Below are 72,089 nucleotides of genomic sequence, written 5' to 3' on the forward strand. Positions count from 1 at the left end.
CACCCGGGCATCAAATTATTGGCTTAGGAATGCGACAAAAACTAAAATAAATCCATGTATTCATGGCTTCATGGGGTGTGCAATTGATAGAAAATAAATATTTTTTTGGGTGAAACCCTCCTTTAATGTGGAAGCTTAAAGGGATAGTTCACCCAAAAAATCTTTTTTTTCTATCGATTAGTCACCCCATGGAGACTTGAATTCATGGATATTTTTTTGTTTTTGTCGCACTGTAGGCAGCGTTTCCGGTTTCACATTATTGGCTTAGGAATGGGGTGACTAATCGATCGAAAGAAAACTAGATTAGGCAGGGGGCCACAATTGTAAAATTACTTGAAGTTGGGGGCCACAAGACAAACATAATTAAAAAGTTCATGGTTTAACCGGAAACCGTTAAGAAATTTGTACCTGTTTGGGTAAACGGTTCATTTATTATGTTATTTTTTGCTTTAGTAAAAGTTAAACTCACCCTTAACTCTATAACTGCCAAAGACGTTTATAAACGTCTTTGAGAAATTAGCTGTTGCCTGCCAAAGACGTTTAAAAACGTCCTGAAAAAAAAAAAAAAAAAGAAAACTTTTTTCAAAAAAAATAAACTTCTAAAAAGATTCTCTAATTATTTAGTATTGACACCTTTTCGATATTCCAAACGAATAAGGAGATAACAATTTCCAAAGATTTGCTGCTCCATCCACTTCAATGTTAAAATTGAAACGGACAAACAATTCACAATGTTTTTTGGTTTGAAACCACTGGTTTTGAGCTATTTTCAAACATCAAACAACACATGACAACAAGGTCAAATTGACCTCGTTGACATTTGTGAAACCACACCTGAATCTCATCTGTGATTAGAAATTTTCTGGGGATCAATCATACTTGAGAAAAATATTTTGTGGCCATGCGAAAAGGTACCAAAATCGGTCAAAACCCTGGCAGAGGCTACAGACTGTTCTGAAAAAACTCTGGCAGGGTAAGAGTTAAAATCACTTGGGTCAAAGTGTTAAATTAGCTCACACTAAATGTACTTAAAGTAAAAAATACAAATATCAGGTTTTTCATACAAAGAAACAAAACAGACAGAAATGTGTTTTTTGTTTCTCTCCTCGCTTTATTAACTGATTTTAACTTTTAGAAAATCTTAAAGCAATAAAAAGACTGGATAATTTGTCTTTCAGGTGAATGATCTCACACATCAGTGTGTCTTACATTTCCAAGTAGCTTGTGACTAGACCCACACACACGGTCAAGAGTAGGAGTGGCTGGCACCACTCAAAAAAAGAATATGAAATGTGTTCCTGGGCCACAAGACAACTCCCTGCGGGCTGAATTTGGCCCGCGGGCCGCCAGTTGAATACCATTGTCTTAATCGGTTAAAGCAGTGGTTTTCAACCCTTTTCATATCAAGGTCCATTTGTCATTTGAGCCACGGACCACCATTTGATGAGATTTAGCCTCTCAGACCCAAAACTTTTATTATTTTGTTATCGTTGGACAAGATTTTGTCTGTATTGATGTTGGTGCCATAGGAGAGACGACGGGCAAACGTTGATCAAAATAACAATTATTTAATTAAGTAATGCAGATGTTTAACAATAATTGAACTCTTGAGAGTGTAAAATGAAACCAAATGGACCCGTAGGGTCCATTTGGTTTCATTTTACACTCGCACATTTTACACTCGCACTGGTTTCCATTTTACACTCGCAAGAGTTAAAAGATCTATAAGGGTCCATTTGGTTACCAACCCTCCCATCATTTAGCTGGGGACCACCTGTTCCCCGGACCAGTTGAGAACCACTGGCATAAAGAAATAACTTCTTGAGTGTCATGGCAAAGTGACGGGGGGGTTTGTTTATCCCTTTGTGTTCTATCTGTGGACATGCATGTAACTCTGGTATATATGCTACGTGAGTGTGAGGCTATAGCCCTGAATGCAGTGGTGTAAAGTAACAAAGTACATTTACTCAAGTACTGTACTTAAGTACAATTTTGAGGTACTTTTTTTTTACCAGAGTATTTCCAATTGTCTATACTTTTACTTCTACTTCTACTCTCAGAGGCAAATATTGTACTTTTACTCCACTAAAATTATTTGAAAACTTTAGTTGCTTTGCAGATATAAATATATTACATTATAAAACATACGTTAATCACTTTAGCCCTATTTTATACCTGGGCTATTTTCAAACATTTTAGTACTTTTTACTTTTGGTACTTTCAGTACATTTTGATGCCAATACTTTTGTACTTTTACTCAAGTCAATTTTGAATTCCGGACTTTTACTTGTAACAGAGTACTTCTACATTGCAGTATTGATACTTTTTTAAGTAAAACATTTGAGTACTTTTCCCACCACTGCCCTGAATGAGCCTATAGATATACTGTACATGCTGTAGGGCTTCTGGCTGAACTGAGCTCCAGGAGGAATTACGATGAGGAGTAATGCAGTCTCTATGAAAGAAACATTGACTAGACTTGATTGCCGGAGACGATGGGTTTCATATGGCGCGTGTGTGTGTGTGTGTGTGTGTGTGTGTGTGTGTGTGTGTGTGTGTGTGTGTGTGTGCGTGTCTACCCCACAAGTGTACTAGAATTTCAGAAATGGACATTGCGAGGACCATCTTCCTGCTCCTTGCAAGAACAAAATGGTTGTTTTATGGTAAAACAGGATTTGGTTGAGTTATAGGCTTAAGTAGAACAGGTTGGGATTTAGGATTAGACATTTATAGAGGTTAGGTTTAGGAGGTAAGATTAGAGTCATACCCAGTGGAAGAAGTATTCAGATATTTTACTTACTTAAAAGTAGCAATACCACCATATAAAAGTACTCTGTTACAAGTAAAAGGCCTGTGTTCAAAATGTTACTTGAGTAAAAGTACTAAAGTATTGGTATCAAAATGTACTTAAAGCACCAAAAGTAAAACTACTAAAATGTTTGAAAATATCAGATATACAAGCTCACAACACGTCGCGATGCTACGTGTTGTGAGCTTGTAGATCGGCTATTTTCAAATAGCCCAGGTATAAAATAGGGCTGAAGTGGTTAATGTATGTTTTATAATGTAATAATTTATATCTGCAAAGTGACTAGTAACTAAAGTTTTCAAATAATTGTAGTGGAGTAAAAGTACAACATTTGCCTCTGAGATGTAGTGGAGTAGAAGTAAAAGTACTGAAAATTGGAACTACTTCAGTAAAGTAAAAATGACCTCAAATTATGCTTAAGTACAGTACTTGAGTAAATGTACTTAGTTACACCACTGGTCATACCTGATTTATACTTAGTTGATCTGTTATTTTTCGGCTTTAGGCTTACGGTCAAAAATGCCAAACAATTGTAAAAATCACACCCAGTGTGAAGTGGGCGGTGTGGTCACAGTGGTCATCACAGTGATGGAAGTTCACTTAAAGAAAAGTAATATTGTGGACCAACCATTGTACACCCCTAACTTAAAAAAAAACATAAATGTGTTTTTTTAAGTGCATAGTCCTACTTATAGGGCTATGCACATGTCATGTTTCACTAGCCAATCACAGTCCTGAATAGACTGTGATTGGCCAATCACGGTGCAGGGTTAGGGGGGTACACTGGTGGCCAATCACGGTGCAGGGTTGGGTGGTGCAAATGTCCAAACCTCACATATAGGGGCGGTTTCACCGCCCAAAAATGGCATTTATAAAAATGTCCTCACGAGTATAGTAACACAAACGTGTGTGTGTGCGTGTGTGTCTGTATGTGTGTGTGTGTGTGTGTGTGTGTGTTCGTTTGTGTGTGTGCGCGTGTGCGTGTGTGTTAGCTGGGTTGAGAGTTGACAGAAGTTGAAGAGCCACAGCATGTACAACAGACCATGCAATATTTGACTCTTTCGGATGAAATGGAGCAGCAATATCAAGAAACACACATGCATGACCATGAATGCACGTGCGCACATGCACACTACACTGTATGAATATACAAACACTTTTCAGCCTCATATATTGTGAGATACTAGTATTGTGGGAGATGTTTTTGTCTGCAGCATTCTTTTATTAACCTGTCTGTATATAGTCACTGCAAGTGGGAACCTGTCCAAAACTTTGCAGGATTCAAATTCAAAATTGGCAAAACAATATTATTGTATTATTGAGACGTGGCTAACGGAGTTAGCATCTGATTCTTCCATCACTCCTCCTGGCTTCACCGCGTATAGGAAGGACAGAGACCCTGTACTGAGCGGTAAGCAACGTGGGGGGGGAGTTTGTGCCTTGATCAACAACAACTGGTGCAAAGATGTTAAAATCCTAGATAGTCACTGCTCACCAGACCTTGAACTTTTAATCATAGCCTGCCGTCCTTTCTACCTACCACGCGACTTCAGCATTGTGATTGTAGCCGTTGTTTACATTCATCCTGGAGCTAATAAGGACACAGCTATGAGGGAATTACACCAGGCGATCAGTGCACAAGAAAATCGCCACCCGGACTGCGCAGTCATCTGCCTAGGCGACTTCAACCGGACAGACTTAAAAAAGGTCTTTCCCAAATTCCACCAGCATGTCGCCTGCAGTACCCGTGGTGACAATATTCTTGACCACTGCTACACGCCCTTCAAGGATGGATACAAAGCCCTCCGACGCCCACCGCTAGGAAGCTCTGACCACGACGCCATCCAGCTGCTACCTGCCTACAAACAGAGGCTAAAAAGGGAGCCGGTCGTTGAGAAGGAAATCCGAATCTGGTCTGAGGACACAGACGCTATGCTACAATCCTGCTTCTACCAGACTGACTGGGGGATGTTTAAGAACGCCGCTGGGAATAACATCAACGAACTCTCAGACTCAGTCACTGGCTTTATCAGTAAGTGCATAGATGACATAGTCCCAAAAAAGACAGTTCGGATCTATCCCAATCAGAAACCATGGATGGACAGCGGAGTACGTGCACATCTGCATGGCCGGTTTGAGATCAGCTCCAACCGCGGCAGCCAAGCGGGGCCATCAGCAGCACCAGCAGAGGTGAACCCTCTAACCATCTCGGAGAGAGAAGTGCGTACAGCCTTCACACGGGTCAACATCCACAAGGCAGCCGGACCTGATGGGATTCCAGGCCGGGTCCTTAAGACATGTGCAGACCAGCTGGCGGGTGTCTTCGCTGACATCTTTAACCTCTCCCTCTCCCTGGCTGTGGTCCCTGCAGGGTTCAAAATGTCAACCATTGTGCCCATTCCCAAAAAGGCCAAAGTGACATGCCTGAACGACTGGAGACCTGTTGCTCTCACCCCGATCGTCAGCAAGTGTTTCGAGAAACTGGTGAGGGAATACATCAGCTCCACGCTACCTGCCTCGCTGGATCCGTGGCAGTATGCATACCGCAAAAACAGATCCACCGACGACGCTATTGCCATGGCTCTCCACACCGTCCTCTCGCACATGGACAACAAGCTGCTGAAGGACAAATATGTACGTATGCTGTTCGTGGACTACAGCTCAGCATTCAACACCATTGTCCCAGCAATACTTGACAAAAAGCTCAGAGACCTAGGGCTACACCCAAGCATGTGCGACTGGATACAGGACTTCTTGTCCAACCGACATCAGGTGGTGAGAATGGGCAGCATCACATCCGACCCCCTGACCCTCAACACCGGAGCACCCCAGGGATGCGTGCTGAGCCCTCTCCTCTACTCCCTGTACACGTATGACTGCATAGCCACACATGTCTCCAACACCATCATAAAGTACGCGGACGACACGACAGTGATAGGCCGAATCGTCAACAACGACGAGTCTGACTACAGAGAGGAGATCAAATCACTAGCACGCTGGTGCCGAGAGAACAACCTCTCTCTTAACGTCGACAAGACCAAAGAACTGATCGTGGACTTCAGGAGGCCGCGGAGAGACCATGCGCCCATCCTCATCGACGGTGCTGCAGTGGAAAGGGTCAGCGAGTTCAAGTTCCTCGGAGTACACATCGAGGAGGACCTCAAATGGGAGACGCACTCCACACACGTGAGGAAAAAGGCTCAGCAGCGACTGTACTGGCTCCGCCGCCTGAAGAAGCTCGGAGTAGGACGTCGCATCCTCAGGCTGTACTACAACAGTTCTGTCGAAGGCATCCTAACAGGCTGTGTCACGGCCTGGTACGGGAACTGCACTGCCCGAGAAAAGATCAGCCTACAACGAGTAGTGCGATCGGCAGAGCGGATAATGGGAATCGAGCTCCCAGCGCTCCAGGATCTGTACAAAAAGCGGTGCGTGGTCAAAGCCAAGCGCATCATCAAGGACAAGCACCACCCAAGTCACAGACTGTTCAACCCCCTACAACGACCGCGACCGGGCAAGGGGCTCTACCGCAGTATCAAGAGTTCCACCACCAGATACTGGTGTAGTTTCAATCCGGCTGCTGTCAGAATGCTGAATGGGGCATAAGCCTGAATGAGGCATAGGCCTTGTTCAGCAGCCTGACAACAGGCAGCGCAGACTTTTCTGGCTCTTCCTGAACACACCTGTGGATTATACCAGGGACAATGACTTGGACTTTAGCCCCCCCTCGGACACACCTGTGGACTACACCAGGTACAAATGACTTTTTGTTGCACTCCCTCATGGAGCTACCTGCGGATTATACTAGGGTCGGTCCACTCTAGGTGGACACGCACTGACCTTTTGCACCTTAATCCCTTGTATAACGCACTGACTTTTTTTGGTCTTTTTTTATTGTGCTCCTTTTTCCTCTAAGCACCTTAACGTCCATTGTCTATCATGCACAGTATAAGTATAACATGCACAGTATACAATACATTGCTGCTATGCTCAGGCACCTTAGTTTAGTTTTTTTTTAGTTTTTATTATCTCAGGTAATTTGTAAATATGTAGATAACTTGTCTGGCCTTCTGTTGCTCTCTTGTTTTGATCTCCTTCCCACTTACCCCCCACCCTCTTCTTCTCCCCCCCCCTCTTCTTTCTATGGAAACTAACGTTGCGATGGGAACGATGTACAAAAAAGAATTTCACCCACTTTTTTACCTTGTAAACCTGTGATGTGACAATAAAACTGATTCTGATTCAATAGCAGATGCGACACGTTTTGAGCTTGAAGATCTGCAAATTTTTGCTACTTTACTAAAAAAGTAAAACATTAAAATAAGGGGTTTTCTGCCCGACAACTACTTCAAATTCCTGTGGTATATTGGTGGTGGCTGAAAAAGCAGTCTTTAATTGGACAAAAAGAGAAAATTCAGAAGTCCCAAATAAAGAGCGAAACAACTGTGAGAGAGCAGGGGCAAAGTGGAGGTGAACAAGAAGCCGAGGCAGACAGAGGCCCAGAATGCTGTGAGAGAGCGTGAGTCATCCATGAGTACACATTGTTAGCACAGTGAAAATCCTCACAGGTTCCTGGAAGGGTGAAAAAAAGGCTTACGTGACACCAGGATGCAAGACAGCACTGTTAGGGCAGGGCTCACCCTTCCCTGATCCCTGTCTGTCAGTGTGTGAGGAAGAAGGACTCACATTCTTTTTTTACTTAAGTAAAAGTATCAATACCGCAATGTAGAAGTTCCTGTATTCAACATTTACTTGAGTAACAAAAGTACTGGCATCAATATATACTTTAAAGTAAAAGTACTCATTACACATAATGTCCCATTTCACAAGTATTCAAAAACGTATTAAAGTCTTTTGAAAATAGCAGATCTACAAGCTCACTACAAGCTTGTAGAACGTCTATTTTCAAATAGCCGAAGTGTGTGCGTGTGTGTGTGTGTGTGGGTGGGTGGGTGGGTGTGTGTGTGTGTATGTATGTATGTATATATATATATATATATATATATACACACACGTACGTACATACATACATACATACTGTACATATATACTGTACATACATACATACATACATACATACATATAGGGCTGAAGTGGTAAATGCATGTTTTGTAATAATAATCTTAATCTTCAAAGTAATTAGTAACTAAACTTTTCAAAAAGTTGAGTAAAAGTACAATATTTGCCTCTGAGATGTAGTGCAGTAGAGGTATAAAGTATTGAGAGTATAGGAATCGCTCCAGTGTACTTAAGTATGCGTGTGCATTCATCCTGCAGCACCACTAGAACATGTCTAAATGTTGAGCTCGATCTGCAAGAAGATATGAAATGGCATATTTCTTTAGTGTGAAAAAGAATAATATATGAATGACTTCAGGGCATTAGGAGTGAATGACTTGCGGTCATTTATTCAGGATTTTACCATCTTATAAACAGGCCACCTGTAAAGCATTGAATATTTGAGTTTAGCATCAAAATCTAATATATTTCTTCCATTTGAAAACTTTTATACATGTCAATAATAATAATAATAATAATAATAATAATAATAATAATAATAAGTGTAATAATAATAATAATAATAATAATAATAATAATAATAATAATAATAATAATAATTCCCAGTGTCAGTAGTTTTGTATATTATTGCAATAACTAGTTATCTTATAATGTTTTTTTTTTTTTGGAACATTGTACATTAGATTAGAACAAAGTTTCTTTTGTAATAAAGAAAATAAATGCTACTTTTACTTTTACCAGTGAATTTGTGGAGAGTACATTCAGTAACATAATTTCCACCTTTCCCAGTCTGAGACTGTCATCACCTAAAAGACTCATATTCCAAACCCATTTGTTCCACCAAACTGTTTAGTTTTGTGTGTTTCATCTTTATTCCGTGTCCCAGGTTGCCCCCCCCCTGTGCTTTAAAGAGTCCCTGAATCTCTCTGGTGAGCTGCCTTCCCTTCTGAGCTTCCTTGTTGATTTGATCTTTATTTGGCCTTTTCTACCACAGCTCTTTGAATAAAGCTACACAGCTCGTTTACGGGAAGCGCACAGAGCACAACATCACAACTGGCCCCCTCATGCCTCCAAACCAAGCCTTTCCAAATTGGTTTGCACAAAACCTGCCAAATCGTAGCATCGACTTTTAGAAGAACTCTCTCTCGCTCTCTCTCTCTCTCTCTCTCTCTCTCTCTCTCTCTCTCTAGGTCCAAGACAACCCCCTTTTAAGCCGCGGCCCCGGAGGAGGTGATGCTAAATTTAAACCTGTAAAAAGGTAGCTTTATAAACCCCAAGGAGGCTTCAGAGAGAGAGAGAGAGAGGGAGATGGGAGGGAGAGGGAGGAGGGAGCATGCATGAGTGGGACAGTGTGAGAGAGAGGGAGAGAGAAGGGGTGGTCAGGGCAAGAGAAAGTGCGAAGAGAGAGAGAGAGAGAGAGAGAGAGAGAGAGAGAGACTTTGAGAGAGGGGTTTAGAGCAGTGGTTCCCAAACATTTTAGCTCGAGACCCAAAAGAAAACGTAGACGTTTGCCCGGGGCCCAAACTAGTGAAAATAGCAGATCTACAGAGCTTGTACATCTGCTATTTTCACTATTTCTTAAACTTTATTTTTATTTTTATGGATTTGTTTAGATTTTCGGATTTTACTCATGAAATACTTTAGAAAATGTCGGAATAGTTTAAATTGATGAAAAGTTGTGATTTTTTTTGTCAACACTTTAAAAAAAAAGAAATGCGGTTAAATGTAGGAAACAAGAAAAAGGGGGATATTTACTCGCGACCCACAAAAATTGGTCCGCGACCCACAAATGGGCCCCAACCCACTGTTTGGGAAACAGTGGGTTAGAGAGAGAGAGAGAGAGAGAGATATTCCAGAGAGAATTTCGCTCCCTTTCGTGGCCCTAATAGAGCTGTTGCTTAGCCTCCAGCCGCTGGTCGGCGGCCGGGGCAGAGCGTCTTACACCACCTATGAAAGGTGTGATTGTCCGGAGGCTCCCCGAGCCAGGAAAGTTCCCCCGGTGCGGCGGTCGGCCCCCGCTATCTGCCAGGAACGCAGCGTCGCCAAGAGAAAAACCCAGGAGCTGGTTATGTCAGATAACCACCACGCACAGGGAGGGAGGGAGGAGGGCTGCAAAAAGAGAGAGGGCTGCTTTTCACTGTGTGCATGTTATAAATACCTGGTAGAAAGACACGGCGAGAAGGAGCACGCACGCGCACACACACACACACACACACACACACACACACACACACACACACACACACACACACACACACACACACACACACATGGGACTGCACTGCACAACATGTTGTATCTTCACAGGAACCTGTCTTCATGTTGACACTGATGAGTTCATTTGGGTGCTCATTAATAACAGGACACACACGCACGCACGCGCACACACGCACACGCACACACACACACACACACACACACAGAGAGGACCTCGGGGCCTAAACGTGGCCGCCGGCTCAGCGAGCGCCCCGAACGAAAAGGAGACCCTCTCAGTGTGTTTGTTTTGACAGGAAGGAGTGAGAGTGGAAGGAGGTGTGGAGGGAGTGGGTCAGGGGGTGGGTCAGAAGGAATGACAAGAAGGAGGGAAGAAAGATGAGAGAGTGGGGTGAGAGGGATGAGGTACAGAGAGAACAGACGGGGAGGGATAGAGAGGGGGAGATGGTGGAGGGCGAGAGGACGGGAGAGGGGCAAGGATCAGAGAAAGACGGAGAGAGAGTGATTGACCAAGTTCAACCTGGCGTCCCTATTTTGGGCATGTCTTTACAGGCCAACATTTTCATTTTTTCCCCCAGAAATGTCAAAGAAAAATCCAAAATGTCACATAACAACACGTGATGAGCTTGTACATCGGCTATTTCCGCTATTCATTGCAAAACTATATAAGGCAGGGGTGAGAAAGGGAAAGATGGGGAGAAGAGAAAGAGCAAACGAGAGAGATGAAGAGGGACAGCGGGTGTGGGAGAAAGAGAGCAAAATATTTCAAGCCTGGACATTCCTCCCGTTTGAAAACAAAGTGCCAGTGAGGCACGGTAGAGCCAGAGAGAGTGACAGCATGTAAAGATGGAACAGTCGTGTTTTACGTTCACGTTTGTTTGGTCTATTCGGATGCAAATATTTTGACCCGGAGGAAGAGTTTGTTCCCTAAATTGCTGGTGCAGTTAGTTGACTTTGTGTCTCTATCAATGATTGAGAAGGCCAGAGGGCAAAATGGGGAGGGCTTTAACCGTTTTTCTGTCTTTTCATTTTCACGTTTTCTTTTCTTTTTTTTTTGGTTCGTAGGTTGTCTGGTGCTAGACATCCGACAGGACAGTGTAGAGAGACAGAAAGTTGAACGAGGGTAAAGTGGGCATGAGACACAGCTCTCCGCTCAAGATCCAACCGTGGACGCTGCGATAATGTGCCCGACGCACTAGCTTGTCGATCGTTTTTGAATTTCAATCCTGAAAAGCAGTGGTGTAAAGTAACTAAGTACATTTACTCAAGTACTGTACTTAAAAATGTACTATGTACTATGATGTCAGTACTTGTTTTGAGTTGGTACTCTGTACTATGATGTTAGTACCTGTTTTGTTTCAGTCGGTACTCTGTACTATGATGTCAGTACCTGTTTTGTTCAGTCGGTACTCTGTACTATGATGTCAGTACCTGTTTCAGAGCTCTTAAGTGCAGTACCCATTGTCAGAGTATGTAGTGCAGTACCTGTTATCAAAGTACTTGGGACATTCATCTCATAGTTCTCAGAGGAGATTGTGTGCACATCTTGTACCATTTAGGCCAGGTGCTGGACATCAAGGCACAGATCAAGGAGAAGAAGGTCAAACATCCCTGGTTTAAAGCTCCCAAAATGTATTTTATTTAATGGCGCAACGTTTCGACCTTATAGGTCTTCATCAGGCAAACATTCATCCCATAACCTGGAGAGATGCTGGGTCTGAGGTTATAAATTCACAGAAAACAATAGTTGCCATCGACAGGTTTAAAACTGTTATGGTGATGTGGACTGCTGACAGTGTGCCCACAAAATATGACGCTGATATGTCTTGTATTTTTTTGCTAGATTAGCCCTGTACACACAGGCAGAAAGACACATCCCGGCCCTGGCTTCGGCCTGGTGGAGATAACTATAATAGAACTATGCCCTTGAACTGCCTAAACCAGTGTCTATCAACCTTTTTTGTGCCAAGGCACACCTGGCATAGCCAAAAAATCCCAGGGCACACCTAGATATACGGTGTATATATATATATATATAATTATATATATATATATACGGTATATCTATATACACACACTAGGGGTGTGCCGATACACTAATTTCACAAAACGATACGATACGATATTGGGCACACAACTTCAATACGATTTCGATACGATACGATACGCACTTTTTTATCATGAAAATATATGGGGGAGAAAAAAAGCAAATGCAAACAAATATTTCTGTTTTTGCATTATTCAGACATGCAAACTTGTAGCTTTTCAGCTTCCACTAGCCGTTTTGAATCCAAATAGGGCAATAGTGTGACACCTGACCCGAATAAAAACAGCATTTTGTCACCCTTTTCACCTCGGGGCTGTTTGCATGCCTGATTATTATTATTGTTAAAATTATTGTTACTGCTGAGGCACACCTCAGCAGTAGCCCCGGCCCAAAATTGGGACGTTTGCCAGGGTTGATAAAACACTGGCCTAAACCATCACCATCAGGGCCCCATGAAGCTCCAGGCTACAAAGACGTCCAATTGTTTGTGATGTCATAGTCATAACCTTGACATCTCTATTCCTAACACATTGCAATGGAACCCCTAACCCTGTACACTATGGGCTGTGCTACAGTGTATGGTGAGAAGAACCCTGGGAAGTGCTACCCCTGAAGACCACTTGTAGTATGTGCAGTCAATAATTAAACCATATTCTCTTCTTCACTTATTGTCTTGGCAATAACATGCACTAAACAAAGGGTTTTTATTTGTCAAATGCATGTGTAACGCAAACGGGTCATTCTGAACAATGACATTCTTGTGACAAACGACAACAAGACATGAAGAAGAGAAACGTATTATAAAGAGTCACAAATAAGGTAAAAAAATATAGCAAACATAAGGCAAGAAAACCAAACAAAACTACATAAGAATAAAACGCTAGCAGCAGTTCAGAAAATGTAAAACATTGGAAATGCTGGTTGTAGACCAGGGAGTGTATGAATCAACTCTAAATATAGAAATAATCCAAATTATAATTGTAAATTGAGCAGAGCATCTGAAATAAACCTGTGTAAGATGTTATCGTGCCTCTATACTTGTTGTTTACTGTTGTTGTGTAGTGATAAAGTCAGAGAGGCTAAAGTATTAATAGAACGGCCCATATAGTTGGACTCTGTGCTCAAACTGTGAGCTCGCCTGGGAGCCTTACGGGACCTCTTCCTGTAGCAGGTGTTCTGCCTTGAGGGCTCCAAGGGGGAAAGTTGAGTAAGTTCATCTGAGAAAAGGTCAGTTCTATGGTGTCTGCAAAGGATCAAACTGTTCCGCAGTGCGATTACGGCGCGTTCTGTGGATATAACTGGAGCCTGTCTGCTTGAGCGTGAGAGGCTGACAGGCTCTCCTCAAGGAGCCCTGTTAAGGTAGAAGGTATAGAGTCAGAGGCACACACACACACACACACACACACACACACACACACACACACACACACACACACACACACACACACACACACACACACACACAGACACACACACACACACACACACACACACACACACACACACACACACACACACACAGAGTCCAGGGTGTGTGTGGACATAGTAGCTCTCATTCATCTGCTTGCGGTAGCTGCCTGTCTCCCCCTCCTCCTCCTCTCCCCTCCTCCTCCTCCTCCTCCAGTCCCTTCACCAGCTTTTTTCATCCTTTCCTCCTCTTTCTCCTCCTCCCTCCCTCCTGCCGGCCAGACCACGGCCATTTTAAGTTCTGTAAAGGTGGAAAAACAGACAGACTGATGGACAGACAGACAGACAGACAGACAGACAGACGGGCGGTCTGGACAAACCCATAACACAACGCGGGCCGTCAGTGAGACACTGACAGCCGCCAAACCGTATTAAGCTGCATGTCCACAGGGGAACCTCTCTTCTGCACGGCTGGCTTCTTTTCCCCTCGTTATTTTCAGCCAAAGGACACTCTGTTGCGTGTTTACACCAGGCCCCTGAGAACAGAGTGTGTTTTTATGGCTCGGGGCCGTTTGAGCGCTAGAAACTAAAATTGTTTTTGACTCTTTTAGCAAAAAGAGCGCTTCCTTCCAGCATGGTAAACAATAGTCATATAGCATCTTTGGAAGTCATGGCTGGAGGGTTTGTTCAACGCTGCTGACCCAAACGAACCAGAGAAGCGTCCACCATCCTGCTAAAATGTTCAGTTTGGGGACTGGACGTAACATCGTCGTTATTGTCATATTAAAATTAGAAGTTGTATCAGATTGTCACTGCTCTGGTTTGAATCAATCAATCAGCAATGACGCTTTGCAGGACCTCTCATTGTCTGTCTCCCCATCAACCTTTCTCTCTCAAGTGTGGGTGTTAGTTTTTGCCCCCCGGTTGTCACCACCATGGCAGCGCAATAGGTGGGCGGAGGGCTACTAATCTGCCACAGCTGGATGCTGCCATAGCCACTGTGTGTGTGTGTGTGTGTGTGTGTGTGTGTGTGTGTGTGTGTGTGTGTGTGTGTGTGTGTGTGTGTGTGTGTGTGTGTGTGTGTGTGTGTGTGTGTGTGTGTGTGTGTGTGTGTGTGTGTGTGTGTGTGTGTGTGTGTGTGTGTGTGTGATGTAATGGAGATGTGAGGGAAACCCTTCAAAGTGAGGACATTTTGTCCTATGACACTGAGCATTAAGGTTAGCATGGTAGTGAATGTAGGCTTGGGTAGGCCATGTGTGTGTGTGTGTGTGTGTGTGTGTGTGTGTGTGTGTGTGTGTGTGTGTGTGTGTGTGTGTGTGTGTGTGTGTGTGTGTGTGTGTGTGTGTGTGTGTGTGTGTGTGTGTGTGTGTGTGTGTGTGTGTGTGTGTGTGTGTTAATTGGTGTGAAGTGGGGGGTCTATGATTGGAGGCTCTGGGAAAACAAACTCCCCCCTGTAGTAACAGATCGGTGAAAGTGAAAGAGGAGGTACTCCCTCAAAACTCATTCCACTATGGCCTGCAGCAATGAGACCGCTTCAGATTCCTCCCTTAACATGTCAGTGACAGGGAGGGCAGCACAGTCGAGTTCCCAATACCCTTCCCCAGGCTGCTTCCCCACAATAACATGTTCATGCCAGTTTGGGGCACAGAGGTTCTCAAACTTTTTCATGTCAAGGACTCCCAATGTATTTGGCCGCAGACCCCCGTCTGAAAATGATTTGTGCTAGGGACCCCCAGAAAAGAAGATTTATGTAAGTAAGTTATTAAAAAGAGTTCAAAAGATTTCAAAATTGTTCATGATTTTTTTCAGAGCTTCAGTTTGAGAATCAGACTGTGCTCTCTGTGTGACATGTCATCTCTGTTCAGAGCATTAAACACACTTAAGTCACTCACGTAGGCTGTACATGTACTGTGCATAGATGCAGTCTGGCCTGGCCATCTGCACATCTGGACTGACCCAGTTATAATGTATGAGCTATAAATAGATAAATATAGATATAAGTATCACGTATCTGTAATATGGACATACATCTATCGTCCAAGAATGGATATTATGCAGTACAGTATATGTATAGATTATCGACAGTGGATATGATGTGAGGCTGATAGTCAATATATACAGTGTGAGCCAGCTACACAGTGGGAATATTTATAAATATTTACAGTCAATCCACGGTGATTACAATCGATTGATGGTGAAACATTTACAGCACTTAGCCTAAACAGGCCTCAAATGATGATACTAGAGCACATTCCAGTAGTCGCTGAGCTGGGGTCATGAATCCAAGGACAGGACGGAACGCATGGTGGCTTGGTTATGTAGGACAGTGGTTCTCAAAGTGGGGTCCGGGGACCCCCAGGGGTCCTTGAGGGGATTCCAGGGGGTCCCTATAGCTAAGAACCGAATGGACCTTTAAACAGTCTGTAACTCTCAGATTTAGTCGTTTCCACGCCAACGAGCTGCATTTCATCTCAGGTGACCCTGGGTATCCACTGGATTCTACTGTGTCATTGGCTTTTGATTTATGAGGCTGAAACAGGGAAGACTGCGAGATGTTATGCGGTTAGATTTCGGAGCGAGTCATTTGCATTAAAAGAGTAGCTCACCCAAAAGATGACTTGTTTTCTATCAATTACACACCCCATGAAGCCTTGAATTATGGAGATTAATTCGTTTTTGTTGCATTCCTGAGCCAATAATGTGATGACCGGCACATGAGACAGAGGGCTTTCGGACTCCTGTATTGGAGTACCGCGGAATATTACATGGCTAGTGTCCGGGTAGCTCAATCGGTAGAGCTCTCGCCTTCAGACCACAAGGTCATGGGTTCGATCCCGGGCACCGCCAACTCAGCGCATGAGTAGCACGGCTTGGGTGCGGTAAGTCGTGCGGTAAGTACTGGGAGCTGAGGATAGGTGTGGCGCTCCACCTCAGCAATCCATCTCCCAGGGGTCTAGCGCATAGTAACGGGGACAGACTCCCGCGTGTTACTCGGCTGATACCGACAATAAGCCATCTCCCGACCTACTTAGGCGCAATAGTGACGCAAAACTGGGGGTCCTTGAACTAAATAAAAAAGTAGCTGAGAATCGCTGAACTAGGATAATGGCTACCGGCACAAATCTCACACGTCTCTCAGTGTTGTGCCAAGGGACGATGAGTCTGTGATTCAGTGTTGACTAAATCTATGACGAAAAATGTTCGTCGACTACCTTTTTTCACTGACGAAAACGAAATAAAAAACGAAATAAAAACCAAGCTTCGATGACTAAAACTAAGACTAAATATATTGACAATTTCATCAGCAAATAAAAACTAGACTAGAATGTTAGGGAGAAGAGATCCAATAGAACTAAAAGACAAGTCATTATATGCTTGTTTGCGCTTGGTTGTTGCACTCTGAAAATAGCAGATCTGCAAGCCTACAACTTTGGGCTTGCAGATCGGCTATTTTCAGCACGCAACCAAGTGAAAATCAGCCATTACGACGCCAGCAAGGCACCGCCAAAATACATTTTAGTTGACTAAATCAACTGTAGATTTAGTCGACTAAAGATAGACTAAAACGAAACATTTCAGATGACTAAAATATGACTAAAACTAAATGGAATTGTATTCAAAAGACTATGACTAAAACTACATCAAAATGTGCTGTCAAAATTAACACTGCTGTGACTGAAGGTGCTCCTCGTCCCATCTAGCTCATCATAGGGAGGGTGGGAGCGGTTCTCCTCATCCTCCGTCCTGCAACCCCCTCCAGACTGTCCTGTTTATGGACAGTCTGGATAGCAGTTTATGGACAGCAAAAATAGCAGATCTACAAGCTCATAGCGCGGCACCAAGTGCCGCGCTATGAGCTTGTAGATCTGCTATTTTTGAATAGCCAAAGGAATCTTAAGAATGACACAGAGATGCGTTCCCGTGTCTTAAAGGGTTAATATAACACAGAAATTATTCAAGGGAATTGGAATTCTTGGGCACAATACACCCCATAGCACTGCACCAGGGCACCATAGTCCCACCTCTTATATTGTCCCCAATCCCCATCTATATGTCTGCCTGTGTGTGTGTGTCCAGCTGTTCACACACCAAGCTAATGAACTCCAAGTGTCCCGTCCCAGTTGGCACAGTGGTGTGAGTGTCCCCGTAGTTCTGGTCAAAGGTCCATTCTTGCCTGTATCTGCCTTGTTAACCGCTTAAACCCCAGCATCCATACTGTAGGGAAAGCTTTCGCAGGAAATTGCAGATCGACAAGCTTGTCGATCTGCTATTTTCTGTGAAAGCAGTAACAGAAAACAGAAACACACTATACACTCTTGGCTTGTTTCCTTTAGAAAGCATGGCAGTAGGTCAGGGAAGCCTAGATTATCTTGCTGACGGGGGGAAAGGTAGAGATAGACAGATGGATGGACAGATACAACAGAGGCAGGCAGACAGACAGACAGACAGAGAAAAAGACAGACAGGCAGAGACGAAACAGTAAGACAAGCAGAGGGACACACTTAAACAAATGGATGAGTGAGAGACAGACGACAAACGACCGATGGACAGACATGATATTACAGATTTGAAAAAGCACACTTTCATTGTGCTGCATCTGCTGGCACTGTCAAATGCACGCGCGTGCGTGCGCGCACACACACACACACACACACACACACACACACACACACACACACACACACACACACACACACACACACACACACACACACACACACACCCACACACATTCTGGGGTGGGGTTCCCAACAGGTGAGGTTTGTAACTTGTACACCTGTGATGGCTGATAAGATTACTGTGTGTGTGTGTGTGTGTGTGTGTGTGTGTGTGTGTGTGTGTGTGTGTGTGTGTGTGTGTGTGTGTGTGTGTGTGTGTGTGTGTGTGTGTGTGCGTGTGCGCATGAACTTGTGCTTGTGCAGTTGAGCATGCGTTTGTATTCCCTGTGTCCCTCAATGTGCGGTTGCTCATTTGTTTGTGAGGGTGTGAACTTTTCTTCATCTATTGTTACATCTAATCTGTGGATTGTTTGTGTGGATGTGGATTTGCTCTGCCAAAAGCGGTCACCGAAAACGGATTCAGACTTTTATTCAAATTAATATCCGTTATGATGTTTGTGTTTCACCCATTTTCTTTGTTATTGTACGTATGTTTACAGCTCCTTCACGGACAAATTAAACAAAAACAAACATTAAGCACACACGCCCGCGCGCACACACACACACACACACACACACACACACACACACACACACACACACACACACACACACACACACACACACACACACACACACACACACACACACACACACACACACACACACACACACACACACACACACACACAAATGGCCTTAAGTGACATGTAAATTGATTTCAGAGAAAGTCACAGTTGAATGTATTTTCCCCTGTCTTTATCTATGTTGTGTGCGTATGTCTGTAAGTTTACACGTCTACAAGTGATTCTGTGTGTCATGTGGTGGAGCTTAAAGGATAACACATGAGAAAATAACTTGCATTGCTCCTTCTATGTATTTTTAAAATCTCTTGTCACCCTACTTTCCTCTTCTAAAGTGGAGACAAACTTGATGATGGAAGCAAAACTGCCTCTGTGCCCCTGGGGCCATTTTACATACAAGAGTTGTTTCTTTGCCATTGCATATATTACACAGATTAAGGTTACACAAAACAAATATTTCAGTAAGTGCAGTATTAAACAATCAGAGATTTTCTTTACACTAAACAAAGATACATTATTTGATTCGCAGCAAATATTTGCAGCAAATAATCAGAGTCAGGAGGATATTTGCTGAGCTATCCTTGCCATAATATTGCCTTTTTAAATAACAGAAGCAAAGTCTCATTCTCAAGTGAACTATCCTATCCTATATTTACAAAATAATGGAAATTGTTAAATGATTGCAGATAATTTAAGGCAAATCCATATCAGTGTTACAGATTTGAACTGGATACGTTAGGGATATTGGTTGATCATGGTAATGATCTAGGTAAATATTTATTTCCCTCATAATGGACTTTGAAATAAACCTCTTCCTTTATTTGAAGGATATTTATCTAAACTTGATCTATAGATCACTTATTGAAACAAAGTTACAAAGTGCTTTACATAAAAAGATAAATCAAATCAAAGAACAGGAAAGAAAACATGGCAATTCTTGATGACAATGTGCGCAAAAGGTGCAATGTGTAATAAAAACATAAAGAGAACCAACATTCAAATGTCAACATCTAAATTATGGATAGGCTCTTCGCCAAAAAGCAATAACACCAGATAACCAACGTAAACCAAAATGGAAACCGAATGACACCCACTATTCCTTTGAACCTCAATCAGGCAAAAAACAATCCCCAGGTAAAAACCCTTGACAGGAAAACAGGGAGCAACCTTGGTTCACAAAAGAGGGGCTGACGGGTGTGCAATAGATGCTGAGTGGGCATTGGGCAACATGATGCAAAACCAACAAAGAACAAAATGGTTAACTATTATCATCAGGCATAATGAGGATATGCCAAAACTACTTTGAACCCGACTGACATATTAGTTTGGCAGATATACCTGTATAGTGTTATAGTTCATCATTACTTTACCTTTTTGATGATATCGGTAACAGCAATTATGCAGCTAATGTGTAGTTTTCAAATAATTTCAAAATATCTACAAGCTGTGAGTTTGTAGCTATTGAACGTTTTTCAATAGAGCTTACAAACATGTAATACATGTGATACATGGTATCTTATTGTTTTCTTGTTCATTGTATAATTAGTTAGCCAAAACAATGGCCTAATTGAAGAAGACTGAGACGCAAGAGAAAAACGTCTCGCCCACCAAAGAAGATATTGAACAGGAGAAGGCGGCATCATGTAGACATCCTCGATGCACTGTACAGTCCACGAGCATTGCCTGTTTTTTTCACCCATTGTCTTCAGCCTGGACTCAGGAACACCCAGCATATTTCTGCATTATCACACAGTATACCACCAGCAACATATGACTGGATGGATTGGAGATGGAGAGACTCGATGACATACAGAAGTTATTCTTGGTACCCAAGTACCCAAGGTGTCCGTCAAAGAAACATGGTCAGCGCACACCGCACACATACACACTACACACTTTCTGGGTCACTCTCCCCACCTTGCACACCTTTCCTTCAGCATCTAAACAGATTTCGTCATGCCGTTTTCCCCCCAGCACATGGCACAGACAGTTACATCAGATTCTGTGTATTGGTAAACTAGAGACATTCACTGTAGGAATCCAGTCCCGTCTTTTCTAAAAGCGCTCTTATTACCCCTTCTGACAAGATGCCAGTGTGTGTGTGTGTGTGTGTGTGTGTGTGCGCGTGTGCGTGTGTGTGTCTTGTCCATGCAGGAACGTGTATCTGTCCATATGTGTGTGTATCTGTCTGTGTGTCAGCAGCATGTCTCAGTGTTCGTGATTTACAGGGCAGTGGACAGTGGTAGTTGTCATGTCAATTCTAGCAGTGTTGTCTTAAGGTCTAGCCACTGCACAGCACGCACACACGTGCACGCACGCACACACACACACACACACACACACACACACACACACACACACACACACACACACGCTTCTATTCCCTGTGACTCAACACATGCACTCCAGATGTCAGGGAACATTCCAGAAAGCCTCATCTCACCCATGGACACTGTGACCCTTCTCGCACCATCCTGACAATGACACCGTCTGGGATCCAATGGTAGGCCATGCCAGGGCCACCCAATTACTGGCAATAAAAATTAAGGGCACTCTTGAATCCACCGCGCCATTCTCAACCACGTCTAACTCCACCGCAAACTACTTGAAACAGCAACTTGTGGTCCCGTCGATTATTTTCTTTTTTTTTACAACCAAAGAAATGTCGACCATTCTGCCATGGCTTCCTTGCTTGTCGGCGCGGAAAAGTTGGCTCCATCTGAAAATTGGGGAGACTTCGCTCCTTGGCTGCCAATTTCATACATGTCTCACTTAATACGGCAATGCCGTAACGCTACAGCTGAACGTCTACAGCTACAGCTACAATTGTAAATTGTAAGTCGTCCAGTTCAAATAGTCACTCGATGTGCACAATGTGGCTCCTACCAGTGCAAACATATACTCAGGAAGCCCTTCTTTTTTGCCTGTCTAACATCAGCACACTGCTGGTGCACATGCCCAGCCACTGTATTTTCTTTCCCAGCTTGAGCTGGACTTAGATGTTGTAGACAGGAACCCTGGTTAAGAAAGACAACTGTGAGCTTGTATTTTTTGGTCAGAAGATGTTTTCCTGGGCGATCGAATGGGAGACTACATTTCCTGATCGTACGGGCCCATCGTATGACAGTGTTAGTGTATATCCAAGCCTATGGTTAAATCATCCATGTGATAATAGTTGATTTTGAACACGATGATTTTGTATTTGTTCGTCATTTATCTTTCGGATAGGCCAGATAGCATCTGACTTTCGAGGGGGAGAATGTCAGATGAGAAGATCAGGTTCTCTGGCACATACTGTAGTTTATTTACATTAGAACCACAACATTTACATACTGTCTGTATCTGTCAGATGGCATTATACCTGCCTCACAAATCCCTCAAGTCATAATTGCCCCAGGGGTGAAGCATTTTTTTTTTTAAATCCTCATTTAAAGCTTTGATATACATCTGTGCCTCAACAATGAATATGGGGACAGTGAGGAGTTTGGGGACATCTGGAGTATGCCCTTTTTTTTACTGCCTTCAGCTGGGGGCTCCTCAGCGGCTGCCATATTTAAGATTTTTAACCCTTAACGATGAAAGCTCCTTGAAAGGATCTGATGACTGCTTAATTGTTTATTATAAAAATAATATGTCGATACTTAAAGGACGACTTCATCCATTTCTTCTTCATATAATTGGTCCTCACTAATGCTCATGATAAAATGGTAAAGAAATAAACTCAGTCTGTGTCTCATAGGAGGGCTGTGGACGCTTCATAACATGCAGAGTTATTTTTTTTCTCCTGATTTTTTATTTAGATTTTTATAAACGCGAGAACAGACGCTTCTATTATAGCATGCTAACTTTCCAGGAATAGAAAGCCTGCAGTTTCTATTAGCCTGGATTCCCCATCGATGATGTCACTGGTAGGCGGATTTCTGAACTGTCCACAGCCCTCCTCTGAGACACAGACGGGTATACAAAAATGGTACTATATAATAATGAGCATTAGTGAGGGCCAATTATATGAAGATTGGTTGAAAATGGGTGAAGTCATCCTTTAAAAGTGACTTGAACTCTAATGAATCAGCTGCAACACTGCTCACAATCTTATATGCAGCCACACTGGCCTGGGGACTTGTATTTTGAATAAAGTGTTAAATTAATATGACATACAAATGTCATTGTTGAATATTCATTCAGGCTACTTAAACACCTGACAAAAAATGCTACTGATAGCAATGACAGCAATTATCTGTGATATTAATTCAGAATGATTTGAGGTACTACTGTACTGCAGTAAGTTACCACTCTGTCCAACAGCACAAGCTTCTCAGCTCTTACTGAGTCAATGCTACTGTTTCGATCAATTCCCTCTCTTTCCCTCTTGCCCTCCTCCCATTCTCCTGGTTAAATGTAATCAGTTACCTCCTCTGTGTCCCTCTCTCAGGCCGTAGGTTTTTTATCTTCGGCCTCTTTGCCAACACCCACAGCCCACAGAGCAAAGTCCAGGGCCCTTATCTCTACCTCTGCTGGCTAGAAGCACTGTCTGTCTGCCTGTCTGTCTGTCTGTCCGCCTGCCTGCCTGACTGAACGAGAGTCTGACAAACGGACTGTCTAACTCAGTGGTTCTCAAACTTTTCCATTTCAAGGACCCCCACCCCAGTTTTGTATGCATTAGACCACGGACCCCCATAGCGTTCACAGTGTACAGGCGGAACCAAAAGGGTCCAATTGGTTCCATTTGTACACACTGCGTTACAAACCTGTTCCATTTGGTTCCTATCAATCCTATCAATCATTTAGCTGGGGACTCCCTGGAACCCCCTCAAGGACCCCTGGGAATTCCCGGGGCCCCACACTAACTGAGAACCACTGGTCTTAACTGTCTCTCTCGTGTGTAACATTGAGTGACTTGTTATGTTGGTCTGTCTGTGGGTCCCCAGAGGGACAGTGCAGTCCGTCATGTCTTCCTGTCCGTCACTCTGTCCGTCTTTCTGCCTGTATATGTACTCTGCAGGACTCTGCATTCCTTTTAGTCACTTGCACTGTCCGTCTGTCTATCTAATTTAGCTATAATGTAGGCTATGCATACGTATACATTATGTGGCATTTTATAATTGATTCACAAAACTGTTAACCACTTAAACCCTATATACAGTATACTTAATTGACTGGAGTGCCCAGGGCTCTACACTAGGTACGCTCCTTTTTTCCCTCTACACCAAATGTCTGCCAAAACTAGCCGATCTACAAGCTCACCCCCCCCCCCCCTCCCAGAAGAGGGACGTTGGGGTTTATATGGTCAAGAGCATTATCTGAAGGAATACATTTGAACAACTTTTGGAAAAATTTGGAGCACTGGAAATGCTATCAGAAAACACTTCATGGCAGAGCTTCTTGTTTGTGTATTTTCCAGGCGTTATAGGCATTGTTGTAGTTCTGTGGTTATGTACGCTCCTACTTGCCAAAGACTATGGTCTCTGTTTCTTACCTTTAGTCAAATAGAGAGTGGTTGCCTGAGGGTTGAACTGTAGGTGCCCCCCCCCCCCTCCCCCCTCCACCTCGCTCTCTCCTCTCTTCCCTCCCTCTCCTCAGGGCAATAAGTAAAGTAAACAGTGCATCCACCTAACAGGATCCATGGCTGCGTCCAGGATGCTCTGCCTCATTTGAATGTAAGAAACACCTACTACCTCTTTCTGTCTGTCTTTTTTTTCTTTTTCCTTTCTGTGTACGTGTCTGTATGGATGTGTGTGTGGGTGTGTGTGTGTGTGTGTGTGTGTGTGTGTGTGTGTGTGTGTGTGTGTGTGTGTGTGTGTGTGTGTGTGTGTGTGCGCGTGTGCGTGTGTGTGCGTGTGCTAGCGTGCATGTGATGCGTGCGATGCGTGCATGGGTGCATGCATGCATGCATGAATGCTTATGTGTGTGTATGTGTACCCGTTGGCCATAGATGTATGTGTCCTCATTCATTGTCACACCCATTTAGTTTGACGGAATATTTTTATTAATCACGCGAACCCCTTTTATAAAGCACGTCAGTAGCAGCACACAGTAACACTGAACAAAGCAGAAAACATACCAATACAAGAATTTAACTTCATGCAGGCTTTGACCATAACAGAGAGATCTTGCTAGAAAACCTATAAAGTTAAGATTACACTTTTTTGTGTGCAAGAGAAGACTTTTTGATCAGGTCTATAATGTTCTAGTATATTATTATATATTAAATATTTGTTTTTCACCCAATATATGCATGTATTTTAAAAACACAAACATTTTGGTTACTGAAATGTCACTTTATTAAAGGTCAATATAGTTAACAACTTTAATTATATTTAGTTTGTTATTAATTAATGCCAGATCAAGCAATTATTTTGTCTAGGTAGGTGTCATATTTTTCAGATGGTGGACATTTTGAGTAAAGATCTTCATTTGAGCATGGAAGGTCTTTTTACAGGTGTCCAACATCTATTTAGACAGGCCGCTTTTGGAAGATTGCCTTTTGAGTTTTCACTTAATGATTGTTTGCCCATGCATATTGTCACTTATGTTGAAAAGGAGATATTTGCCTGATGCACTTACTGCCTTGTTTGGTTGCTCCGAAGCTTCTCTGGCTCTGCCGTACTCTGTTCAACAGACTCTTATGCTTGGTACACTTAAGTAGCAAAGAGAATACTTTTAACAGAGTGGAAGACTTCCACTGTTCCTTGTTTCACTGGATAGCTTAATGAGTTTGTATCATTGATACATCTGGAGAGACTGCATTGCAACAAACCAGACAGTTTAACAACATTTGAGTACATCTGGGTTCCTATCACGGGTCATCTTGACTCTGCTGTGTGACTGCTCTGCTTTATATAGGCCTAATTGTTAATGTGTCCAACTTTTGAATTGTGGTACCACTAATCATCATGATAGGTTAATTACTCAATTAATGCTGAAGCATGTTTATTATGCATTATAGTCTGGTGTGTGTTTGTTTTCTTGTTATGTCTTGTGACTATTGTTGATGTACCTGTCTGTTATGTCTTATAAAATCAATACAAATGTATATATAAAAAAGGAAAAGGAGATATTTAGTCTACCGGTAATTAGAATAAGGTGGTAAAGGTTTATAAATAAGTTTCATTGGCCCAAATTTGGGTCAGAAACAAATACACAGTAAAATCCTCAGTGCTAATGTATCCATTTGTGACTGAGAATGTACAAATGTATCCAAATATTATATATATATATATAAATTTACCCATTACATTTGTTTACATTTGTACACTGTAAATGAACACTGAGAATTTTACTGTGCAGGGTGTCACTGTTTGCGAGAAAATCCAAATCAAATGCAAAAACCATAGGAATGTTAAGGTCTCCAAGTACATGTCTTGCATTATGTACACATGTTCCACTGAAGACCAGTAGTCATAGGTCGCAGTCCCTTAGGGGAACCTTCAACTTTTTGTAAGTAAGTAGAAAGAGAGAGGCTGACTGTTTGCACCCTAAGGAGATAGATACTCATTATGCAAAACGTGACAAGAGTATCACTCTTAAAAGTTGCCCTCTGGCCTGCACACCAAATTTGTCGTTTTGCAAAAATAAAAGTTCTACGGGCCTCCAAAGCCCACATACAGTATATGATTATGCAAAACACGAAGTTGACACCACCTTCACTGAAGTATTCCCCTGGGTTCAGTTGAAGGAGTATACGTGCCTTGCTTAAGGACATATTGCTTGAAGCCTTTACCCCAATCAACCTTTCCCACTTGGTCTTGAATTGGCAGTCCTCCAGACCCAAGTCAAATCACAGACAACCCCCCTTTATATATTTTGCCATGGGGCATTTTTCAGAGGAGATGGTGATGTTGTGAAATATAACATGTTATCAGTGCTCCATTATCTGTTTTTGGAGTGTGGTTTGGAAACTGGGTCAGCTCCAGGTTGCAGATTAAATTGTAAGAGTTACAAATTGATTTTTTTTCCTTTTTCATTTTAGTGCCTAAATTATTCTGTGGTGTTGAGTTGTTGGTGCCTTTCACAATTCATCAGTAGAAATATTGTCATCCATTTCCTTTACAAAAGTAGGGGGGAAAACTCTGCACAGGTACAGGGTTAAACGTAGACACTATCAGCATAGTCACATGATTCTAGTGTCAGGATATATCACAGTGACATTTTAGAATTTGGTAGGTTAGACTTTCCTGTGTGTGTGTGTGTGTGTGTGTGTGTGTGTGTGTGTGTGTGTGTGTGTGTGTGTGTGTGTGTGTGTGTGTGTGTGTGTGTGTGTGTGTGCGTGTGCGCGTGCGTGCGTGTGTGAGCGCGCATGTGCACACGTCGCACGCGCATGTGTGCATATAAGCTCATTCATCTTTGAGTGTGTCTTTGCCTGCATGCATGTGTGTGTCTGTCCATATGTCTCCCCGTCTGTGTGTCTGTGTAGCTGTGGAGACCGTATCAGACAAGCGCCTACCTATCTTATCAAGCCAACTGCTCTGAAGGGACTATTGTGTGTGCAAGGTGACAAACCACCTTAGATTCCCAGAGACCATTTCTTTTCATATTCCAGTGACTGCGTGAGTGTATGCGTGTGTGATGTGTTCATGTGTTTGTGTAGGGTTTTAGACGTAGAACTAGCATGATGAAGATTATGATGCTTTATGTATCTTGAACGCCCTTAAACCAAGTTGAAACCTATAATTGACTCGACCTGTTAGAGGGTTGAAGTGGGTGTCACCGTTATGTGACAAGTCTGACAACAGAGGGCTGGGTTGAACAAACTGTCAACAGGCTAACAGACAGGCAGGTGGTTAGACAGGAGGCCAGGTGACATGACGGAAAGCAGACAGACAGGCAGACAGACAGGGACAGGGAGGCCAGCAGAGGACTGTTGCAGAAAACAGGATCAATAAGTTAACTAGCCACCCCTATTTCTGCTGACATTTGCTAAATCTAACTTATCTGCCTAAAGATAAGGTATGATCTCCATTTAATTTTGCTTGTAGGTTCATGTTAATAGTGTGATCTCAGATGTCTTACTCTCAGAAGTCTTAATGCAAACATCACAGACTACTCCTAATTAAACGCTAACAGTCATCTGACATCGTGTCTCCTCCATTTATTTATTTATTTAGTGCTATTTTGATAGTAGGCCTAGTGAAGGGTCAAGAGACGTGCATGTTCACATGCGTTTGTGTCCGTGTCTGCGCGTGTGCTATTGTATGCTGCCATATGTGTGACGGAGAGACAGAAACATGGGTCTGTGGTTTATGCAGAGGTCTGTGTTTGGGGGCTCCTCAGTGTGAGCCCTTCTATGTTTAGTCTAACAACCCAACATGTCATGTCACACACCAGAGTCATTTGGTCAGGAGCTGTTTCAACAAGACGATACTATGCGCACAGCACTGCCGTGCTAGCCAGCTCGAGTCACATTGTGTTCATGGATGACCGATGGGACTGATTTCATCTAAGTTCCATCAAAGGTTCCTGCTGTGAGATATCTAGCAAATGGAATCAACGAGAACAGTGGTTCTCAACCTTTTCAGGCTGCGACCCCCCCAAATAATCTTATTTGAACTGGGGAACCCCCACCCTGACAAGCGCTTGGAATTGTAGGAGTTGAGGCATTACATTTGGTTTGACTCGGTTCCACAGATAAATATTGTGAAAATAGCAGAACTACAATCTTATAATGTGAGGCGTTGCGAACTTGTAGATCGGCTATTTTCACAATTTTTGTCTCTTTCTTTTATTATTTGTCAATTTGGCCATGTTTGACCAGTTTAGTAGTTTGTTACTTGTGGTGCAGTAATGGTCTTATTTGGGTTTTTTTAGGTATTAAAAAAGTCCTTAAATTGTTACTTCACTGTAATCTGGGGACCCCGCCAAAAAGTTAATGTGTGGACCCCCCTGGGGCTCCGGACCCACATGTTTAGAACCACTGAACTAGAACAATCTTTTGTTGCAACTTTAGATTCTGGGTCAGAATAGTTTTACATTTTGTGTGTCAACACAACAAAAAGTGTTCTGCTTATTTTAGTTGCCAAAGATTGACTGCAACTAGCCTGAGATAATTTGTTGTTATTTCAAAGCAACTTTGCATCCTTCGCAAGATGATATACTTATGTATATCAAGCAAACATCTATCACGCAACATTGGAAATGTGACTTTTTTACCCCATGTTTTTCTTTTTCAGTCTTCTCAGTTACCTCACTTCGTTTATTTTAGTGGTCTCAAAATATTAACTCTTGCCATAACATGGATGCATAATTTGTTTTAATTCTTTTCTGTAACTGAAAGGAAAAGACAACAGCACTGTTTCTCCCCATAATTTTTGCCTTTTTAATAAGAAAAGAAAACATAAATCAATCCAATCACAACATTCAAACCAACAACAAATGACAAAAAAATAAAATAAAAATACAATATATTATATCAACACACTTTCCAAAGTCATCATAGCTTAAATAAAATACATCTTTCTTCAAAACTGGAATAAACTGAACAAAGAACAGCGTATGACCTGAAAACTCTGCGTCCTCTGTAAAATATACAACGATAATCCTTCAATAGACTGTCAGTTTAAATTGATCTTACAAGATCAACAAAATTGTCATTAAAAAAAGCACTTTTTGAGTATGAGGCTTCCGCAACATCAGAGATTGACGCAGCCCAGCTTTTGACATCATCACAGAGATCCTACTGAGTCGAAGAGTTGATCCAATGAGAGAAGTCATTAGTAAGCATTGTTGTAACACACACACACTATCAGGCCCACCCCAGCACAGTGGGAGCTCACATAGTGCAAAGTACTGTATGTAAATCTTCCAGTAGTGCATCTCTCCTCCCTTCTACTATCTTTAGTAACCGACTGAACTCAGACACACACATTCATCACCCTGGTATCAGTTGTGAAATATTCAAATTATATGAGTTTGAGACAAAATATAACTTTTTTTTCTGGTGTAATGTCTACTGGAAGTAACAATAAAAACAGGGCCCGTTGGAAGATGGGGGGGGGGGGGGGAGAAAAAGAAAGCATAGAAAACTTGACTTGCTAATTACCACAGTTACTGTCTCTCCTTTTCATTTTTCTTCTTCTAAGCGCCTCCCATGGTGCAGGGGAAGCAGCTATTCTTCATATCAACCGAAAACAACCGTCCACCATTTTGTTTAAACAAACTGTATGAGCTACCCGCGAGTTGACGGATGTGTGATCTGAGAAACATGACTATAACACATCAGTATAACAAGATTTTAGTCTGTAAAAGAAATGTTGTAACACAAAAAAAAATCATCTGGACTTCACTGTATCCTACTGCAGTAACAACCGCTTAGAGCAGTAACCTGAAATTCACCTCTCTTTGGCTAAAAAACTAAAACACCTCACATTTGGGTTGTAACTGGTCAACACAGCATACTATACAAGATATATTAAAATTTATTCCCCTTCATAAATAAATGCAAATAATCCTTTTACACCCACATTAGCTCTATTTACAAATTGTACAAATCATAATTTTCTTCATCTCGTACTTCTATGTGGCTGAAGAAACTGTTTTATTGACAAAATGCTTAGGAAAAGTAGAAATGGCAAGCAACGACTAGCGAGGAATGGTATTAGCTTCTATATAGACTTACACAGATGAGATAAATGTCTTCATCATCAGCTCAGTATTGATAATATCCCGTTTTCAAGTTGATATCAATTCTCAGGTTCCTAGATTCCATGAAACTTGCATGTCCCCTTGTTCTTCTGTGACCGCCCACCCAGATGTAAAAAAGAAAAAGTTCTTTGGTCCCTCAAACACGGCAGCCATTTTAGATGAATGCATGTCTCTCTCTCAGACAGACAGAGAAAGTGATAGAATCTAAGAAAGAGAGTGAGAGTAAGGAAAGGACTCAACGATGGAAAGAGAGCCCTCACAGGTGTCCTTTTCTTAACCACTGAGAAAGACTGAGACAGCGTTAAAAAGACACAGTCCTTGCCTCCTCCACAGGCCTCTGTTTCGTGTCCCTTCAGCTGACAGGTAGGAGGGAAGGAGGTGTCCCTCCATATTAGGAGGCATTGAGCATTGAGCGGCTGTACAGGGTCTGGTAGTAGGCCCCTGAGTCCATGGCCGCCGGCCCCTGGTCGTAGATCTGTTTGGCCCCCATCGGCGAGCCGTTGGCGTAGCTGTTGTAGGCCATCACCTGGTCCTGGTAGGACTTCAGGTCCATCTTCTGCTCGTTGGACATGAGGTTGGTGATGGAGAAGGGGTGGTTGAAGTTGTAGTGAGGGTCCAGGGACTTGAGGGCGTCGCCCTGCAGGTCCAGGTGCTGCTGCATGGGGCTGGAGAGGAGGTGGGGGCTGCCGCCCCCTAAGGCGTGGCCGTGGAGCAGGGAGTTGGAGATAGAGGAGGAGGCGGAGGAGAGGGACATGCTCATGGAGGACGGAGGGATGGAGCCGGCGGAGGAGGAGGGGGGAGGGAGGGAGCCGGGCGGGCTGTGGAGGTGTGAGGAAGGAGGTGGCGGCGGGGGGGCGCAGTCTAAGGGAACCATGGAACTCCTGGCGTGTTGTTGCTGCTCCTCGGAGGAAGAGGAGCCGGGGTGAGAATTGTCAGAGTGGGCGGAGTCTGCTCCCTCGGAGCCTCCCACGGGGCTGTGCTCCTCGAGGAGGTTCTCTCCGCCATGGCCTCCTTTCGCCGCCCCGCCCTCCTGGCCCTTCCCGCCCTTGCTCTTCTCCGACTTGACCTCGAGCTTGAAGCGCTTCTGGCGCCGCAGGTAGCAGCCGTTCTCGAACATGTTGCCCGAGTTGGGGTGCAGCGCCCAGTAGGAGCCCTTGCCCGGCTTGTCCGGCGAGCGAGCCACCTTGACGAAGCAGTCGTTGAAGGAGAGCGAGTGGCGAATGGAGTTCTGCCAGCGCTGCTGGTTCTCGCGGTAGTAGGGGAACAGGTCCATGATCCACTGGTAGATCTCGTTCAGCGTCAGCATCTTGCTGCCGCTCTGCTGGATCGCCATGGTGATGAGGGAGATGTACGAGTAGGGTGGCTTGGCGTGCGTCAGCGAGCGCCGATAGGGCTTCGGAACCTCCTTGGGCCCGGCCCGGCTGAGGGAGGTGGGCGAGGGGTAGCCCAGCTGGCCCATGGACTGTCCCATGTTCTGGTAGTGAGACAGCGAGCCCAGGGAAGCAGGGGTGGGGGATCCCAGCTGCGCGAGGGAGCCCGGGTTGAGGGAGGAGGCCACCGGGGAGAGAGACATGTGTCCGGGCCCGGAGCCCATGGAGGTGAGCGGAGAGCTGCTGAGGCTGGAGCTGGGGTAGGCGGCCATGTTCATGCCTGCCGGAGCGCCCGTGGGGTTCAGGTTGATGTAGCTGTTGATGGTTCCCATGGCGCCCATGGAACCAAGACCCGAGTTCATGGTGCTGGCAGAGGAATACATCTGGAGAGAGAGAAGATAAACAGCATAGACATGCATAAGTGGTTGTTTAATTGTGAGTGAATTTTTTACCCCTTACGAATGCCTTCTAAATCAGTAGTTCTCACACTTTCAAGATTTTTCAAAAAGGCTCAAAAATAGCAGATGTACAAGTGCGGCAACAAAGTGACACGCTGTGAGCTGGTATATCTGCTATTTTCAAATAGCCAACGCAAAAACCTAAAATGACACAGATGCCTTCCCGGTTTTAATGGGTAAATTAACAAAGAGAGAGAAAAGTTGCATTTATAGCAAATGATTGAATAATCTAAATATTATTCAATATAAACTGTAAATGATGTTTTAATGCATATGACTATGTTTTCTAATTTTTTTTGTACATCTCGGCAGTTAACATAATAGAAAGAAAAAAAATCTATGAATAATAATATCAAGAAAAAAAGCGGTTGGTTTTCCACTGACAAAATAAGCCTTATCAATGGACAATGCAGCCCTTGGTATGCGCGGACAGGACATGGATTTCACATGGCAATGTTAACCTGAAAACGCGTAAAATGCGCGTCATGGCTGCAGTTCCTTTCAAACAACTTCTTGCAACCATTTCATGGAACAACTTTGTGTAAAGGGAAATGTATTAGTCCACTACAGGGTTATCAGATTCATGAAAAACAATCATTAATTGTAATAATTATTTTTTAATAAATATATTATAATGGATGGTCGTTATAAAGCGACTGAAAAATACATTGGCTACTCAATACTAATATCCGAATTAAACACCTCGACAAAAAGGCAATAAAAAGGAGAGAAATAATGATTACTATTTAAGTAAAGAAAAAGTAAACGAAGAGAAATCTCAGATAAAAGCACAATAATGACCACTGTTTAAATATGACCTGAAGCTATCGTCTCTTTAATTGAATCAAGTCTTGGGGATCTGAGAGGTGTGGAGTTTATTGATGGAATTAACTCTAATCGAATTACCGAGAAAATCTGCCATTTCCTTGCGATGGTGTTTGTAGCCTTATTGAATTCCAAATGGAATTGTCTCTAAATTACTCTGAGGCTAAGAACAAAAAGGATATGGTTGTTTACAAACTGACAATTTTTATTTCGTTTAGTCTTCCATTTGTTGGAGTATAGGCCTACCGTTTATTAAATGTAGTCTTCTAGGCCAGTGGTTTTCCCAAACGTTTTAGCACAAGACCCAAAATAAAACATAGACGTTTGCCTGGGACCCAATCTAGTGAAAATAGCAGATCTACAAGCTCACATTGTAGATCTGCTATTTTCACTACTTCTTAAATATATATATTTAATTTATGGAATTATATTCTATACATCACATTTATTGTTAAAGTAAGAAATAATGACCCGATCGGATTATGTATAGCTATGACCAATCCAGTCAGCGTAAAGCCTACTAATGTCGGCCTATACTTAGTCAATATAATGCAAATAAGTGTGTGTTATAATAGTTGCTTTAGACGCATCTTTACCTCACTGGCTTCGCTGTAGAAGGTATTCCACTCTGGAAGATCGTGAGATTCCATCTTCACGGAGCTCAACATCCCCGACAACACTCTTTGAAGTAGAAAAACGTTACACTCGGCCAAATGTTGAAGAAGAAAAAAAAATCCAAATGTTGAAAAAAGTTGGTGAAACGAATCTGACTTGATGTTCTGAAAATTCCAATTGAAAGTTGCTTTCCTTCTCCGAAAAGGACAGGAGAAAAAAAGTTACCAAAGAATGGGGGGAAATGTGATGTTGACGTCCTCCTATTAGTAAAGTAAATATTTCTTATTTGTCAATCATCCATTTGTTTATCGTCGATAGATTGTAGACTAGAGCTACAGAAAAATCCTCACAATGTCCCACTGGGGGCCCGGGTCGCTCTGGGTTGACTTGACGGGCAAAATATAGTCCAGAAAAGCTTGCCGTCCCTTTTTATAAGGCGGCAGGTGAAGTCCCGCCCCGCACTTGAGATTTGAATACGGTGGCAGGATCCAGGAAAGGCCGGGTTGGGGGAAAAGGGCTCTGCGGCCCCCTGGCGTGCTGTATATTGGCCTGGGCCGCAGCAGACAGTCAGACAGACACCCAGATGTTGGCCTGCTGCATTCTCCAGCTAGTCTTTTGTTTTGTTTTGTTTATTGTACATACAGTGGTGGACATTAACTTAGTACATTTACTTGAGTACTGTACTTAAGTAGCCTACATTGAGTATTATTATTATTATTATTATTATTATTATTATTATTATTGCAAGCTCATTCAAGTACAAATATTGTACTTTTGACTCCACTACATGTCTGGAAAGGGACTCTTGGGACCCAAACTTACAAAAATATATTATTAATTCAAATATATAGTGAAAATAGCCGATTCAAGCTCACAGTGCGTGCAACATGTGATAGGATAGAGCTGCTATTTTTGAAAATGCATTCTTTGGAAATGTCCTACATTACAGTACAAATGCATATTATAATATGTGGCTACTTCTGAATACTTATATACTGAGAGAGAGAGTATATATATATATATATATATATATATATATATATATATATATATATATATATATATATATATATATATATATATATATATATAGATAGATAGATAGATAGATAGATAGATAGGCGTACTAAAAAAAGAAATAGAAATTGCACTGTTTGATCATTAATGTGAGCATTAATGTGATCAGGAGACGAGGTGTTGTCTTGAAGTGAGTGAGGCTCATCAGAGAGATTGGGGAATCCCTGAGGACAGCGTGTGAGAGTCGTTAATTTTCCTGGCTATCACTTCTGATAGTGGATATACCAGGTGTTATTCATCAAGAACAACCCAAGATTCAGACCCCGCACTGTGTTTTTTTTTTTAAATACAATCATAAAAAACGTTTAGGCTATAGGACTAATAGCCTACCACTTGGAAAAAAATAAATGTCATGCTGGTGCACAACCCTGAATTTGCTATATGCAAAGATAATTCGATTTGAAAAATGCTAGTTTGCATTGTAAAATTCTCTATTCATTCGGAAGGTGCAAACTTTTTTTTACACTCCACTTGCATTCAACATGTAGGCTAGGCCTAAATCATAGGTAGCCTATATATATATATATATTTAAAGCGAACATTTGTAACTCAAATCTTTGCTTCTGGGGTGTCCCTGGAACAAAAAACATTTTGAGATGGGGGGATCTGCGGCCAAATACATATAATTTGGGGTGTCCTTGACATGGAAAAAAAGTTTGAGAACCACTGGTGTAACGGAACGGACCCCCCACTGGTCCCCAGGGTTGTTTCCTTGCCTGTTAGAATACACATCTCTCCACTTTGACGCAGACGGAGGGCCTCTGAATGTCAAAGCCTGGGCCTAATGGCCGCTCAATGGACATGTAATGGATGCGCAGGCGGGTGGTCGATGGGATCACCTCTGAGACAAGATCCCAAGGAAATAAACCACCAGGAAGGAGGGCTGTGTGTCTGTAAAAATGCATTTTCCACAACGTTAAGAATATGCACCATGTTTTTAGCCTACTAGCCTACACTATTATGTATTTGTTTATGGAGAATATTTTGTCCCAGCGCTGCATCAGATGTTTTAGGTCAGTGGTTCTCAAACTTTTTCATGTCAAGGACCCCCAAATTGACACTTATTAGTAGCCCGCGGACCCCCATTTGAAAAGATATGCCAGGGACGCCCATATAAGAAGAAGTTTTACGGCTCTCTAGCAGTGATTCTCAACCATTTGAATTTATTTCAAGGACCCCCAGTTTGACATGCATTAGGCTACGGACCCCCATTTAATGGCATTTCTATCTATGGGACCCCAAATGTATGCAATCAATGTTAATTTAACTCTGAGTGTACAAATTGAACCAAATGGATCCAACGGGTCCATTTGGTTCCATTTGTACACTCTCAGAGTTACAGACACATAAGGGTCCATTTGGTTCATAAATAATTTAGCTGGGGACCCCCTCGAACTCCCTGAAGGACCCATGGGGATCCCCGGACCCCACTTTGAGAACCCCTGGTTTAGGTTATGCATATTGCAAATCTAAGCATCGTATATCCTGACCACCGTCACCTCTCAACAACCCAACCATTATCGCCTGTTTGCAAAAACGTCAAGTCGATTAACGACTTGAGAGCTATAACACGTCCAATGTATGCAATGATGTAATTAAGCCTCGACAGACGTAAACTTTCATAAGAGAAATAACTCAAGATATGCAATGGGCATCAGACAGACAGTGGTGGAAAAAGTAATAAAAGTAGGCTATCAATACCTAATGCAGAAATACTCCGTTACAAGTAAAAGTCCAGTAGGCTATTCAAAATGTAGCCTACTTGAGTAAAAGTATAAACATCCTGAAAATAGCCAAAGTTTAAATAGGGCTGAAGGGGTTAATGTATGTTTTGTAATAATAATCCAAATCTACAAAGAAACTAGTAACTATTGTTTTAATAGTGGAGTAAAAAGTACAATATTTGACTCTGAGATGTAGTGGAGTAGAAGTGATTTAAAAAAAGTTTTAATGGAAATACTCCACTAAGGTAAAAGTAGGCTACCTCAAATTGTAGGCTACATAAAGGGGTAGTTCACCCCCAAAATAACTTTTTTTCTATTGATTACTGACCATCTGGAGCCTTGAATTCATAGATATTTTTTTGTTTTTGTCACATTCCTAAGCCAATAATTTGATTATAATAAATGTGTCCCCATTGATTCCGGTAGGAGACACAAATGCATTTGTGTCTCCTACCGGAATCAATGGGGCTAAATTTATTATAATCAAATAATAAAGGAAGGAATGCGACAAAAACAAATAAATATCCATGAATTCAAGGCTCCATGGGGTGAGTAATCAATAGAAAAAAAGTTATTTGGGGGGTGAACTACCCCTTTAAGTACAGTAGCCTACTTAAGTAAACGTAGTAGTGGTGGAAAGTAACTAAGTACGTTAAACGTACTTAGTTACTTTCCACCACTGGCATGAGGCATCAGAGGTAGGCTAATAGAATGCATCATTTGTTGTATTTCGATAATTAGCAGACACAGGAAAATCAACAGTCTGGGTTCATCCGCCGGTCTCATCCATATTAACAACACATAGCATGTAGAAGTTATTAGGCCTTGGCCTTCAGGTTAAATAAGTGCGTCACGTGTGCTTCTTTATACCTGTAGCGACAAATAACCCTCTTGATTCTTTTGCCATAGACAATCGATACAGGACATCTCACCTCAATGTATTTGTCCAAAATGTAAAATTAAATATTAGAAAAATGGTCTTAAGTAATGTAAATACATAACATGCACGGTAGGCCTACATCATTATCAGACTTAAATGTATCCTTCAACTTCTTGTTGATGCCCCAACACATGACTGATATACAGCAATTGTAGAAATATTATACATTAAATGTCAAATGTTTAAGCATGTTCTAATCATATAATACATTACTTTAAAAAAAACATTTTCCGAATATTTTATTATTTAACATTTTGGAAATAAATAGCCAAATCTAACAGCGAGGTGCCCACTCTTCTTTAGTGCCCACCTATCATGTTACCTAGAACATAAGAGTAAAATCATCTGGAGGAGTGGGCCTCAGCCCTCAGTCAGTGTTCTAGGCTGTCTTGTGGTTGAAGCTCGGGATGGGGTGCATGGTTTTTTTTCTCTCTTCACACGCTTTTGAGATTGAATATTCTTCCCTTCTTTGCAACACACACCGCCATATCCTCCTGCTGCCAAGCTGTTGTTCATGCCAATGGCCCCGACTCCGTCCATTAACACCTCTATAATTGCTTTAACAATAGCCTTAATGAGTTGACACTAATAGAGGAAACGACAGATCAGCCTGCTGTGGCTCTATGCATTCAGACAGACACTCTCCCTGACTCTCCACAACAATAAACATGCACTACGAACACCAAGACTTGGTTATTGTGACACATCGTTTAGTGGTGGTCTTTTATTTATTTACTAACGCTTAAATCAGTGGTTCTCAAACTTTTTCATGTCAAGCACCCCTAAATTGACACTTATTAGCCCGCAGACCCCCCATTTGAAAAGATATGCCAGGTACCCCAATAATAAGAGAACATTTTTTTACGGCTCTAGCAGTGATTCTGAACCATTTTAATTTCAAGGACCCCCAGTTTGACATGCATTAGGCTACGGACCCCCATTTAATGGCATTTCTATCTCTGGGACCCCAATATACTGTGGAATAAATGTTAATGTAACTCTGAGAGTACACTCAGAGTTACAGACCCATAAGGGTCCATTTGGTTAGAATGGCCCATTTCATCATGTTGCATCATAATGATTGGATTAGTAACCCATTAATGTGTTCATCACTTTCGTATAGTAGCTGGTAATGGTGGGGCTGCTTGCTTTATATGCTGGGCAGTTTAACTTACAACACATATCATAATCATGTATCAGTTTGTTTTCCATTAATAGCCTATATAGAGCTAAATCTGAAAAGTAATGTCAAGTAACAGTGGAGTAAAAATAGGCTACAGTATTTGCCTCTGAGTAAAAGTAAAGTGGTATACAAAAATGGAAAAATCACATAAAGGAAGTATCTCAAACGTACTCAAATGCGGTGCTTGAGTAAAGGTACTTAAAGGGGAAATCCACCCATTTTCAATATTTAACTATGTCATTAATATAGCATAAAGGAGTTGTGTGGAAATAAGAAAAAATTAAAAAAAAAATTCACATTGCAAAAAAATTTAACATTGCAAAAAAATTAACATTGCAAATTACACTGTGATGACTCATCATGGTGTAATTTGCAATGTTAATTTTTTTGCAATGTTAAATTTTTTTGCAATGTTAATTTTTTTTTTAATTTTTTCTTATTTCCACACAACTCCTTTATGCTATATTAATGACATAGTTAAATATTGAAAATGGGTGGATTTCCCCTTTAATGACTTTCCACCAGTCAGTTTTAAGTCCCTCTACAAAGAACAGGCAAGACAAAGTGTTGCCAGTTTCTGTGAGAGAAATAAGCAACCAGGTCTAGGGAAACAAGCCCAAAAGAAGCAACTAGGCCACACGAGCACTTTATCGGCTATATGAAAATAGCCGACCTACAAGCAAGCTCACAACAACGCTTATAGATCTGCTATTTTCAAAAACTTGTGAAATAAAATGTGGAATATTTTGAATATTGTTGATAAATTCTAACACAAATGCTCCCTGGCACAAAACATTTATGAAAATATTTGGGACTGGTTTAAATAACAATTAAAACATTTGGAAACGCACTTTGGAAACAAGCCCAAAAAACCGCAACTACCCATTTTTACAAGCAACTTTACAGAAAAAGAAGCCCAAAGTCGCTTATAATAAGCCGGCATGGCAACACTGCAACGAATGTGCCGTTCTGTCATTACATATTTAGAGAAAAGTCAAAGACCGCCACCTAGTGGCCAAGGGAAAGCCCTTCGTTTGAGAATAATATTCGACTGGTCCCCAATCCAGGAGCTTTGCAGCTTGTCATTCCTGATCAATCAATAGATCGTTTTCACGACAGTCACAATGATGTACAGTGGTGGAAAAAGTACTCAGATGTTTTACTTAAGTAAAAGTATCAATACTGCAATGTAGAAATACTCTGTTACAAGTAAAAGTCCGGAATTCAAAATGTACTGGAGTAAAAGTACAAAGGTATTGGTATCAAAAGTACTTAAAGTACCAACATTAGAAAGTACTCATTATGCAGAACACTATTTTCAGATTGCCGAAATGTATACAGAGCTGAAGTGGTTAATGTATGTTTTGTAATAATAATCACAATCAATAAAGTATAATATTTGCCTCTGATATGTAGTGGAGTAGAAGTAAAAGTACTGAAAATTGGAAGTACCCAGTAAAGTCAAAATAGCTCAAAATTGTAGGCTACTTAAGTACAGTACTTGAGTAAATGTACTTAGTTACTTTACACCACTGGATTTACATAAATATGCTCTGTTTAGTGTAGCAGAGCCTTTATATGAATGCCACAAAACCTAATTTGTATCATTGGTAACACCTGTAACGTAACATTACGCTTATGTCGATATAGCTGCTGTGAAAATGTGTATGTTTTCCAATGGGCGTGAAACAAATCTCTCAGCATGCATGTCCTTATACTGTCATTGCTCACATTCTAATACTTATAAACTTGTGCTAATTTTGCAAGATGTCTTTTTGCAAGAGGGAACTTGTAGGGGTAAAAAACAAACAACCTTGATTTCAACCAATATACTAAAATCATTTGAACTCAGCCTGCTAGAGTCAGTCGACTTATTTAAGTATACACTTAGAGAAAATTGAGGCAACTTTATCATTCCATTTATTAATGTTTTCATGTTTTGTACATAAAGGAAATGAAAACATCACATATAACAATGACATGTGACAGAAAACTACAACATAGGCATACAAGACAACCAAAAGACCATACCCCAAACAAATGAATGGCCTACCTCCCCTGCAAAGGTTTAGGATAAAAGCAAATAACCATCAAAGACAACTGAAAAGAAAACAGATTTTGGTTAATTATTCACATGACTCAATAATAATAATACACAAAAAAAAGCCATTGCACTCCTACTTCCCCTGAGGATCCCAGACAGACTTATAGACGGTAAACATCTTATAAAGGCACTTCTGAAGGATTGCATGACATGTCAGTGCAATTAAAATGTAATTCTTCTTTTAAAAGAAAAAAAATCTACGACAGACCTGATCTGTAGGCTGTAACTAAATATAGAAGCCCTATAGATTTCTATACTAAATTCTATACATGTGTATGTAAATTTCTGTAAGGAAACTACTAAGGCCACGTGGGGCCAGTAAACTGGATGAATACAAATTTATTTTTAAGACCTGGTCAAGATTTTTTCCATAATAAATGTACATCCCTAGATAACCGTTTGGACAAAACTACCTTTGGTTCTTGTGCTTTAGTAATGAGGGCATGTATATATATATACAGTATTGCACTTAAAAGTGAAAAACTGGCCCCCTATTTGTTTGTTGTTGAATTGTTCCGTTTGTGAACATGAACAACTCTCATAAAACCTGGAACCAGAGAACCACTCTTTGGATTTACTCTGCAGATCCCATGCTTGGTTTCTCAGAAAGAAAGCCTAGGGAATTTTGACACCTGATTCGAATGCTATCAATGCATTGAATGGGACATTATCATCTTTTATTAGACCATTGAATGGGCGAAGTAGGCGACATACTGACCTACCCGCGATTTATCAGACCATTCATTGGGTGTTATCAAGACATACTGACCTACCAACGGAGATGACTTAAATAGTTCAGTTTCGGTTTTGGTTTCGGACCATGACGGAGGCGCGCAGTCTCAGGCGAACTGTCACCCCGTGAAGGACCACCGAGGGAGCTAAAGCGACCGAGTTGCCGTCCTAAACGGTGTGACGTTCGCCTGAGCCTACTCAGCGCCGTTGGAGTTATGTACCGATAGGCTCGTAGATATTAGATAGAATCGTAAATATTGTTGTGGGGACTGCTCCGCCTCCAAGTAGGTCAGTAGCTCCTGATTACGCCCAATGAATGGTCTGACAAATCGCGGGTAGGTCCGTATATCGCCTACTCGTCGCCTACTCGCCCATTCAATGGTCTGATAAAACGTGATAATCTCCCATTCAATGCATTGATAGCATTCGAAGCCGGTGATTTTGAAGCGAAAAGAGGATAGAATTGGGCTGGGCCACTGACATTTTTGCTGATCAATATACAGTAAGTTTTTTTTTTTTTTTATGGTTCCTACACGGTCAGAAAAATGCAGACAGACCCTGGTCCTAACACTCTACTGCACCACTCGCACGTCACAATTTAGCCATTCAGAGAGGAGTGGGATTTGAGGGCTGGCCACGCAAGACTATGCTGCAGACAGTGAATGCACACACTAATTTCATAAACTTACAAATCATCCCAGCAAACTCTTATAATGTAGTGCTAACTATATTTGAACTACAAAATGTGCTTTGATCTAAAAAAAATAAAAAATAAAATAAAAGGTCCATGGTCATAAACGTGGACTCAACGCTCCAGGATCATATGAGAATAGCATAATTATTCAGTTTGATTTTCAAACATACAGGGTAAGCAATCCAACAACTGTCTTTCATTATATATTCCATACTGCTTATACTTTTAACTATAGATTGCAGATACACACTATTGTGATCCTATACAGTATATGCCATTTAACATTCTCGTATAAAATAGGCCTAATCAATAGAACCTTTGATGTACATTCTTAAAAGCCTCCAGGCTGGCCCCAATACACACCACTCTTTTTCTCACCGTATTGTAGAGAATATTTAAATTGAACTCTTATTTAAGAATGTAATATTTCCCAGAAATAAGTGCTACTTTCTGGATCATATCTGTGCTTTTACAATGGACCTTTGTGACTCAGCTGCCAGCCTTTTGCATGGAGATTGCAGTGACATTATTCCCTTTTGTACAATGAGAAACAGAGGAAATGGTGTGCATCAGTCCAAAGGCTGTATTAAATCTGACAAGAAGCCAAATGTTCAGAGAGAGTCAGACTCTGAGACGAGGTTGATGCCGTGACACACATTAACTTGTTTCTACAAGGCAACACTGTCCTTTCTTCAGGTCACTTACAGTCAGCTTAATGTGAAGCTGCAATATCATGATAAACAAACAGATCCCAGTTCTGGCGTTGTTGTTTTTTGGTGGCTTTTTTTTTTTCTTTCTGTAAAAATCCCTGATTGTGCGAGACAATACACAGAGTAATTTGCAAATATGAACGCAAATACATGGGAATACTGAGGCTTCAAATAACATATTTGAATAGTGAAAAACAAGTACACAACAAAAATGTGAAAAAGAACACCCGTCAGTCAGATATCTCATATTAACAACGTTGATCAAATCAGGTGATGTGAGATGTAGTTAGGACCTGTGTGACGGCTATCTCAAAGAAGGGTTGGTAATCTCTGTTACTTCTAGTCTGGATCAGTCCGGGTCCAGAGATGCCACCCTCTGGTATGAGACACGACTCTGGAGAGACAAAGACACACAATTATATAATGCCACCACCAACATCAACAACTGTGAGTTACTATTTATTCTTGGGGAATAAATTAGAATGCTTGTGATACTTCCTGATATAATTGGGAGCATGATTAGTATTTGGTTTGTAAGTAGCCTTGGGAACCAACGGTTCTCAAGCTCCTGTTTCTACAGCATTCGGCAGCTTGATGTACAAGTACTGTAGATCCCCCAGTCATAACATACAAGTACACTACACCCCCTGGACATGACGCTGGTATGTCGCAGGGACTTAGCCCCAATCCAACCCTTGATGCCGAGTGCCAAGCAGAGAGGCATTGGGTCCCAGATGGGTCACATCTTTGGTATGACCCGGCCCGGTGAACAGAACAAATCTTTGCATGATACAACTGAAACATTTGGCAATTCTAACATTTACAGTCAGTGCAGTAAGTTTGACATCTGTCAACTGCCCAACATGGGGATCTTATTTGTCCATCCAGTCTTTCAAGTGGCAAGAATCTAATCAAGAGCCCTTCGATTACAAACCACTACACCACAAGACCCTTCAAAGATTCGGTCATATCTAGTAGTCCAAAGGATTGGCACACTCAACTCACAAGACTTGGATTCATGACAGATTCTTAAAGATGTATTATCAAAAAAAGGGAGCAGCCGCACTCAAAGGATAAGTTTAAATGCTTATTTTTATGCATGGCTGGAGTCAAACTAACTAACGTCTTCCCTCTGGCCTTTATCAGCATTTGGAACATCTTAACTGGACCAGCTGTAAGCTATAAACATTTCATCCCAACCATTAACCAATCAAATAGCGTAGGGTGCTACAGTTCCCTCATAAAGGTTTTTAATAACTTTAAGTCCAAACACTATAATGTTACCCCAAGGGATGCCTCACATTATAGCATGAGCATACTTTATCAAGACTTAAGGTCCTTACACACCGGGGCGATTTTTTTCATGCGAATATTACGTTTTTTTTTTAAACCTTATAAAGTCAATGCAAGCTTCCACACCAGTTTCGCTGAGCGAAAAAAGCGTCTTTTAACTATTCGGAACGAGTCCAAATTTTGCGTATATTCGCATATTCGCCAGTGTGTAACCACCTTTATTACACAGCTTGGTTGAATGTTTGATTCGGATTGGTCAATCACTGAATTCAGCAGTGTGTTCTTTCTGTTTATTACACGGCTTGGTTGAATGCTTGATTCTGATTGGTCAATCACTGAATTCAGCGCTGTGTTATTTCTGAATAATGACCGATGAGCTCTATAACAGACCGCTGTCTAATCAAAGACTCAGAGCACCTGCTACAATGCTTGATTTTATGCTGTACCCAACATGACAGCCACATAAACCAAAACGCAATGTCATGTAGGCTACAGCTCTCAAGAATGTTTTTGAAAACATTTTTCAACACTTCCTTTTTTTCCGAGGCGACCGTGTCCGCCCAGCACAACGCTTATGGAATACTCTCATTACCGTAAGCAAGGACACACTTTGTTTTGTTGTTAATTTTGGGTCAATTTATTAATCAATTTATTAAGTAGCCGTGTAGCGGGATAATTGAAAGTCAGCCGGTCATTGTTGAGAAATAAAACCCTTCAGGGGGATTATGTCACCCTGTCGGGTTTTATTTCTCATTATCCCTTGCAAAACAGATGTCTGTGTGGACCTACCTGTTCCTGCTTGGAGTCCTGGTTTGAACATCGACCACCATCATGTCTCCCTCTCTTTCTTGACAGTGACATCCCCACTTCCAGCGCCAGAACCAGCTCCTGCTGAGGACGAGGCCGCAGCTGCACCGGGCCCACCGGTACCCAGTATGGTGGACACTTCTCCCTGCATGAAGGCCCAAGGGGGGCTGTTGGGGGAGCCATCCAGGGGACATCTCTCTCCACTGGGGCAGTACACCTCGCCATCACCCCTCCGGCCCTGGATGTATGTTCTGGTGCATGGGAAGCAGAACCTAGATGGAGGGAAGATGGAAGATTGGTTATACTGATGATTAAAAGAAAACATGACATATTTTAACCCATTCAAACCGGGAACGCATCTGTGTAACCTCTTAAACCATTATTTTATACTTTAGCTATTTAAAAATAGCAGATATACAAGCGCATAGCGCGGCACCGAGTGCCGTGCTATGAGCTTGTAGATCTGCTATTTTTGAAAGATCGTGAACATTTGTGCAAATCTTTGAATATATATTTTTTTAATTTTAATGGGAACATTTTTAACTCAAATCTTTGCTTCCGGGGGTCCCTGGAACAACATATTTTGAGATGGGGGTCTGCGGCCAAAAACATATAATTTTCGGGGCCCTTGACATGAAAAAGATTGAGAACCACTGACATAGAAACATAGGTTTTTCAGAAAACTGTTAGGATTTAGAAGACATTTTTAGAATCGGCTTCAGGTCTTAATGAGTTAAATGCATTGGTTTGATAATGGGAGAGTAATAAAATACATAACAAAATTCACAGCACCAAACAGATATTCATGGTGAAAAGGCTATCAGAACTGCTTATTTTAAAAACAACAAACCTATGCCCCGGCACAGACGGACACTGAACAAAGTGCGTGTCTTCCAGCCTCTCGTGACACAGGGTGCAGGAAAGGGTGGTTCCAGAGGAAAGGGTGTTGCCGGCCGACGCCGATCCCAGCTCCGATGCTCCCGAGTGGGGTAAGGCTGCGGCCGCGGTGGCAGCCTCTGCTGAAGTGCTGGATCCCAGGGGATCGCCTCCGGACCTGGCGGTCAGCGGACGCGGCTGCCTGGCCGGGGAGGAGGCAGGCTTCGGGCTGGTCTGGCTCACGCCTCCGGCCGCGGAGGACGGGGGAAGGCCGGCGTTCTTGGTGCCGCTACTGCCCGCCACGAGCGTGTGGACCTGGGTCAGTGTCTTGGTCTGTGACTGGGACGAGCTCAGTTCACGTTCCAGCTCAGGGGTGATAAACGGCGCGATGGCCATCCCTATGCTCATCTGTCGCCGGCTCATCTCCGCGAGCACAGGGGCGGGGAAGATCAGAGGGCCGCTCATGGGCGCCGTCCTGGCGGTCAGACCGGCCGGCATGCCCGTCAAGAGCCCGTGCGGAATACCCGCGATACCCTGAGTCACTAAACTCGGGGGGATGGCAGCGCCAATCATTGGTCTCCGGCTGCTGCTGGGGCTTTGACGGTTGACTTCTTGCAGCGGCTGTCCGTCGCGATGCAGCCCGTTGGGTGGCACGCGCACGATGGTCTCTCCTCGTCCTCCTCTTTCAAAGCGGTCTGAATGCAACCTGCCCACGTCTGTCGCCACGTCTCCTCTCCCACCTGCAGTGATGGAAAAAGTACTCACATTTTTTACAAATTCCACAATGTAGAAATACTCCGTTACAAGTTCGGTATTCAAGTAAAAGTACTAAAGTATTGGCATCAAAATATACTTAAAGCACCAAAAGTAAAAGTAGTCATTATGCAGAATGTCCCATTTCACAAGTTTTCAAATATAAGATGTATAAAAATCTTTTGAAAATAGCAGATCTACAAGCTCACAACGGCGTTGTGAGCTTGTATATCGGCTATTTTCAAATTGCCAAGGTCTGAAGTCGTTTGGTAATAATAATCAAAATCTACAAAGTAACTAAAGTTTTCAAATAAGTAAAAGTACAATATTTGCCTTTGAGATGCAGCAGTAGAAGTAAAATGATTGAAAATTGGAAGTACTCCGTTAAAAGTAAAAAAGTACCTCAAAATTGTACTTCAGTACAGTACTTGAGTTTGAGTAAATGCACTTCGCTACTTTCCACCACTGCCCACCTGTGCCGTATTTATTAGGAGAGGGACCGGGCGACCCTCTGACGTTGCCGTCCTGCATCCCGTGGCTTCTCTTCAGCTGCCTGGCGCTGGCGATCAGGAACTCTATCTGGTTGGCTCCCTCGTAGTTCACACAGCCCCGACACACCACCTCGCTGAAGTCCCACACCACGGTCCACGGCATCTTGGGCAGGTCGCACAGGTAGCACCACTGGCGCCTGGAGGATGAGGGGGATGACATCTCGCCCCAAAACACGGTCGCCCCGGGGGCAAAATCCGGCGACCTCGGAACGGTCGCCACCTGGTATTCCCAAATGGCTAAATCTAAACCCTATTCCTAAACGTGATCTCAGTAAAACGGTGCCAAAACCTCACCTTGTTCCTAAACCTAACCTCAGTTAACTATGCCCAAACCTAACCTTATTCCTAAAAGTAACCTCAGTAAAACGGTGCCAAAACCTTATTCCTAGACGTAACCTCAGTAAAACGGTGCCTTAACTTATTCTTAAACGTAACCTATTAAATTATCCTAACCCTAAACTTATTTCTAACCTTCTTATCCTCAGTAAAAAAATAATAATAATACAGAAACGGCTGGGGCGAGCGGTCCGTGAAAAACAAAAATAGGGGCGTGCGTGTTTCGGGGCGAGTCTTTCGGTTACCGGCTGGCTAGCCAACGTTAGCGGAATCAAAGAGAGCCAGCTAGCTTCAGCTAACGTGTTAGCTCACGTTTAACCTAGTTAGGTTTGACAGGTGCACGACTCCTCGCCGCGGTCGCCTTTCTATCTCAACGAGTTTAGCGGAACTTCGCAACGGCGTCACATGTTCTAAAACGGCCCGAAAACGACGACACTTTCGAGTTGTCGCGACTTTTCTTTAGACAAGTTTCGATTTGTTTACCACTGACTTCGGCCCCTTCTTCTTCTTCTTCTTCTCGTCTGGCTGTCAACCGCTGCTTCCCCGACGCGACTGACGCTGGAGCGATTACGCAATTCAGCGACGTGCATTGTGGGTGCTGGAGTTTCCCCATGGATCGGGTATAAACGAAAACACGACAGACAGTGGTGTAAAGTAACAAAGTACATTTACTCAAGTGTACTTAACTTTTTTTTAAAAACTTTACTGGAGTATTTCCAATTTTCAGTACTTTTACCTCTAGTCCCCTACGTGTCAGAGGCAAATATAGCTCCATAAAGAACCTCTCACTCCGCTATACAGCTCCGAGATGAGGTTCTATGTCGTTACCTTCCAGAATCGGGTATACGTCCGCCAAGGCTCCGCTGTTTACCCTTTTGTATACGTCGTATCCCAAAACTAATGGTAGATTCCAAGCCGCACGGATGTTTAAAGTTTGGAACGGAATGGAAAATTTTAGGAACGGAGCGAAACTACCCATTTAAATCGCTTATTTAGTCAGTCTGTGGCCATGTTTCCCATTCAACCCGGAAAACCCCCCTACGTCCGCTGCCAGTACTGCTCCCGGTTTGGCTACAATGGGAAACATGGCCACAGGCTGACTAAATAAGCGATTTAAATGGGTAGTTTCGCTCCGTTCCTAAAATTTTCCATTCCGTTCCAAACTTTAAACATCCGTGCGGCTTGGAATCTACCATTAGTTTTGGGATACGACGTATACAAAAGGGTAAACAGCGGAGCCTTGGCGGACGTATACCCGATTCTGGAAGGTAACGACATAGAACCTCATCTCGGAGCTGTATAGCGGAGTGAGAGGTTCTTTATGGAGCTAAGGCAAATATTGTACTTTTATTCCACTACAATTCTTTGAAAACTTTAGTTACTTTGTAGATTTTGATTATTATTACAAAACATACATTAACCACTTCAGCCCTATATACATTTCAGCCATTTGAAAATAGCCAATCTACAGTGAGCTTGTAGATCTGCTATCTTCAAAAGATTTTTTATACATTTTATACATTTGAAAACGTGTGAAACGGGACCTTCTGCATAATGACTTTCTACTTTTCGTTAAGTACATTTTGATGCCAATATTTTTGTACTTTTACTAAAGTAAATTTTGCATTCAGGACTTGTACTTGTAATAGAGTATTTTTTTACATTGCAGTATTGATACTTTTACTTAAGTAAAAAAATGGAGTACTTTTTCCACCACAACGAAAACGCGACAGGACTACAATCAGGATCAATTGGCTCAGCGGGTTGCTGATCCGGCCTGGGGTCTAGAGCGGATACGGAAACGGGGCTTTGCATGTATGTGCGTGTGCAAATTACAGGACACAGTAGGCGGGCTTTAGACCAGATCACTATGGTTAATTCAGAATAGAAATGAAGGCTTTCCACCTATGCTTTCCACAGCCACTGCGGAAAGCCTGCTGACGCGAGGTTTAGGACTACAAGAGAAACTGGAACGGAAGTAATGTATGTGAAGAAGGCAGTGTTGCCATGTCTGCTTATTATTATAAGCGACTTTGGTCTTATTTTTCTGTGAAGTTGTTTGTAAATATTGGTTTGATTGATTGATTGAATACTTTATTTAGAAGTTTGCAGAGAGAAAAAGCACATGGAAGCACAGTTCAAAATACAAGCCAAGGTCAACTAAAAAGGATGGAAACACCCAAAGAAGCCTTTCGGCTTCATTCAATATGGGTCCTCACGACCGTAAAATAAGTTGGTAGTTGCGGAACTTGCGGGTTGTGGTTTTTTGGGCTTGTTTGTTGTTTCTAAAGTGCAGTTGCTTATTTGGGCTTGCTTTACAAATGTTTTATTATTATAACCAGTGGTTCTCAAATATTTTAATGTCATGGACCCCCAAATCAATATGTATTTGTCCAGTGGCGTAACGCAGAATCGCGGGGCCTCCCCGCGGGAGTTTCACGTACATGCACGCGCGCGCAGTGCGTGCACAACCTGCGCGCGTGCAAGTAGTCATATGATAGGCCACTGTTGCCCCTCCTCCCCATTGACAAAACCGTCCCACGGGGCACCGAGCCGGGTCCAAGCACCGGGCACCACGAAGGGTTAATCCGTCCCTTCGCCTAACAGTGGGTCGGGGTCTCGGGGACACATTTGTGGGTCACGAGTAAATAAATATCTCTTCTTTTTTTGTTTAAAAACAAATAAAATAAAAAAGAGCAAGATTTTTCATAAATTAGAAACAAATTCAATGATTTAAAAAAAGCAAACATAAATATATATATATTTTTTGTAAGAAGTACTGAAAATAGCCGATCTACAAGCTCACAAGCATTGCTTTGCGAGCTTGTGAGCTTAATTGTAGATCTGCTATTTTCACTAAAGTTTGGGTCCCGGGGAGACATCAGATGTTTGTTATGCACACATTAAAACCTTGGAGCTGACTAGTACAACCACAGTCTTATACTGTTGGCCAATGGCCACTAAGGAGCTCCACTGGAAGACTAGCTTCAAACCTCCCAAAACAAACTGATTCGGCTACTCCTCGGATTGGGGCCCATGACCCACCTTTCTCCCACCCATTTTGCCAGCCTAGGCTGGCTCAGGGTGGAAGACAGGGTTAAACAACTAAAAATGGGACTGGCCTTCAAAATTGTAAATGCAAATTTGCCCGATATGCCCCCTATTCTCGCATATCTGAGTAAATACCTCCAAAAGGTTAGCGACACCCACAGTCACAATACCAGAGGGAGCGTTAACAACAATTTGGTACCACCCACCCATAAAACAAACATGGGCAAATTCTCCTTCTACAGCACTGCCACCAAGGATTGGAATAGTCTAACTCCATCCCTCAAAAAATGCAGTTCGCTGGGCTTTCAGGAGGCCAAAAGAGGAGGTAGTACCATTTTCCCATTAGACAGCAGACCCTCCCCCCCCTGTCCTTGTACATATTTTTTCCCCTTTTTTTTTTTTTTTTTTTTGTACATAGTGTTATTTTATGAATACCAAGGCCCTCATTGGAAACAAGTCCGCAAGGACTTTTATGAACGGACCTGTTAGACAAAGTATTTTAAATGTAACTGTGCTGTTTTACATTTTTTTTGCCTAATAAAATATTCAATCAATTCAATCAATCAAAAACTGGAACAGTTGGGGGTTCAGTGCCTTGCTCAAGGGCACTTCAGTTTTTGTTGATTATGTTTGTTGATTTAAAAACTTTAAGCATTTTCTTGTGTTCCATGTTTATAGTGTAAATGAACTTTTCAGTTGTGTTCCTTTTAATTTTGAGTGAAAGTCATTGTGTTCTGTATTCTTTGTGGTTTTCCTAGTGTTCCTCCTACTAGTGCTCCCAGTGTTCCTAGTGATCCCAGTTTTAATTCCCAGTGCTCCTAGTGTTTCCTGTTTTCATGTGAATAAATCATCAAAATGTACCGTACTTGTGCCTCTCGTCCTGGAGTCTTACCTCTCTGAAATATTTATATATATATTTTTTTTTTACCTTTTTACATTTTTACCTCAAATCTTTGCTTCTGGAGATCCCTGGCACAAAACATTTTTAGATGGGGGTCCGCGGCCATATACATATCATTTTGGGGGTCCTTGGCACGAAAAAGTTTGAGAACCACTGACTGACTTCAATGTTTGTTCACTGGTCCTTTGGACTTAGAGGAATGTGTCTTGGACATGCCAGCTACTACATATATAAAATATCTACAATTATAGTTATTTTCTGATAGTAATCATTGTTATAGACTCTATAACAGTGACTCTATAATATAGAGTGTTTATTCAGTAACAGGGGTCTCCCTGTCTCTCCAGCTCTTTAGTAAACAGAAAATACAATTTAAGGTGGGTTGCAAAACTTCAGGCAATCAGGAAAGAGTACCCATTTATCAGCTTAAATGTTACAGTGTTTCACTTCCAATTTCACTTGTTTAATCTGCATCCTATCGGAGTTCTCTATCCTGATTGGATCAAATTGGTATCCCGGCCTGAAAATGCATTTTCTGTTTAATAAAGAGCTGTAGAGACATGGAGATTCCTGTTACTGAACAAACACTCTATAGCAATGATTACCTTTAAAGACATCAGTCTGTCAGCCAAAAATAGCCGGTGTACAAGCTCACAACGTGTTATGAATATGTTGTGAGCTTGTAGATTGGCTATTTTCACCAGATTTCCAGGCCAGAATCAGTGCATTACAATGATGACTCTGGGGAAGAAGATCTGTTTGAGTCTCTCTGTCTTTGCTTTGATACAACTGTAGCGCCTCCCAGAGGGCATCAGGAGACAAGGTGCATGAGAGTCCTGTCTAGTTAGTTTCCTGGTTAGACTTTTGATTGAATACTTTATTTAGAAGTTTGCAGAAAAATAGCACATGAAAGTACAGTTTAAATACAAGGTCAACTAAATAGGATTGAAAAGCCCATTAAAGCCTAATGGCTTGTTTCAAAAGTACTCAATTCATAGTGACTCTATGTAGAACATAATAAACAGTTTACAAATTGAAAAATAAGAAAAACAAAAATATGTACAGTAAAACATTCAAGTGGAAAAAAAGGGGGGGGGGGGGGGGGGTTCGGTTATGACTTTTACAGGGGCCAGTTTTGAATTGCAGCCACCTGAAGGTACTCTTTTAGGGCAGTTTTGAAGGAGAGTAGGGTTTTACTCTCCTTCACTGCTTTTGGTAGGGCATTCCACATTTTTTACATGTTAGATTCATCAAAAACACCCGTCCTTGGTTCTGGTGACTCATCCTGCCCTCCTAAGATGTGAGGGGTGCGTGTTTTTTCGATTACTTTTTTCATTACATTTTTTTTGTTGTATTTATTTTCTCATTTTCCCCAAAAAATATTAAAAATAAATGAAAAAAGGAATTGAAAAAAAACACGTATTAGAAGGACAATATAAGTCACCAGAACCAAGGACGGGTGTTTTCGATTAATCTATCATGGTTAAAATGGAGTTTGAAGTTACAATGGGTTTATATAAGAGGGGGCGTGTCTGGCCTACTGCCAAATAATGCAAACATACTGTAACAGAACCACAAATGCTCTCTGTGTGCTTGGGTGTGGCCCTGGTGGCAGCAGAGAAAGGAGAGAGGAAGTGAAGGTATTTTATACTGTGGGAGACAGTGGGCAGGTGTCTCCCCTTCCCCTGATTACCTCCACCTTCCAATCAGCACTGCAACAGAGAACAGTTAATACAGAATATACCTGGCAAAGGCCCCAGGGGGGCGTCACACATACCATTGGAGAATGCAGTCCAATTAACTCCAAAAGACAACCCAGCGCCTCCAATGGAATGAATGGACTACAAATATTGGCCAATGGGAGGCGACAACATCATATAAAGCAGGCAAGCAGATGGTTTTCTTCAGTTTTTCAAGCTGCTGGTAATCGCTTTGTTCCTCCGCCATAACGCTCTTTGACGACAACAGGTAGGAATCGGATATATATATTTTTTCCCCTCGGATTTGACCGTTTTTATGTTACCAAAATGCATTAGTTTTCATTTTCAAGGCTACATTTTTACCATATTTTATTGTCAGGATTTATGTCATCAGTCATGACGGGTTCTGGTGAACATGGCCTAATTCTTTTTAAATTGGGACATTACATGCATTCTTCTAAAATATATTTTAAAATGTTTATTTTTTCCACTATAAAATTGTAACTGTCAATGTCTTCCAATCCAACCCTCACCTTACTCCGTAGATCCTGGTGCATTATTACATTCTTAGATTTATTATGAAGAAATAATCAGATCTGTGATCTTTGCTGCGTTTTTTTCTAGGGCATTTTTTTGTGCCTTTTATTAATGCATCCATGTCTTCCATCCACCCCACTGGCGTCTATAGACCATATTCACACGGCGGCCATATTGGAATTTAACATTGAAAGTGCCGCCACCCGGGGTGGCTACTTTCATTGACTTTATAGAAACATGGCCGCCGTGTGAATATGGTCTATAGGGATCAATCATGCCTTTCGGTAACACCCACAACCAGCTGAAGCTGAAGTACACCTCAGAGCAGGAGTTTCCAGACCTGACCAAACACAACAACCACATGGCCAAGGTCCTGACTCCTGCCATGTACGAGAAGCTGAGGAGCAAAGAGACGCCCAGTGGATTTACTCTGGATGATGTCATTCAGACCGGGATCGACAACCCAGGTAAGAACAGTGGTGGAAAAAGTACTCAAATGTTTTACTTGAGTAAAAGTATAAATACTGCAATGTGGAAGTACTCCGTTACAAGTAAAAGTCCGGACTTCAAAATTTACTTGAGTAAAAGTATTGGCATCAAAATGTACTTAAAGTACTAAAATGTTTGAAAATAGCAGATCTACAAGCTCACAATGCAACGTGTTGTGAGCTTGTAGATCGGCTATTTTTTTAAAAGCCTACGTATAAAATGAGGCTAAAGTGGCAAATGTATGTTTTATAATGTAGTAATTTATATCTGCAAGTAACTAGTAACTAAAGTTTTCAAATAATTGTAGTGGAGTAAAAGTACAATATTTGCCTTCGAGATGTATTGGAGTAATAGTTTAGACATTTGGAAATACTCCAGTAAAGTAAAAGTACCTCAAAATTTTACTTAATTACAGTACTTGAGTAAATGTACTTAGTTACTTTACACCACTGGGTAAGAACAAGGAAAAGGCTCCACCCCACCCAATATATTATAACTCTGACCCCACCCTAACTCTCCAAGCTGCTTTAAGCTTCTGATCGATGGCGTTTCGTAAGGAGAATCAGCCTCCATGGTATTGGTGTTGATGCATCATTCCCAGAAAGGGAGGGGCTTTTCACTGTGACGTTGTCCACTTATAAAACCTGGTTTAAAAAACAACTGAAGAGCTAGATTCGCCTATATTTATAGTAGCCCACAACATTTATCCTCAAAGGCCCAATTTAGGAATTTAATACATTTTGACAACAAAGACTCACTGTTGCATATGTCAGGACAGAATTTTGGTACAAATAAAAAGTGAAATGGACGCATAACCATTTAAATGTAATGTATATTTTCAGGAAGCTCTAAATTATGAATACTGTAGGTAGTGTTTTTGTTGACAACCACAGCCAAATGAAATTAATTGCCATGCATGCTCGTATTCAAACCCTTTCAAGTAGAATTTAAGACAATTAAGGGCGCTCACTGAGCTCAAAATAAGTCATGTTCAAATTCAACATGCATGTGAGGCGAGGGTTTTTAGGGCGGCCATAGCTGAATGGAGAGGCTGTCTGGGAATCAGACGGTCCTTGGTTTGCCCCCCTAGTCTGCTCAGTCTGAGCCGGAAGTGTCCTTGAGCAAGACACTTAACCCCTAACTGCTCCCCAGGGGCACTGCATTAATGGCACCCACAACTCCTACAGTAGGGGGTATGTTAGCATCCAAACAAATAATAATCTATTGAAATGAGCAAGAATTTAATCCATGACTTTAAAATGGAAGTCATATTGCCATCAAGAGCTAATGGCACCTGCTATTTGATGTGAAGACTGGAGCGCACACTGCAGTTGCATAATGGAAGAGCCTCTACATGGCAGTAGAGTACAGATTGTTTCCTAATGTGCAAAAGCCATCAGGATTTCAATTGCATAATTCTATCCGTAATAATTCTATCTATAACAGTGTAAAATGTAATCATACATTGAATCGAATTGTGACCTTGAAATCAATAAATGTAATCCATATTTCCAGAATCGTGACACTCCTACTCCTAATACTTAAGATGGGTAAATTTCATGCAGATGTACAGTCACAAATGCCCTGACACGACTAAAGGGGACTAAAATATTATATTCCTGTGACGGTCTCGTGTTGACTGTATTCCGTCTATCCAGGCCATCCCTTCATTATGACAGTGGGCTGCGTGGCTGGAGACGAGGAGACCTACGAGGTCTTCAAGGAGCTGCTGGACCCCGTGATTGAGGACAGACACGGAGGCTACAAACCCTCAGACAAGCACAAGACCGACCTCAACCCTGCCAACCTAAAGGTACTGCTGCAATACAGCATTACATGGCTCAAACCTCTAGTCGAACACAATACTCATACTGATGGGAGATTAGAATGCTTTCCACACATTTGCATGTGTACACTAGCCTTAGGCCTCAACCTGGCAGATGAAACGGTCGATGATTTAAAAACGCAGCGCTCACAATAGATATCCTAACCTAATTTACTGTGCTCTTCCTTCCTCAGGGTGGAGATGACCTTGACCCCAACTACGTCCTGAGCTCCCGCGTCCGAACAGGCAGGAGTATCCGTGGTATCTCCTTGCCGCCACACTGCAGCCGTGGAGAGAGGCGGGCTGTGGAGAAACTCTCTATTGAAGGTAGAATGGAGGATGTCCTCTATCTTGACTTATAGAATTGGCCTGTGTTCGCAATGGGGAGGTTGATCTTTGTTGCTGCACATACTTTTACGGGCTGGGCCGGCGCCTGTCAGGGGGGGGTGTTAAAGGGGTAGTTCACCCCCAAAATAACTTTTTTTTCTATTGATTACTCACCCCATGGAGCCTTGAATTCATAGATATTTTTTTGTTTTTGTCACATTCCTAAGCCAATAATTTGATTATAATAAATTTGTCCCCATTGATTCCGGTAGGAGACACAAATGCATTTGTGTCTCCTACCGGAATCAATGGGGCTAAATTTATTATAATCAAATAATAAAGGAAGGAATGCGACAAAAACAAAAAAATATCCATGAATTCAAGGCTCCATGGGGTGAGTAATCAATAGAAAAAGTTATTTTGGGGGTGAACTACCCCTTTAAACGGGAGGCTTGGATGGAGGCACTAGTCCTCCCTTTGGGCACTCCTCACTGGCAGGTGAGCTGATAGAGTACTGCAGCAGTGGAGAGGAATTAATTAGTATAACGACTAAATTAGCAGAAAACGGGTAAAAAAATTGCCTACTGTGGGGCGTCCGCTGGCCTAGCGGTTCAGGCGCATACCACATAAGCTGGTAATCCAGCATGACAGCGTGTCGCGGGTTCGACTCCCGTTCCCGACGACCTTTGCTGTATGTCTCTCCCCATTTCCTGTCAGCCTACTGTCCTGTCCAAATAAAGGCATAAAACAAATTGCCTACTGTATAAGTAAAAAACAAAGGCATACCGTACATGTGCATTAGTCTGTTGTGTTTAATGTGTGCAACAGTCACTGTTTCACTGCTAGTAGGAGTTGAGTGAAGCAATGTTGTGACAAAATCAACAGTGCTGTGACAGAATGTGTCATTAAGATTACAGTTATGGTATGGACATCAATATTTCCAGAATGCTGACCGCTGTTAAGTTGGCACAGAGTGCCCTCTAGTGGTGTATGTTATAACGTTCCTGTAGTATTGCCAGTAAAGTGAAGTCTACTCAATATTTTCTGAACTCTCTTGTCCTCCCCTGCAGCTCTGGACGCTCTGTCAGGAGACCTGAAGGGGAAGTACTACGCCCTCAAGGAGATGACTGACGCCGAGCAACAGCAGCTCATTGACGACCACCTCCTGTTCGACAAGCCAGTCTCTCCTCTGCTGCTAGCATCTGGAATGGGCCGCGACTGGCCTGATGCCAGGGGCATCTGGTAGGGGCCTTTGACCATTTAGAGTTGGTTTCCTCTGTTTGAATATGTCAGAAGGAAATCAACATGCATACATTTTTAAGGAAAAAATATTGACTAGTATACATGATGCAATCGGTTGATTAATGGTTATCTTCTATTGGTAATTGTGCTAGGGATTGAATACTTAACAGTTTGCAAAAAAAGCACAGAGTACAGTTCAATGCAATAGTGTCAGGTGTCACTTTTTCAATTGGTAGATGAAACGAGCTTTGCTTTTGTTGTGTATGACAGGCATAATGACAACAAGACCTTCCTGGTGTGGGTCAACGAGGAGGACCATCTTCGTGTCATCTCCATGGAGAAGGGAGGAAACATGAAGGAAGTCTTCAACCGCTTCTGCACTGGCCTCACCAAGGTTGGTAGTGAAAACAAATCGGTGATCAGGTTTTAACCACATGAACCATAGGGTCCCTATTCTGGGCATGTCAGAATAGGGACCCCTCTACTCCAAGGGGTGGGGGGGGGGGTAAATGAGGTGGCTAATGATAGACTCCTGGCCGTCATCGAACATGTTTAGGTTTAAGACCAAACTTATTTCTAACTTATCGTTCTTTACTCTACAGATCGAGGACCTGCTCAAAGAAAGAGGACATGCATTAATGTGGAACGAGCATCTGGGCTACGTGCTTACCTGCCCCTCTAACCTGGGAACCGGCCTGCGTGCAGGAGTGCATGTCAAACTGCCTAACCTGAGCAAAAACGCCAAATTTGAGGAGATTCTCAAGAGGTTAAGGCTCCAGAAACGTGGAACTGGTGAGGACACATTCTCCATACAACCAAACTCAAACTTAATCGCTACTACTTCACTGCATGTTTTCTTTTCAGCAGTTTGGAAATCTTGGCCATTTAGTAGTCTCTACAATGTGCAATGTTTCATATGTAGATAACCACACGCTTGTCAATCTTGTTTGAACGTTCTCGCCTATGACATGCCCAAAATGGGGACCCAGTGGTTAAAGTGGTTAACCACACAAACCCTAGCATCCCTAATCTGGAGATGTCTTAATAGGTGAACATTCGGCATTGGCAAAAGCTCAGTGGATTGAGGCCAACTGAAGTGTGTGTGTGTGTGTGTGTGTGTGTGTATCTATATAGATCAGCGCTACTCAACCCGCGGCCCGCATGCGGCCCCAACGCAGCGTCTCTGCGGCCCCTCATGCTCAAACCATGAGGGGCCACATTTTTTTAATTAAGCACAGGATAAAAATATACATTTCCGTTCAAATATATGGGTTGCTTAATTTTTTTTCAAAAGCAAACAGACAGACATATACAGGTGCGTCAATTGTTACAGGTACCTGTATAATGCATAGTTTTCTATGCATTTTTTTCGGCCGCGCGGCTTGTCGCGCGCCCAGGATGGGTGTCCCTTATTTCATTCTCTGGGAGTTGGCAACCCTACCCTTGCCATGCCTTAGCTTTTGCTTAACTGATGCCACTGGACATGCACACAAAATAAACAGGTACAGTGAAAAGAATATGTCAAAATGTACATTTTCTTATAACAATAACAATGTGTAGTGTGTTACAAAATCCAAAATAGGACTGAAATTTTTAGCTTGTGGCCCTTGGACTTTTGCTGAGTTGCCCCTGAGCCATCTTAAGTTGAGTAGCCCTGATATAGGCATATATCTATAGATATAGGGTTTTGACTGAACAGAATCACCCAACATCCACCCTGTTATCTCTCTCAGGCGGTGTTGACACGGCTGCTGTGGGCGGAACGTTTGACATCTCCAATGCTGACAGGCTGGGCTTCTCTGAGGTGGATTTGGTGCAGAAGGTGGTGGATGGAGTCAAGCTAATGGTTGAGATGGAGAAGAAGTTGGAGAAGGGACAGTCCATCGATGACATAATGCCCAACCAGAAATAAGCCCAACCTCTTGTACCTCCCCGTTACTGTTCCTCTCCAGTTTGTTCGTCAATGAATGTTCAACTGTCCTGGAATGCAATCTGTATTAAATGGCACTAACTCTCACATAGGGGTTTGAATGTGAGGGTGGATTTGAGGAGGGAATAAATATTGTTCTCATCATTGAGTTGTTGTTTTATCCATGCATCTGGTTGATTAGTGTTAAAATGTACTATTGTGGTATTTATCATGGTGAGTGACTGGATCTGTACTTGAGTATTAGATTTAAAAAAATACTTATTACTCTTACTTGAATACCTTTCCAAGACTTATATTTTACTTTTACGCTAGAAAATTTCTAAGCAGTAGTACTACTAAAAGTTGTAATTTTGGGTTTTATTCTTCCCTAAAATGCAATTGGCCACTTCTGCTCTCTCACTGGCTCACGTGTTTCTGGCTTTCCCTTCCGCTCGCCTCTTGTTACAGCTTGTATGGGTGTATAGGAGTAAAAGTATTTAGTTATGGTTCCTCAGTCATTTCTGTTATGGTGTTTCTGCAGGCTTTGTATAATATAGGTTCTGCAAGCACATCAGAGTCCATGCAGTGCAGGTGGTTTCAGAGTTACTTCTCAAACGAGTTACAAGGTCCTATAAATTGTGAAAACATTACAGCAATTTATTGATATAAAATTAAGAGGTACTTCTACAAGTATTTAAAAGCAATTACTTTTACTCAAGCTACATTTTGACAGCTACTTTCACTTGAAATTTGACCGGAGTATCTGTACTCAAGTACTGGAGTTGAGTACTTCGTCCACCTCTGCCAATAGATGAACATTAGTGATATTGACTAGATGAGACTTATTAGATATAAGGTCTTCGCTGACCCTGTGCACCACATGAGACTGAGTCATGTGCCACTGTCAATCCAATCTCCATGGCTGCCCTGCGCTAACATTATACTGGCTAAAAATGGATAAAGATGCCAAAGAGGCGCATCAGTGGCATTTCATGTATTTGGTTATTAGCCTGAGTTCTAATGTATGCTTTTAAAGCTAGTATGACATTTGTAACCTACAAAGAAACATTACCATTTCTTAAATATAGTTAAACCGAGTTAATATTGAATGGGGTATATTTACAAATACAAGAAAATGACTCAAGCTTATTAGATCTTAATCAAAGAAAACATTATCCAATGACTTGAGCTACAGAATTGATTAAACCCACTTTGTAATTTTATGCTCACACATTACATTTTTCAAGCATACTGTAGATGTCACTGTTTTACAGATGTTGCACATCTCATTCATGGCAAAACTATAAACATGCTATTGTAGCATATTCAATACCCAGAAAGTGACCATCTTATAGTGCATCTCATGCTGTAGCTGCAGTTGATTCAGAATGCTGCTGCTAGTCCTTACATGAATCGTGAATCATAGTTACGTGAATCATAGTTCCAGTTCTTGTATATTTATACTGGCTCCCTGTCTGTCATGGAATTGCCTTCAAAATATGGCCAAAATACATTTCTGATCTCATGATACAACATGAACCATCCAGACCCTTCAAGTCGTCTGGGACAGGTCTGCTTACTGTCTCCAGAACTAAAACTAAATGTTGAGAAGCAGTCTTTAGTTTTTTGTTTTTAGCTGCAACTGTTATTGGTTTAAATCAAAGTTGAAAGCCTTTCTTTTCCTTACGGGGGCACGGTGGCGCAGTCAGTCGTGCTGTCGCCTCACAGCTAGAAGGGTTCGATTCCCGCAGGGAGATGCTGTGGGCGCTGGGGGCGTGTCCTCTCCTCCGCGTCATCAGTGCCCATACCCTAGGTGGGGTTGGCGAAAGGGCCTTTCTGTGTGGAGTTTGCATGTTCTCCCCGTGTTCCCTGGGGTAGGTACCCTCACAAAAATCCAGTAATCCAGTAATCCTGGTCACTATACTGCCCCCTGGCCAGCCGGGGCGCCTGATGGAGGGGAAGGGAACTGGTTGGAATAACGTGTTCCTTCCACGCGCTACGTCCAACCAGGGAAACTCTCCCCTGTCAGGTGACAAGAAGGTCAGTTGGCTCTCATGCATTGAAGGAGGCATGAGCTCGGCCCTGGCCTCCCTAGGTTGGCAGAGGGACGGTAGTGCCCAGGATTACATAGACAATTGGCACGTGGGTGTAAAAAATAGGGGTTACAAAATCGTGGGATAAAAATGTAAGAATTTTTTTTTTAAAAACAGTGGGTCGGGGACCCATTTGTGGGTCACGAGTAAATAAATATCTCTTCTTTTTTTATTTAAAAACAAATAAAATAAAAAAGAGCAAGAATTTCCATAAATTAGAAACAAATTCAATGATTTTTCAAAAGAATTTCATAAATACATATATATGTTTTTACATAAATTAGGAAACAAATGTGTAAGAAGTACTGAAAATAGCCGATCTACAAGCTCACAACGCATTGCTTTGCGAGTTGTTGTGAGCTTAATTGTAGATCTGCTATTTTCACAAAAGCTTGGGTCCCGGGGAGACATCAGATGTTTGGGAACCAGTGATATAGGCTATCCTTCAGCAGGCTGACAACCTAGCTAGCTATCCATTCCCAACACAGAGTGAATGGCACCTATTAACACCATTAAACAGCCTGACACTCGTTTAAAAAACTTACTGGGTCTCAAAGGACTTGAGTTATACCAACCTTTTTGGCAGACGGTCTGAAAATGTTTTGTGCCAAAGACCCCATAACAGAATATTGTTGTGTTTCAAAATTATATCAAAATGTTCAAGATTTTCCAAAAATATTCATTGCCACAGTGTATAAAAGACCACCTAACTCGAGCGTTTAGTGGAGTTTTAGTGGACTGTAAGTTCAGCCTACTCTTGTCTTCACAAGAAGAAAATCTTGAACATTTTGATATAATTTTGAAACTGTTATATGGGGTCTTTGGCACGAAATCTTTTCAGACAGGGGCCCATTTGATTGATTGATTGATTGATTGATTGAATATTTTCTTAGGCAAACAAATGTAAACAGCACAATTACATTTATAATACTTTGTCTAAAAGGTCCGTCCAAAAAAGTCCTTGCGGTCTTGTTTCCATTGGGGTCCTTGGTATTCAATTCATAGACCGTGGCCAACTTCATGTCAATTTAAGGTAGCCTGGTAAACCCTCCCTCCGGAAATCTCATTTCCATTTGATTTCAGAAGTGAATGGAAATGAGATTTCCGGAGGGAGGGTTTACCAGGCTAAATTTAAGGGTCCTTGACATGAAAATGTTTGAGAAACACTGACAAACCTGAAAAACATTAGGCCATGTTGTTGATCTATAGGCTATTATTATTATTATTATTATTGATTGATTGATTGAAATTTTTATTAGGCAAAAGAATGTAAAACAACACAGTTACATTTATAATGTTTTTGTCTAAAAGGTCCGGCCAAAAAAGTCCTTGCGGACTTGTTTCCGTTGGGGTCCTTGAGTTAATTTCATAGACATATATAGTAGCAACCAAACAGTTCAAAAATCAACATGAAAATACAGATAATACAGAAAAAATACCACTATGTACAAAAAAAGCATTTAAAAAATATATGTACAAAAAAAAGGGGGGGGAAACATGGAAAAATAAAAATTATATACAAAAAAAGCATGAGGAAATACAAAATATGTACAAAAAGAGGAGGGGGGGGGGGCGTCGTCTGTCTACAGGGAAACTGGTACTAGCTCCTCTTTCGGCCTCCAGAAAGATGGGTTTTTAGGGCTGTTTTGAATGAGCCCAGCGAACTGCATTTTTTGAGGGATGGGGTTAGACTATTCCATTCCTTGGTGGCTGTGCTATAGAAGGAGAATTTGCCCATGTTTGTTTTATGGGAGGGTGGTACCAGATTGTTGTTTACGTTTCCCTCTAGTTTCGTGGCTGTGGGTGTCACTAACTTTTTCGAGGTATTTATACAGATATGCGGGTATAGGGGGCATATCGGGCAAATCTGCATTTACAATTTTGAAGACCAGACCCATTTTTAGTTGTTTAACCCTGTCTTCCACCCTGAGCCAGCCTAGGCTGGCAAAGTGAGTGGGAGAGAGGTGGGTCATGGGCCCCAGTCCGAGAAGTAGTCGGATCAGTTTGTTTTGGGAGGTTTGAAGCTTAGTCTGCAGTGACACTGAGGTGTTGGAGTACCAAGAGGAGCTAGCATAGTCAAAAAGGGGCTGAATCAGGGCCCCTGAGAGGGTCCTGAGGGTTGACAAAAGAGGAAACTCTGCCCATAAATCTGGTTCTCTGGTTTACTCCTTTGACCACCTTTGTTGCCATGCTTTCACCTGTCAGGTATTTGTCAAGAATACATCCCAAATAGGTAATCTCTTCTTTGCTAGTGATGATTGTGTCATCGACTTTGACCTTGAAGTCATTTACCTTCATTTTACTGAGGGAATGTTTGGTCCCAAATAGGATGGATTCAGTTTTCCCAAGGTGTAGAGACAGTTTGTTATCGGTAAGCCAGGTACGGATTTTTGAGAGTTCAGAGCTGAGAGCTTCCTCAACTTGCAACTTGTCCTCACCCGAGATCAGGAGTGCCGAGTCATCAGCGAACAGGAACAGTTTGCAGTTACAGGCAGCATTCATGTCGTTAATGTATAGAAGGAACAGTAACGGCCCTAGAATGCTGCCTTGAGGAACCCCGCAGCTCACCGGGAGGGATGAGGACATGGTTCCGTTGATGTCAACCACTTGTTCTCTACCCTCCAAGTAAGATCTCATCCAATTTAGTGATGTGCAATCAAAACCAATCGCCCTCAGCTTATCAAGTAGAATTGCGTGGTTTACAGTGTTATGATGATTATTATGATGATTATGATGATGATGATGATGATGATTAGTATTATTATTATTAGTATTATTAGTAGTAGTAGTAGAATTTGTCCCTATCAATAAATGTTTTGTTCCAGGGAGACCTGTACTAGATTTGTGTTGTTGAATGTTTCAAAAAATCTTACAAATATTCCACATTTTATTTCAAGATGTTTTGAAAATAGCCGATCTACAAACAATGCGTCGCGATGCGTTGTGAACTTGTAGATCGGCTATTTTCAATGTATACAGTATAGATTTAAAGTGCTCATAATGACCTAAGCCAGGCCCTATCGTTGCTTCTTTTGGGCTTGTTTTCCTAGATAGACTGGTTACGTATTTCTCTCACACAATCTGGCAACACTGAAAGAAGTTCAGAGTTCATCGCTGTCTGTCGACACGTGTCTGTGATGTTGCCATGCGTATGAGTCGTTTACGGACACTCTCTAACACCCGTAAACATGTCTAAAGACACATCTTCTTCATCGAGTGAAGAAGAAGATCAGGATTCCCCTGTACCATCGCCACCGACACAACAGCAAGCAAAGGGTGAGTTTATACAGAGCTTTAACGGAACCTAGTTCTGGTCCATAGCATTAAGAGTTATCCTTAAAGCTATGTTACTTTCAAGCCGTTGCCCTCACACCCCCGGTAGAGCAGCCTCTCTAAAAAAAAGAAAAAGAAAAGAAGAATACACTTTCGCTACTCACCAATACAAAGACGGTTTTATTAAGATGTTGAACGCCGACTTTCCTTAGTGGGAACACTCTGAGCCCCCCACCTCACGTGTAAAATACACCTTTTGGCCAGGCAGAAAGTAATATATTTCATCGGAAGGAACGTTGTTTTTAGTTACTCCACTGCGCCCCCTACAGATCTGATCAATGGAACTTCTCTATTGACAAGATCTGTAGGGGGCGCAGTGGAGTAGCTAAAACATTGTTCCTTCATTCAGAGCTAGCTTTAGCCCAGTACGCTATTCTGAGGAATGGAAATAGAACTGATCTGTTCAGAGTAGCTAGTTTGCTGAAGTATAGTATATTCACCCTAAACTATCTGTAAGTAAAGTGTGCTCTTGGAGAAAGATGTTCACGGGGATGGATTGAGTCACATTTGAAGCGGGGCTTTGTTTATCTAGATATTAAGCCACTGTTATTATTATTAGCTTCATTAGCTATTATTTCATTTTCAAAAAAACTTTGGGTCATTTTATCGTCTACTCAGGCTTTTGTCAGCCCCCCAGACAGTTTTTAAAGGTAGGGTAAGTGATTTGCTTTGGTTAAAATAAGTGTTAAATAGCTCTATATTCTGATAGTACTCATTGCTATAGAGTGTTTGTTCAGTATTAGGAGTCTCCTTGTCTCTCCACCTCTTTATTAAACAGAAAATGCATTTTCGTTTCAGTTTCAGTTTCATTTCCAATTTTATCCAACCAGGACAGAGAACTCAATCAGGATACAGATTAAACAAGTGAAATTGGAAGTGATGACACTAAGAAATGAGCAGACAAAATTTTAACTGGAACACTATACAAATTAAGCTTAAAAATTGGTACTTTCTCCTGATTGGCTGAGATTTTGACACCTACCGAATTTTTTTTTCTTCTGTTTATTAAAGAACTGGAGAGACAGGGAGACATCTGTTACTGAACAAACACTCTATAGCAATGATTACTATCAGAATATAGTATTTTAACCTTTTAACAAAATACTTTTTGTTTCAACCAAAAAATATCACTTACCCTACCTTTAAGTTGCTTGATTCAGTATTTAGATATTTGATATACATTTTATCAGACACGCCCCCTTCCTATACAAACCCATTATAACTTCAAACTCCATTTTTAACATGTTAGATTCATCAAAAACACCCGTCCTTGGTTCTGTTGACTCACCCTGCCCTCCTAATACGCGAGGGGGTCGTGTTTTTTCGATAACTTTTTTCATTTATTTTTAATATGTTTTTTGGAAAATGAAAAAAAATTAATACAATAAAAAAAAAAAATTAAAAAAATGAAAAAAGTAATCGAAAAAACATGGCCCCCTCGCGTATTAGGAGGGCAGGGTGAGTCACCAGAACCAAGGACGGGTGTTTTTGATGAATCTAACATGTTAAAAATTTAGTTTGAAGTTATAATGGGTTTGTATAGGAAGGGGCGTGTCTGATAAAATGAATATGAAATATCTAAATAGTGAATCAAGCAACTTAAAAACAGTCTGGGGGATCACTAGCCCTGGTTCAGAGCGTTAGTGACTTCGCTCTAACGCCCTGGAAGACCCCTCACTCTGGGCATGTACAAGGAATTCCACTGCCCTGCCAGCGCTCAAGAGTAGTGAAAATAAACAAAACCATTTCGCTACTCGCCGAAGCAAAGGCTGTTTTGAGTTGTTGAAAGTCTATTCTCCGCACTGGGGAGCCTCTCAGCACCCCACCTACTCTGTAAAATACACTTTTTGGGCAGAAAATAAAATATGTCAGCGAGACGGAAATTATTTTTTATTTACTCCACAGTGCCCTCTACAGATTTTGGTTAATGGTAAGTTCAAATCCTCCCGATCTGTAGAGTGCACTGTGGAGTAAATACAATTTATTGCGCAGAGCGAGGGGTCTTCCAGGGCGTTAGAGCGAAGTCACTAACGCTCTGAACCAGGGCTAGGCGATCACTAAAGCCTGAGTAGATGATAAAATGACCCAAAGTTTTTTTGAAAGTGAAATATCCCTTTAAGTATAAGTATCAATACTGCAATGTAAATAATACTTTATTACAAGTAAAAGTCCGGTATTAAAAATTTACAAAAGTATTGGTAAAAAAATATATTGGTAAAAGAAAGTACTCATTATGCAGAATATCCCATTTCACAAGTTTTCAAATGTGTATAAAAATCTTTTGAAAATAGCAGATCTACAAGCTCACTCTAGATCGGCTATTTTCAAATGGCCGAAATGTAGGGCTGAAGTGGTTAATGTGTGTTTTGTAATTATAATCAAAATCTATAAAATAACTAGTAACTAATGTTTTCAAATAATAGTGGAGTAAAAGTACAATATTTGTCTCTAAGATGTAGTAGAGTAGAAGTAAAAGCACTGAAAATTAGAAATACTCAAGTAAAGTAAAAAAAAATACCTCAAAATTGTATTGAAGTTCATAGCCCTAGAATGTCTGTGATCTTTCATACATTTCATGTATTTCAAATACACAGTCATAGATCACCCTCGTCGACGCACTGTGTTGTGACGATCTGCGCGGCCATAAAAGTGCTCTAAACTCCGTCTGTACTCACCCAATAATTAATTCCTAAGACTTGGAGTCATATTTTGTCCTCTAGTTTCATATCCATTTGAAAGTTCTGCCAGAAAACGTGTGTTTAGTCAAATATCTCCACTTTTCCACGAGCTGCACACGGACGACTTTCTGTACGGGCTAGGGGGGGCGCGACTTGAGTGATGGACCAAATTTACCAAACATCCTCTTGTCATCACAAACGTCATAACAAATTGACACAGGGAAGCACAAACGAATGGGGAACACAATTGACAGGTGCTTGTGATTGGTGCGGGGTAATGAATCACTCCATCTGCCAATTGTGTGTCCCAAACATTTGTGCGTCCTAAAGGAAGTTTACATATATCAGTCCTGCACTCATTCCAGGCCCCCCCTAGCCCGTACAGAAAGTCGTCCGTGTGCAGCTCGTGGAAAAGTGGAGATATTTGACTAAACACACGTTTTCTGGCAGAACTTTCAAATGGATATGAAACTAGAGGACAAAATATGACTCCAAGTCTTAGGAATTAATTATTGGGTGAGTACAGACGGAGTTTAGAGCACTTTTATGGCCGCGCAGATCGTCACTACACAGTGCGTCGACGAGGGTGATCTATGACTGTGTATTTGAAATACATGAAATGTATGTAAGATCACAGACATTCTAGGGCTATGAAGTTCAGTACTTCAGTAATTGTACTTTTACTAACCTTGTGCCCTTGTACAGTACAATGACATGGCGTTTCAGGAGCCCTCTGTTTAACACGTTTTTCTTATCTGCAAATGCTTTAGGGTAACTTTCTGAAGAGCAGCAGTGATTGCATTTAATAGTCCATTGTACACAACAGTTACACCAACGTTTGCACCATCTGTCAGTGTGATGTCCTTCTCTTCTACAATACATAACATAGTACAGCTATGAGTCCATTTTGGTCCATCATCACCATGACAGCAAGACAATACATTACATATCATCAACAACAACAACTCTAAAACAATAATAAAGGGGGGGGGGTTCCGCCACTCACAGTCTACAATCTTGCGATGTATTGTGAACTTGTAGATCTGCTTATTATTAATACCTATTATTATTATTATTATTATTATTATTTTTAGTATTATGCCCAGAATAAAGATGCAAGGGTTCATGTTTTTGAACACCCTTTCCTTTTAACATCTGTGGTGTAAGGTGCCCACTTTATTGCCATCTGCACATACATACCTGACAAGCCATGTTTTTAGCTTAACCAGAAACAGCTGAGGGGATGCTTACATCACATCATGTGCATTTGTAATTAGCTTGAGTATGGTTGTTGCTCAGATGCATGATGATCGGTCTAGTAGTCAAGATACATTAAATGTCTCATGTTCTCATCCACAGCAAAGAGGCCCACAAAATACCAATGCCCAGCTGAATATGTCACCTTCAGCCATAAGCCATGCAGCAGCCTTCTAACGGACAGCTTAACCAAAGGCAACCAGGAATTATGGCTCCTTAAAGCCCCTGCTAGCTTCAACCCTGAATGGTATGCCCTGAATGGTACCACTTTCTTATAATGTTTTCTTATTTTTGCATAATCGTCATCGTTTCCATGTTGAAAAATACAAAAAATAGTAGAAAAAGCAGATCTACAAGTTTACAACGTGTTGTAAGCTTGTAGATCAGCTATTTTTACATGTAAAAATGTATTGAATATGTCAATAATTTCTTTGTATATTTAATTATTTGTCAGATCTGCCCTGTGCAGTTTATTGGTCACGAAGCCTAAAAGGCAAACAGTTTTTTTTTGTTTTTCATATGTTCTGATGTTCAACGCCAAACACACAATTAAATCGTTAATCGCAATTATTTGAGTGACAATTTATTGTCAACTTTAATTTGTAATCGTGACAGCCCTAGTGTCTAGGCGCCACTCTTAGTTTGACACTAATGGCCGCTCTGCCCCTCCATCCAGTTTCAGCGGCGTCAAGGTGCCCCTGTCGGGTCTCCAGACGCTGCGGGTTCCCACCGGCGAAGGCGGAGCCGACGGCGCGAGTGGGAGGAGCCAGCAGATCTACAGCATCCTAGCCGCCCCTCAAGGAACCCCGCAGCTCCGCCTCCTCACCAGCCACGGCCAATCCCCGGAGGACATGGTGTGTGCGCCCGCCTTCTCGGGCCTCCTCAACGTGTGCGAAAGCTACGGCGACGTCGGCGCCAACCAGGCCCCGCGGGCCATCCCGGCGGCGCCGGCTCCGTCCATACCGCCCGGACTGAAGCAGCGGTTCAAGCCCTTCGGCAGCAAGACTCCCACGCTCACCTGCGTGGCGGAGAGCGAGGCGGACTGCGCCGACAGCAACGCGCCGTCTTCGGCGACGCTTCTGCCACGAGTGGTGAAGCGCTTTACAGAGGAGCCGGAGGAGGATGAAGAAGAAGAGGGCAGGAAGAAGAAGAAGAAGAAGAAAGAGAAGAGGATAAAGGTGGAGGAAGTGGAGGCAGAGGAGGTGAAGGAGGAACCTGTGATGCAGAATATTGAGTTTGACCCCTTCCAGGATGCCGACATTTCAGTGGAGAAGAGGAAAAAGAAGAAGAAAAAGAAGGACAAGGAGAGAGGAGAGGCGGGGGAGGAGGAAGTGGAGGCTCCCCCACCCCTAGAAGAGGTCAATATCAAAAGTGAGCCTATGGACATGTCATACGGGGACGTAGAGGCCTCGGGGAAGAAGAAGAAGAAGAAAAGGAAAAGCAAAACCGATGAAGAAGACTAGTCCATTGTTTTGTTTTTCAATGTTTGCGTTTGGAATTTGGTGGCAATTTGCTTTTAAATGATCAGGTTCAAAGTTACTATCTTGATACGGCTTTATTGGCATGAGAAAACATACGTTTACATTGCCAAAGCAGAAAGCATAATCCAACAATACAGCAATACAATCAAAACAAAAAATATGTACAACACAAATATGACACACACACACACACACACACACACACACACACACACACACACACACACACACACACACACACACACACACACACACACACACACACACACTAGGTGCACAGGTACCTCCTACACCACCTGCCCTCTTTTTCCTCTTTTTTTTGTTATGTATATGTTTTCACAGCAGACCAATGGGATATGATTGGGTCAGCATTCAGAGATGCTGGGTTAGAATTAAGCCAGTTTGTTCTGTTTGACCATCCAATAGATTTCAGTATGTTATAATACATATATGTTGACTATTGTGTTTATAAGCATTATTTGTCAACCAACCATAAGACTTATAATAAACTGAAAGAATTGATTGAAAAATGTATATCATGTTGTTTTTCTTCACACTATAGACACGTTCGGTACATACAGCAGGCCACCATAGACCACAATAGCCCACAATGCAGTATCACCCCTGAAAACTACAATAGCACATCACCAGATCTAAGAGACCAAGAAACTCAGACAACATTGTGCTTTTAAAATGATGCTCAGTTTAAATCTATCCATAATTGGTTGTCTGGTTGTATAGCAAATGTATTTATTTTTCTTCTGAATTTGAGAGCCTATTGTGGTTAGTGAATATGTACTTTTAATTTTGAAAGTACATAGATCTAGATATGGGATGTATTAGTCTAGCGAGCCTATACTGTATATACTGTGTATAGTGACCTTTTATATCCATTCTATAGATGGAAAATGAAGTCTGTGGCGTCTTGCACCCTTGTCTTGCGTTGTGCAAGGCTCTGACATCACTGTTTCATGTGTGTCAGTATGCTAAACTGTAAAAGTTGTGGAAAAAAATCCTTGCAGTTTTATTATACTTGGGAGACTCTGATATGCCGCTGATGCCGTGTCCTGACAGGAAGGGGGCGCCATACCACTGTCTTTCACTCTGGAGGCTATGTGCAGCCTGTGACCAGCCTCTGTGGCTTCATTTACATTATGATCTCAAACCCTTTTTTTCCACTCGCATGACATAGACCTTTCCATTGCAGCATAAACATGGACGGGAACACATGTATTCATGACAACAGTGGAACAGCCCATCTGTGTGTCCCAACGCAGGTGAAAGAAATCACAGATTTGAGCTAGACATGCGATCCAAAGCCTGTATCCCCCCCTATTCCCCCCCACCCCTCCCTCTCACCCCCCCCCCCCCTGCTCTGCACTGGAGTATGGTCCTGATTCTTAATGAGCCAGGGGCACCTCTGGCGATATCGCTCTCTCACCATCTGTAGCTCACATACACACATTGCACTATTGATCCAGCCATACAGTATCGATTTTTTTAAAATATAATAAAGCTTAATGTATACGCCATCACACAACAGAGTATAAATTAGGTTTAGAGTGAGACTGGCCCATTCTATTACCCCAGTGGAATAAATGCAGCTAATGTCTATGGGAGATTCTTGTTCACTTTTTCCCCACAACTGAATAGCTCAAAGAGAGGTGATTAAATGTGACCAGTGCTTTCTGCTAATATTATTATTCTTTATTGGTTCAGCAGGCAACCAGGACAGCACAGCGGTATGTCAGCTCCTGCTGTGTCAAGCATCTTCCCATATGACACATCTAATACCAGAGTTCTGGGTGTACTACAGGTATGCTGTGTGTGTGTGTGTGTGTGT

General features: G+C 42.0%; 4 protein-coding genes across 4 annotated transcripts; 2 read left to right on the plus strand and 2 right to left on the minus strand.

Annotated features, from left to right (window-relative positions):
* Window positions 1-29,026: 29,026 nt before the first annotated feature.
* Window positions 29,027-34,025, minus strand: foxa3 (forkhead box A3). The gene is made up of 2 exons (XM_080427942.1): window positions 33,625-34,025; window positions 29,027-32,128 (listed from the first exon to the last, which is right to left on the minus strand). The coding sequence occupies exons 1-2, from the start codon at window positions 33,694-33,696 to the stop codon at window positions 30,767-30,769; spliced, it is 1,434 nt and encodes a 477-aa protein (XP_080284068.1). The 5' UTR covers window positions 33,697-34,025; the 3' UTR covers window positions 29,027-30,766.
* Window positions 34,026-40,469: 6,444 nt separating this feature from the next.
* irf2bp1 (interferon regulatory factor 2 binding protein 1) lies at window positions 40,470-47,926 on the minus strand. Its single transcript, XM_080427890.1, has 4 exons — window positions 47,010-47,926; window positions 45,758-46,523; window positions 44,890-45,179; window positions 40,470-43,201 (listed from the first exon to the last, which is right to left on the minus strand). Exons 1-3 carry the CDS (start codon window positions 47,245-47,247, stop codon window positions 44,930-44,932), a joined length of 1,254 nt encoding a protein of 417 aa, XP_080284016.1. The 5' UTR covers window positions 47,248-47,926; the 3' UTR covers window positions 40,470-43,201; window positions 44,890-44,929.
* A 5,365-nt stretch (window positions 47,927-53,291) lies between these two features.
* On the plus strand, window positions 53,292-59,569 carry LOC308085279 (creatine kinase, testis isozyme-like). Its single transcript, XM_080428357.1, has 8 exons — window positions 53,292-53,343; window positions 53,878-54,079; window positions 55,760-55,914; window positions 56,121-56,253; window positions 57,324-57,495; window positions 57,766-57,889; window positions 58,098-58,287; window positions 59,229-59,569. The coding sequence occupies exons 2-8, from the start codon at window positions 53,887-53,889 to the stop codon at window positions 59,405-59,407; spliced, it is 1,146 nt and encodes a 381-aa protein (XP_080284483.1). The 5' UTR covers window positions 53,292-53,343; window positions 53,878-53,886; the 3' UTR covers window positions 59,408-59,569.
* Window positions 59,570-64,615: 5,046 nt separating this feature from the next.
* Window positions 64,616-70,759, plus strand: LOC308085018 (uncharacterized protein). The gene is made up of 3 exons (XM_080428035.1): window positions 64,616-64,773; window positions 68,868-69,012; window positions 69,442-70,759. Exons 1-3 carry the CDS (start codon window positions 64,686-64,688, stop codon window positions 70,226-70,228), a joined length of 1,020 nt encoding a protein of 339 aa, XP_080284161.1. The 5' UTR covers window positions 64,616-64,685; the 3' UTR covers window positions 70,229-70,759.
* Window positions 70,760-72,089: the final 1,330 nt, after the last annotated feature.

This window comes from Gymnoscopelus braueri (genome assembly GCF_963280865.1).
Source record: "Gymnoscopelus braueri genome assembly, chromosome: 5".
NCBI classification, from domain to species: Eukaryota; Metazoa; Chordata; class Actinopteri; order Myctophiformes; family Myctophidae; genus Gymnoscopelus; species Gymnoscopelus braueri.

What these genes read in the sequence shown, in the direction of transcription:
- foxa3 (XM_080427942.1), bottom strand. Translation starts at nt 33,696, where the DNA reads ATGTTGAGCTCCGTGAAGATGGAATCTCACGATCTTCCAGAGTGGAAT. An exon ending in TCTACAGCGAAGCCAGTGAG is followed by an intron (nt 32,129 to 33,624) that starts GTAAAGATGCGT and finishes CTCTCTCTCCAG; the next exon opens with ATGTATTCCTCTGCCAGCAC.
- LOC308085018 (XM_080428035.1), top strand. Translation starts at nt 64,686, where the DNA reads ATGTCTAAAGACACATCTTCTTCATCGAGTGAAGAAGAAGATCAGGAT. An exon ending in GACACAACAGCAAGCAAAGG is followed by an intron (nt 64,774 to 68,867) that starts GTGAGTTTATAC and finishes TCTCATCCACAG; the next exon opens with CAAAGAGGCCCACAAAATAC. An exon ending in GCTAGCTTCAACCCTGAATG is followed by an intron (nt 69,013 to 69,441) that starts GTATGCCCTGAA and finishes CCCTCCATCCAG; the next exon opens with TTTCAGCGGCGTCAAGGTGC.
- irf2bp1 (XM_080427890.1), bottom strand. Translation starts at nt 47,247, where the DNA reads ATGTCATCCCCCTCATCCTCCAGGCGCCAGTGGTGCTACCTGTGCGAC. An exon ending in TCCTAATAAATACGGCACAG is followed by an intron (nt 46,524 to 47,009) that starts GTGGGCAGTGGT and finishes CCATCACTGCAG; the next exon opens with GTGGGAGAGGAGACGTGGCG. An exon ending in CCGTCTGTGCCGGGGCATAG is followed by an intron (nt 45,180 to 45,757) that starts GTTTGTTGTTTT and finishes CCCTCCATCTAG; the next exon opens with GTTCTGCTTCCCATGCACCA.
- LOC308085279 (XM_080428357.1), top strand. Translation starts at nt 53,887, where the DNA reads ATGCCTTTCGGTAACACCCACAACCAGCTGAAGCTGAAGTACACCTCA. An exon ending in GGAGAAACTCTCTATTGAAG is followed by an intron (nt 56,254 to 57,323) that starts GTAGAATGGAGG and finishes CCTCCCCTGCAG; the next exon opens with CTCTGGACGCTCTGTCAGGA. An exon ending in CCTGATGCCAGGGGCATCTG is followed by an intron (nt 57,496 to 57,765) that starts GTAGGGGCCTTT and finishes TGTGTATGACAG; the next exon opens with GCATAATGACAACAAGACCT.